Source organism: Danio rerio, chromosome 23, assembly GCF_052040795.2.
Source record: "Danio rerio strain M-AB ecotype USA chromosome 23, GRCz13ab, whole genome shotgun sequence".
Taxonomy (NCBI): Eukaryota; Metazoa; Chordata; class Actinopteri; order Cypriniformes; family Danionidae; genus Danio; species Danio rerio.
The window spans coordinates 454419-526507 of record NC_141043.1 but is presented as its reverse complement, the minus strand read 5'-3'; the positions used below and the strand labels follow the sequence as shown (position 1 = coordinate 526507).

At 38.7% G+C, this 72089-nt stretch overlaps 3 protein-coding genes and 1 pseudogene across 6 annotated transcripts in view; 2 read left to right on the top strand and 2 right to left on the bottom strand.

Moving 5' to 3' along the window:
- si:ch73-181d5.4 overlaps positions 1-8764 on the top strand; it is a 21371-nt gene extending 12607 nt beyond the window's left edge. For 2 of the 4 annotated variants that reach the window (XM_087306291.1, XM_087306293.1), the window contains exons 13-15: positions 1359-1448; positions 1535-1730; positions 3780-8764. In XM_087306291.1, coding sequence (XP_087162417.1) covers positions 1359-1448; positions 1535-1730; positions 3780-6889 — 3396 coding nt within the window. In that variant the 3' untranslated portion in view covers positions 6890-8764. The remainder of the gene's footprint in view (positions 1-1358; positions 1449-1534; positions 1731-3779) is intronic. The other 2 variants (XR_015522996.1, XR_015522995.1) reach the window with 2 other exon arrangements.
- Positions 8765-14073: 5309 nt separating this feature from the next.
- tspan2b (tetraspanin 2b) lies at positions 14074-47396 on the top strand. The gene is made up of 8 exons (XM_087306379.2): positions 14074-14234; positions 28953-29052; positions 35577-35674; positions 41088-41162; positions 41312-41395; positions 42069-42131; positions 43351-43434; positions 44666-47396. The coding sequence occupies exons 1-8, from the start codon at positions 14166-14168 to the stop codon at positions 44729-44731; spliced, it is 639 nt and encodes a 212-aa protein (XP_087162505.1). The 5' UTR covers positions 14074-14165; the 3' UTR covers positions 44732-47396.
- A 2190-nt stretch (positions 47397-49586) lies between these two features.
- On the bottom strand, positions 49587-58904 carry slc25a55b (solute carrier family 25 member 55b). The gene is given in 9 exon segments (NM_001003448.1): positions 49587-50377; positions 52067-52142; positions 52225-52379; positions 54591-54783; positions 54902-55020; positions 55104-55194; positions 56704-56759; positions 57309-57434; positions 58848-58904. Coding segments are annotated over 9 exon segments (996 nt in total). The 5' UTR covers positions 58868-58904; the 3' UTR covers positions 49587-50217.
- A 2459-nt stretch (positions 58905-61363) lies between these two features.
- LOC147838125 (thyrotropin subunit beta pseudogene) lies at positions 61364-63291 on the bottom strand (annotated as a pseudogene).
- Positions 63292-72089: the final 8798 nt, after the last annotated feature.

Below are 72089 nucleotides of genomic sequence, written 5' to 3'. Positions count from 1 at the left end.
TCTAATTATATACACTCACCGGCCACTTTATTAGGTACACCATACTAGTACCGGGTTGGACCCATTTTGCCTTCAGATCTGCCTTCATCCTTCATGGCAGAGATTCAACAAGCTACTGGAAATATTCCTCTGAGATTTTGCTCCATATTGTCATGATAGCATCACACAGTTGCTGCAGATTTGTCGGCTGCACATCCATGATGCCAATCTCCACCACAACCCAAAGCTGATCTATTGGATTGAGCTCTTGTGACTGTGGAGGCCATTTGAGTACAGTGAACTCATCGTCATGTTCACCAGTCTGAGATGATTGAGCTTTATGACATGCTGCGTTATCCTGCTGGAAGTAGCCATCAGAAGATGGAGACACTGTGCTCATAAAGGGATGGACATGGTCAGCAGCAATACTCAGGTAGGCTGTGGCGTTGATGCTCAATCGGTTCTAATGGACCCAAAGAAAATCTCCCCCACACCATTACACCACCACCACCAGCCTGAACCGCTGATACAAGGCAGGATGATCCATGCTTTCATGTTGTCGAGGCCAAATTGTGAGCCGAGCATCTGAATGTGTGAGCAGAAATGGAGACTCATCAGAGCAGCAACGTTTCTCCAATCTTCTATTGTCCAGTTTTGGTGAGTCTGTGTGAATTGTAGCCTCAGTTTCCTGTTCTTAGCTGACAGGAGCGGCACCCGGTGTGCTGCAGAGCTCGGTTGTAACGAGTGCTTATTTGAGTTACTGACGCCTTTCTATCAGCTGGAACCAGTCTGGCCATTCTTCTCTGACGTCTGGCCTCATCAACAAGGCATTTGCGCCCACAGAACTGCCATTCTGTGTAAAGCCTAGAGATGGTTGTGCGTGAAAATCCCAGTAGATCAGCAGTTTCTGAAATACTCAGAGCAGCCCGTCTGGCAGCAACAACCATGCCACGTTCAAAGTCTCTTAAATCCCCTTTCTTCCCCATTCTGATGCTCACTTTGACCTGCAGCAGATCCTCTTGACCATGTCTACATGCAGAAATGCAGTGAGCTGCTGCCCTGTGATTGGCTGAGTAGACATTTGCATTAACGAGTAGATGTACCTAATAAAGTGGCCGGTGAGTGTATTTAGAGAATAGCTATAGAGGATAAAACAAAATATGAATAAACTTAACTATAAAAACAAACATAGAAAAATCAGAAGGGTTTCTAATAATGTGTCTGGTGCACAAGGAGAGGAATAAGTGTATCCTACTGGTGGTTTGTCAAACCCACTCACCTGCACACTCATAACTACACAATATATGACCAGCTATAAATGATAGTGTATTAGATATAAATGTGACAGATGGTTATCACGTTCTGTTTTCTCTGTTTAGGAGTTACCAGACACTATACACATTGGAGGCAGAATATTACCTCAGACTGTATGGGAATATGTTGACCTGATTAAGACCTCAGAGGCAAAGGTAATCCCACCACCTCAGATTTATTATTGAAAATACGAAGCTATTACTTCTGTAAATGCCTAAATGCATTCTCTCTGTGAATGCAGGAGCTGTCCTTAATACGCTTCCATCCGGCGTCAGATGAAGAGGAGGTGGCATATGTGTCGCTGTTTTCATATTTCAATAGTCGTAGGAGATTTGGGGTCGTGTCTAATATTTGTAAACACATCAAGGATCTTTACCTCATTCCACTGTGCAGTAAACAATCCATCCCTGCAGCTCTTCTTCCTATTGAGGGACCAGGTATGCCATGCAGATATATATATATCACACACTAAAGGTTATTGCACACTGAATCTGAAACATTCACCCGGGATTTTCACACGGTAACAGTTGGAATATCCGTGTTCAATAAAAAAGGTCAGGACAGGGTTTTCCTCAATGTGAAAAATATTAGTAATTTATTGGATACAAATAATAAAATTAGATTCACATATTTCTGGTATGCTCAATGCAATGCAATAATTGCATTCAGGAGGTGCGCAAAAACATTTATTCCTGACTCCAACTTTCTTATTAACAGGTGGAGTTTAGTGGAATTCATTACTTGTCAGTCATTCTGCATTGGCCGCACCCATACATACTTCCTCTTTTTCTACAAATTCTCTGCACAACATCTAAAGCATAAGACTTCCCAACTGCAAATATAACGTGTTCAGTTTCAACTCATCTCTGCTAGCAGGAAGTGTAGCTGCAGAGCTCAAGTTCTTTTAGACGATCAGGCATTTGCATTTCTATCAGCTTCATCTGCAAAAATGCTTCATTAGCATGCAAGGCATGACACACTCAAGAGAAGACATTTGGTTAATATTTCACCTTAAGCAATACAAATACAACTGATTCATGAACAGATAAAGTTCAATTAAAGATAATTAAAAACATTTCTTTCTCCAGCATAATAAAGAAATTCGTCCTCACGTTGTGTTAGTTGTATTGATGCGCTGCCTCAGAAGCTTTTGTCCGCCCCGGCACACTGGGCAGACGAACGGGTTTCTCCCCTGCTCAGGTTAACTGTAACAACTTGTCCCTCCTTCTCCCGGATTTCGGCACCACTGTAATGAAGATAACGGCCACCTGGTCGCCGGGAAGGAGGCGTAAAACTGACAAACTTTTAATAAGTTTTTAATGAATAAATAAAACAAACTGAAAGCAAAAGTAAAACGATATGTCCGGGCTTGGTCCTCTCTTCCCTTATAATCCAGAGCTCCTTCTGTGGGATTCGAGTTTCTCATCTGCGGCCGGCCTGGTTTTGTTCCCATGGCTCTCAGCCCCGCCCCCTCATAACATGATTTAAATAAAAAAACTATGTTAAATTTCAGGACCTAAAATTACAAACCTCGGCATTAAAATCAACCCAGGCTCATTGTGGAAACGTAGTCCCGTGGACGTTTCTGGAGACCTCGGAATACGTCCCGGCGGGCACGGACGGCTGCAGTTTTTGTTTTTGTGAATCCGCGGCCATGCTGTTCTCGCGTGAACCCACCAGAGGCCGCTGTCCGTCTGACCGGATGATTGACTGCGCGACCGGCCAATCGGCTTACCCGCCCTCCTCCTTCCCTGAACCCAACCAATTTTACCGATTGACCCGCCCGCCCGCTCACTTCCCTAAACCCGAGCAACAGTTTACAAAAGCCGTCCAAAGAAAGAAAAGCCCTGATTTTTTTATTTTAATTTTTTTTACCGCGTTTTCGGATTTCACCGTGTTCTCACCCTGTTACGAAACTCGTTCACTTAATTTTTGGGATTCTGTTTTTGTCTTACCTGATTGCTGGAACCGCTCTTTCCCGGACTTGAAACCGATCGCCGTGGTCGACCCCTCTCTGCATCTCGAGCCTGCCGACGTACACGCTGAGCTGAGTGGACAAACGGGTTGCAGCGGGGAAGCCCTCCACAAGGAGGTAAGCGGTCTGCCGGCCGGCCGGCAGGCAAGCGCGAAAGGGAACAGCGTCACACTGCCCAGTAGCGTTCGCTTGAAAAAATAAATGCAGCCGTTCGTACCTCCCGGGACGTATTCAACTTTCTCCAGAAACGTCCGTGGGACTATGTTTTCAGAATGAGCTTGGGTTGATTAAAATGCAAGCACTTGTAAGTTCGTCCTATTGGACAAGCTTTTTATTTCAATACTTTTGGAACTGATTTTGTTCCATACGTCACAACTTCATAAGCAGATAACAGACACCATCTCACCCGTCAAATAACCATCTAAGATGCAACCCAAATATTTAGCTTCATGTTTAGGTGTAATAATTTCAAAAAGTGATGAATGTAATCGTTTGCTCTGTCTCCTCTTAGGGCTGGAACAGGATCACCCTAATCTCCTAATAGGGTTAGCAGTCTGTCAGAAACTGAAGCACCCTGACAGACCTCCTCAAGATGCTGCTGAGAAGAAATCAAAATCCTTGATTTACAAGGAATCCAGCACTCCTACCTCAATAAATGATCTTGGACCGTATCCCACGAAGGCTTGTGATGCTGATGTTTTCCTCAACTCAAATTCAAGTGGATCTCCATCTTCATCTTCTGTACCGGTGTCAAAACCAAGCATGTCTGTCAACATGGGGACATCCAAAGACTCCACCACCCCACTTCAGACCATACTGAACACACTATTCGGTCAAAAGAAACCACTTTCGGATGTGACTGAGTGTAAGAAAGTGGATGATGTTCAGCAGGAGGACGCAGGGAAGTGCGTCGATGATATGCCTTATGATCCTGAAGACTATGATCCTGCTGTTTCTAATGAAGCAATGGTTTCTTTGAGTCCACCTAAGCCTGCGGAGCCTAAAGTACCACCTTCAGTTGTTAATAATGAAGATGATGATAGACCGTATGACCCAGAGGAGGAATACTGCGCAATTGATCACGGCGAAACTCTCAGAAGTAATTTACCCAAAGTGTCAGAAGCTAAAAGTGTTGAAAAACCCCCAACAGCGAACACTGATATCGCCTATGATCCAGAAGATGAGTCTGTGTTTGAAGAGATGCAGAATTACCTGACAAATAATGCAATACCTCACAAACCCACAGTCTGCCTATCCAAATACAAGGACGACATCTCAACGGCGACTCTCTCCGAGCAGCAGAAGATTCTCGAGGAGCTGAATAGGCAGATCGAGGAGCAGAAAAGGCAGCTCGAAGAGCAGACAGAAACCCTACGCCTTCAGAAGGAAGCCATCGGACTCTCCATGGCGCATTTCTCAGTTTCTGACGCTCTCATGTCGCCACCGACGCAGTTTGGCAGAGAGGAAACCGAAATTGAGACAACAGCCTACTTTTCTATGAATATTCACAATAAGGATCCACGAATCTGTCGAAAAGCAAGTCAAGATGTGTCTGTCGATAACGCAGAGTGTGAGGGAATCGAAAAAGAAAGTGCGCAGAAGCAAGAGACGAAAAACGTGGCGTCAAATAAATCGGTAATCCCAAAGAAAGAAACCCTAGAAGAATCACCACATCAACAGAACACCAAATCCTCACATTCAGAGAAAAAAGCAGACAGTAGACGGTCCACACCGAGCTCACGAATGAAATCACGACACGAGCACAGGTCACACCATCATGAGAAATCATCTTCAAGAGCGTCACATACAGGCAGACCCTCAAAAGACGTCTCAGACAAACACTACAGAAGGAGAACGACTACAGAGCGGCCCTCTAGAGGAAGTTACGGAGACAGAAAGAGAGCATCATCATCATCAACATCTTCAAGGAAAAGTTATCATCGTCACCATCACAGAGACTCACCCTCAAGATATAGCAGGAGAAGCCATTCCTCATCGAATTCACTCTCAAAACAGAGAGATAAATCTGCACAGGACGACACTGGGCAATCAGGAAAGATCGAACAGCAGGAGTCTGGAGCATTGCTGGAGGACAGCACTCAATCTGAGCAAGTTTCTGACTGTCTTACTGTGCATCCTCCTCCTGCAAGTGTTAAAGTGCAAAGCGAGACTACTAAACCTACAGACGAGCAGTTGGGAGAAGATCAGCAAGATGGGCTTTTAACTGCACAAGACGAGGCTGAGCAAAACCAGGCACTTCAGACATCCCAGAACTCTTCACAGCCGCAGCCAAGCAAGTTATTCGACAAAACTCAAGCTCAGTTGATGCCATGCAAAACTGACGTGTCTTCTACACAAGCACTACTTGGTAACATTGCACATGAGGATTCCTCACTCAGAGGTTCATCAGCATTGAAGCCACACACAATTCAGCCTGATGACTTTCATTATGACTCCACCAGTCCATCCACACACAATCCAACCGTTTTTCCTGAGCCTGCTCCGATTGATCATAAGAGAGGCATTGCATCAGCTCAGAGGCTGAATTATGACTCAACACCCCAATCGTTCTCAGGAGATTACCCTTTTCATCCGCAGTATAGAAATCTGCCTCAGTGTGACTCTGATAAACCCTACAGCAGAGAGATGCCTCAGGATTTTAGCAATGATGCTGAACATGGCCAGTCTTGTGTTGCTCTTATGCAGGATGGGTTACCCAAAAGGATCCGCAGAAGGTTTTCACTGGAACACACAGAACAGAGTCAACAACCCAGACCCAACCACTTCCACGAAAGCAACTTCCAAGCAGCAGAAATCAGTGTCTTGCATCACAAACAAAGCAGTTTGCCTTGCATGCAGGAACAACACATTGAAGAGGATGAATCTGGCCAGTTTCCGCAAGGTAAGTTATTAGGGCGCAGGGATTTCTTCAGACCTCCTAATGCTAAAGAGTACTTCCAGCGTTCATCGTTCGATGAGTGGAAACCACTGAGAGAGCCTTCCTTCAGGACTAAAGACTCCAGTGCACACGCGTCCCCACAATACACCTCTGAAACACAAAGCTGCAACCAGACATTTGAAGAGGATGAAACGGACACAATGCAACCTTGTTTTTCCAGACAAGCTCCCACACATTCTCGAGACCCAAACCGTGGGTCGATGCATAGACCATACACACAAAGAGGCCTGCAAAGGTCTGAACTTCGAGGATTGAGAAGGGGTATTAGAGGGAGGTTTTTTGGAAGGGGTCCTAAAATGAACGCACAACCCCGCTTTGAATCACCACAGCAGTTCCTGGACCAAAGAGGAGAACCGCCTGCTAATGCAGAGGCATCGAGACCTCCAAGTCTTCTCAGTCTTGTCTGTCATAATAAAACACGTGCACCTAGATTTCCCGCTAACGCTGCTACCCGGTTTAAAAAGACACATCCGAATCAATGTGAGGTTCAAAATTTGGGGCAACCACGCAAAATGTTCCTGCATGGTCACAGACTGATGAATACACGACCCTTACGGCGGTCAGGTCCACTGCTGCCCACTCCACCCGGAAGACCGGTCAGCATTTCCAGACCACAGCGATGTAACTCCCCCAATGAAGGACACAGGGAATATCTGCCGTGAGAGCTGGATATGTCATTCTTAGTGGATTAGTGAAGAAAACCCCAGCGGTGCTAACAAACATCACTTTCCGTCAGGGAGTCGATGGTGTTCAGATAAGGAGAACCGATTGTTCAGCAGTTGTGGACCATCATGAACATCCATGAAGTTTCAGCTGTAGAGAAAGAAGAAAGGTCAAACATTTAGAGATGAATGAACAAAAGACAACAATGATAAGACAAAAACTTGGTTATGAGTGGACAGCAAGAACACATGGATGCAGAAGTCTTGCAGTGTTTGATAAAGCTGAGATTTAACCTATGTTGGTGCAGATGTTCAAAGGATAGACCCCTCTATAAAGGGTTTAGATGAGGAAGATCTTGTTATAAGACATTAACAGAAACCCAGCAAGTATTTTTGTGCTTAAAAGTAGTCTAAAAGACGTCTGATGGACATCTAAACAAAAACAAAGGCTAAATTTGGGCTGTCAATTAACATCTAATCGACATCTAAGATCAGTACAAGACTAGACTGATCATCAAATACACAGATTAGATGAATGTAGTCGATCATTTCAGCATATTTGATGACTAGTCTAGATTTGAACTGTTCTTAGACGTCTATTAGATGTTCACTGACTGCCCAAAACTAGACTAGTCATCAAATACACAGATTAGAGGAATGTTAGTCAATCATCTCGGTGTATTTGAAGACTAGTCTAGATTTGAGCTGCCAGTGAACATCTAATAGACATCTAAGACTAGTCCAAATCTAGACAAGTCATCAAGTACACAGATTAGACAAATGTAGTCAATAATTTTAGTGTATTTGATGACTAGTCTAGATTTGAACTGATCTTAGACGACAATTAGATGTTCACTGACAGTCCAAAACAAGACTAGTCATCAAATACATAGATTAGACCAATGTAGTCAATCGTAGTACACTGAGATGACTGACTATATTCTTCTAATCTATGTATTTGATGAGTAGTCTTGTTTTGGACTAGTCTTAGATGTCTATTAGATGTTTACTGACAGCCCAAATCTAGACTAGTCTTCAAATACACCAAGATGACCGACTATATTTGTCTAATCTGTGTATTTGATGACTAGTCTTGTTTTGGACTGTCGGTGAACATCTAATAGACGTCTAAGAACAGTCCAAATCTTGACTAGTCATCAAATAGGCTAAAATGATTGACTACATTCGTCTAATGTAGGTATTTGATGGCTAGTCTGGTTTTGTACCGTTCTTAGATGTCTATGGACCGAGAGGTCCATCTTTTGGATGTTTGATATCTATTAAATGCAGAATGGCTTGTTGTGAACTGTCCGAATAGATTGTTCTGGAAAGTAAGGCAGTGTTTGATTGTTGTGGGAAGGCTGACGGTTCTGCCTTATTAGTGTAATTGTTTACTTTAAAACAATGTTTAGTTTTTGTGTGTGAGAGAAAGATCTGGTCATTTAAACTACTGACAAGGTTTGAATGTTGATTCTGTTGTTTTAATCTCCTGTAAGAGTGTTCTGCTGAGCTGTAAACATGCATTTATGTTAATAGATTTTTAAGTACTTTTCTAAACGTGCGTTTGTAAGTAACTCAGAATCACAAAAGACGGAACGCTGACCTTTTCTTCCACTGATTTCCTTTAGTGAAGACGTTAATCACACACACACACACACACACTGACCAATATAGTCATGAACTGTGTGTGTGTGTTTCTAATAAGGATACGCTACCTGAACATGGACATTCAGTTATTGTTTACTGACGCTCGTGTTTCCAAACCTGCACTTTTATTCTTCTTCAACACACACACACACACGACAAAAGCGGTGCTTCCTGAACAACATGTCATTGACTTCTGTTGTATAGTCAAAATAAAAGCTGTGAGGCGTTTCTCAAGTGTAAGCTGTGTCTGAATTGCGATCGCATCTAAATAATTGTACCGTTATTACAACCATTCACATCTAATGTGTGTCCCACTGGGCTTTCATTTTGCTGAAGAGATGCAGAAAACGTTTCTTAAGGTGCTGTTGACTTGAGATGTTCACTAGATGTTGGTGTCAACCAAAGAAATCCAGATATGCAAAGAAAATAAATCTAGTTAGCTTACAAATGAAATTCTGAGTATTAAACTGAAATGACGCAGGGAAAAAGTATTGAACACATGAAGAAAGGAAGGTAGTTGAGCAGGGAAAGGCCAGACAGCAGCTGAAATCTGTCAGTAGTTCTTCAGCAAGCCTCTGCCCTTCCTCAGTGTAAATGAAGATCAGCTGCTTCAGTCCAACATCTACATCAGCAGGAGGATGAAGATGAAGACATTTCAGCAAGACAATGATTCCAAAACACAGCCGAGGAGACTCTCAGATGCTTGAAAAATCCAATAATTTTGACTTCAGTGGTATATAATAGAAAGAAATATCTAATAATATGCACATAGAGCAGGCCAAAGAGACTAAATAATCAGTAATCTTAATAGTTTCTGCTCATCGATTCTGTTAGATCACTGAAGTTCAGCTGAGATCAGACTCATGTATTCGCTTCCGATGATCGACTCGAGTGGTGGAAAGCAATGAGCTTACCGTGTGTGTTACATGTTAATATCTGCGTTGTTTTAGACAGAAGGCCTGAGACATTGGAGCCTCTGAAGATGAATTACAGCTCCTATGGGATTGGATTAAGAGGCTGCTCGGATCGTTTGCTAATGAAAGTAAATTAAGCGAGACTCGGTGCAGGACCCTGCTGCTCTGATCGAAAATAACATGAACATGTGTCTCGGAAGGGTCTCACACACACACACACACACTAATCTGATAAAGCATATAATCAAATGAACGCTGCAGGATCCTCCATTAATCTGAAACTGGAAACATCCACCTTCTCCATCAGGGGGGAGAGACACAGATGGCTAATTTCAACACAAACCATGCTATTATTGAGTTTTGGGCTATATAAAGTGTTGTACATGTGTATACTACTATACTATGTATTATATACTACATAGACAAAACTATTTGCCATCCTGTAAAATTGTAATTTTAAAAATGTTTCTCAAATTTTGCTTAGCATTAATATTTTAAAACATAATTTAACTATTAATAGCTGATGTGTTTCCTCTTCATCATGATGACAGCACATAATATTAGACTAGATATTCTTCAAGACACTAGTGTTCAGCTTACAGTGACATGTAAAGGCTTCACTAGGGTAATTAGGGTAAAGTTAGGGTAATTAGGCAAGTCATTGTATAACAGTGGTTTGTTCTGGAGACAATCCAACACTAATATTGCTGAAGGGGCGAATAATATTGAGCTTAACATGACTTTAACACTATTAAACACTGCTTTTTTTCTAGCCCAAATAAAACTAATAAGACTTTCTCCAGAAGAACAAACATTAGAGGAAACACTGTGAACAACTCCTCAATCTGTTAAATATAATTTGAGAAATATCTGAAAAAAAAATCAACATTTCATAGTCAGGTGAATAATTATGCTGTATTTGATGATATATTCAGTGATGCTGCTCTTTACACTCTCGAGTTTATATAGGGTGAAAAAGAAGATGGATTTATTTTGTTCTTCTGAGCACAAAGTGATGATTTATCCTACATTTTCAACATGTGTTATAGAAAACTATCACTAAAGTGTCGTTCAGTGTTTAGATGTCAACAATTGTGTGAGCATTATTCAGAGCAAGGATAACTTGATGACATGTTAAAGACCTTTTCGTCTTTATAATTCACCCTTATCATTCAAACTACTGTTTTACCTCACCAAGAATAAAAACTAGCTTTAATAATCAAATTTTGTGTTTGTTTGTATACATACACTGACCGGCCACTTTATTAGGTACACCTGTCTAACTGCGCATTAACACACATTTCTCATCAGCCAATTGCATGGCAGCAGCTCACTGCATTTCAGCATGTAGACATGATCAAGAGGATCTGCTGCAGGTCAAAGTGAGCATCAGAATGGGGAAGAAAGGGGATTTAAGTGACTTTGAACGTGGCATGGTTGTTGCTGCCAGACGGGCTGCTCTGAGTATTTCAGAAACTGCTGATATACTGGGATTTTCACGCACAACCATCTCTAGGGTTTACAGAGAATGCTCCGACAAAGAGGAAATATCCAGTGAGCGGCAGTTCTGTGGACGCAAATGCCTTGTTGATGAGGCCAGAGGAGAATGGCCAGACTGGTTCCAGCTGATAGAAAGGCAACAGTAACTCAAATAAGCACTCGCTACAACCGAGCTCTGCAGAAGAGCATCTCTGAACACACAACACGGCCAACCTTGAGGCGGATGGGCTACAGCAGCAGAAGAGCACACCGGGTGCCACTCCTGTCAGCTAAGAACAGGAAACTGAGGCTACAATTCACACAGACTCACCAAAACTGGACAATAGAAGATTGGAGAAACGTTGCTGCTCTGATGAGTCTCCATTTCTGCTGACACATTCAGATGCTCGGCTCACAATTTGGCCTCAACAGCATGAAAGCATGGATCATCCTGCCTTGTATCAGCGGTTCAGGCTGGTGGTGGTGGTGTAATGGTGTGGGGGAGACTCCTGAAAGGGGGTCCAACCCGGTACTAGTAAGATGAGTGTGTATAAATAGATTTGGTCTTATTTTCGATAGCTATAATAAGTGTTGGGTAATGCATCACAAATAACTCGAGTTATGTAATAATAATACTTTCTAAGTAACAGCTCATCTGTATATACGGCATGTAGAGCTCTGGCTCAGGAAGATCTCTGAAGATCACAGTATCCTGTATTATTATCATTATACTGATGTGTTTTAAAGGTAAATGAAGGTTATTCAGTGTGTTGTTCATTGCAGAGCTCTGAATGAGGTCAAGCCTCAGACAGGTAAGCAAAAGTAACTCAGTAGCAGCACTTTACTGACCAAAGAGTAATGCAGATAGGCACTGCTTTGAGGAGTAACTAAGTATTGTAATGCATTGCTTTCAACAGCAACTTCCCCCAACACTGATATATTCAATATTACTATAACAGTAGTATTAATTCATGCTCAAAATACAGAAGTGTTGTCTGCAGAGATGCTGTCAATAATGGAAGCTGCTGTGGTGTAATCAGTGTATGGCGTCAGACTGTGTGTGCACATTGGGTTCTTACACCATCACTCAATCAATAGGATGTGACTGTAATTTTAGAAACACCCTGCACAATTGCAGAGCGCTCATAACTGCAATTATTTGCTTGTAGATTAATTGTAACATTGATTTTTATTCAATGACGTTGAAACACTGCAACACACTGTTAAACACTTATTGGACAAATTGAGTTTCAGTAATGTTCACAGGCCCATGTCTAAATCTGTGAGCATTACTTGCTTCACTATTGCACCAGTGATTAAAGTAAGCATATAAATAGACAGCTGTAAACAAAAGCAGTGGGTTTGGTGTATTAATTATGCAGTGGTCAGCAGGTTGGTCAAAGAGCAGCGAGGAGTTCACAGAGATGTACTGCAGCTGAAAGCCTCCTGCTGTCACAGAAGAATCAGAGAGGAGTTTCAATGTCGAGAGATTTCCTAATGCAAAACACACACACACACACACACACACACACACACACACACACACGGTAATACTGTAACCAGACACACAGATTTTGCTAATTAACTGTAGATATAATTGATTATATGTGGACCCTTAGCATTATGTAAATCCTTTATATCAGGGGTGTCAAACTCAATTCCTGAAGGGCCGAAGCCCTGCACAGTTTAGCTCCAACCCTGCTCCAACACACTTACCTGTAGGTTTCAAACAAGCCTGAAGGACTCAATTAGTTTGATCAGGTGTGTTTAATTAGGGTTGGAATTAAACTGTGTAGAGCTGCGGCCCTCCTGGAACTGAGTTTGACACCTGTGCTTTATATAGAGTGCCTGTCACATTCATTCAATCACTTTCCTTCAGCTTAGTCCCTTATTTATCAGGGGCCACCACAGTGGAATGAACCGCCTGCTATTCCAGCATATGTTTTACACCGCGGATGGCCTGCCAGCTGCAACCCAGTACTGGGAAACACCCATACACACTCATTCACACACACACAAACACTCTACAGCCAGTTTAGTTGATCAGCTCCCCTATAGCGCATGTGTTTGGACCAGGGCCGCTGCTGGCCAAAAGGGTGCCCTATCCGAATTTTTACTGTGGTGCCCGCACAGAGGAACAAAAACACACACACACACACATATGTATTTAAACATGTATTTATTTATATACATACATAAACATATATTAAAGCACTTAAAATTATACATTCACATATTTACATTACAAAATAATAGTTTGCATTAAAATAAACACTGACTCGTCTTCTGCAGAAACATTCCTAATGTCAAACATTTGCGAAAGGTAAGAACTAAAACCCTCTCTGTACCTGTAGAGATGGACGGTCCTCAGTGCTGCAGCCTCTGTCTGTCTCTGTGCAGCTGCTGGTGTCTCTGACTGGAGCAGTGCTGGTCAGGACACCTCATCTTCTTTTGTGACCAATTTCAGCGTTGATCTCCATGAACAATACAGAAGAAGAAACTAGTCATTTAATTAAAAACTCATGACAACAATGAGCGAGGCAAGCACTAATGTGTGATAATGTGTAAACTACAACCAAAATGTGGATTTAACTTGCATCATAATCTATGGTGACAAAGATTGGCCCCTGCTGTCAGTATATCAAAGACATTTGTGGTGTTTTTAGGAATTAATGAGTGTATTTTTACACAAAAACTTTGTTAACATTCAGAAAAAAATCATCAGTTCAGGTCTAACCAGCAGTCCAATAGCAGCAAGTGCAGGAATAAGGTATAAAGTGCAGTTACAGAAAAACTATGGTGATGTTTACAGATGGATGTACTATGAACATTATGTACAGGTTGTATTAAAGTAAAAAGTCACCTAACTTGAAGATAAAATGGTTGTTTTAGGTTTGCATTTTGTTATTTTTCAACAGGAGTGTTCAATAAAACAGTCTTTAAAAGTAAAAGTCTCTGCTTTGGCCGTCAAAGAAGCGCGTGTGTGTGTGTGTGTGTGTGTGTGTGTGTGTGTGTTTGTGTGTGTGTGTGTGTGTGTGTCGAATTGTCCCTCCCGAACCCCCATTCGAGCCCCGCCCACAGTCTGTTTAGGGGCGTGGGTATGGGCGTGGCTTGTGCAGATGTTGACAGAGCCCGGGCAGTTCCGCAGCATCTCCTCCACTCACACACACACACACACACGCGCGCGCTCTCTCTAACCGGACTCTTCTTATATTTCTTCTTCTTCTTCAGTCATCATGGGTAAAGTCGAGGGAGGAATGAAATGTGTCAAATTCCTGCTCTTTATCTTCAACTTTATATTCTGGGTAAGTCACGCAGACTGCACACACATTCACACATTCACAACACTGGAGTGTTCAATAATACAGTAGTGAATTTAAAAAAGGTTACCACAGATTAATAACAATGTGGTGCTGTTATGAGTTATGAGATGATATTGTTGAATATTGTGTGTAAAATCGCATGTAAGAATGACTTGAAAACAACTCCAGCCTGATGTTATTGACTGTCAGCAGTGTGATGTTCTCTATTATAGTCATTGGCTGATCATATGATTTACCTGTTCAGAGTTTAACTACAATACTTTTCTGAGGTTACATTAAGAAGAGCGAATATATCGTAGCATTATTGTGCGGAGTTAATATATATATAGCATCGTGTAATCATAGGGTCAGTTCTGCGTGCACCTACAGGTCATGTATTTGTTCAGTGTGTGTGTGTGTGTGTGTTTACTGCTGGGCTTTAAAGCCTGTATCTGAGGGAGTCTGAGAGTCAGTGTTTGTACGACTCAAATCAGATTTTCCACAGGGGAAAATCCGCCCCTTTTTCCCCGGAGCGTGTGTTTGTTTGGCGGGCAGCAGCCGCGGACACTGGCGCTGGATGTTTGTATCTGTCTCCTCTCTGAAAGCGCAGGTTATTCACTGCTTTCACGCGTTCGTTCGTTCATTGACTATTACTACGGTGGCTGAGAGAGTTTAACGCGCTGCAGTTCCAGAAGACACGTGGAAACAGAAAAACAGCAGCAGATTAGTTTTTCTCAGTGACTTTGGTGCATTTCTCACAAGACTATTTACATTTGCACAAGGGTTAATGCATTACTTAAAACAATTAGTCAATTAGTCAAAATCTTGCAGAGCATTTATTAATAATCATAGGTCAACATTTAGCAATGCATTATTATGATCCAAAGATGTGATTAACATTAGTTAATGCTGTAACAATTCACAACTTTATTCTCATGAACTAATGTTAACGAGAATAAATGAATAAATACTGTAATAAATATACTGTGCATTGTTTTTTTTCTTGTTAGAAAATACATGAACCACCTAAAGCACCATTGTTTTGAAGTGTTACAAATAATTAAATAAATATTTATAAATATAAAACAAACATTAAAGATAAATATCCAATATAAAATGTTTACAAATAAATATATAAAAAGTGATATAAATAATATAAAAATATGTATAAATATTAAAACATTCATGTATAATATTTACATATCATTTATATACATATTTAAATGACTATTTAATAAATATAATATAAATAATAATCTAAAATAAATATGAATAACATAAAAATATCTAAATAATATAAAATAAATATTTATACAAATAAGATATAAATATAAAAAATATGTTATAATAATAGTAATTATAAAACAAAAAATATTAATAAATATAAAATGTAAAAATATCTATAAATGTAAATATAAAAAATATAAATTATAAATATTAAAATATGTATAAGTATTTAAATATTGATAATATTTATTTATTATTTAAATACATTTTTAAATAATTATTTAATACATAAAATATAAATATAAATTGTACATAAATTATAAATGTTAAAACTTTTACAAATATTTATTTATTTATTTATTTAAATACTTATTTAATAAGCATTTATAGATATAAAATATAAATATAACAAAGTAAATATAAAAATAATATAAATTATGAATATACAAATATTTATACATATTTTTATTTATTTATATAAATATTTTAAATACCTATTTAATAAGAATTTATAAACATAAAAATATAAATATAAACACATATAAGTATAAAAATATTTATGCTTTTTTATTTATTTATAAAAATATTTAAATACATATTTATAAATATTTATAAATATAAAAATATAAAATGTAAAAATATCTTAAAAAATTTAAATGATAAATATAAAAAAAGTATTTAAATATTTATGTATTTGCTTTTTTTTTTTGCTGCTAATTTAAATTCCGTCAATGAAGCCAATACTACTTTATAGGAAAGTCCTTACAACCACAGATTTCACTGTTTCCTCTTCAGAAATGTAAGCAATGGCAGTTTACATATAGCTACTCATGACATTCACTACCAGTGTCTGAGTGGAAAATAAATCCTGCTGCAGACTTTCATTCCAAGCATTCATTTATCCGAGCTCATCCAAACAGCGATCCCAAACATGCACACTTCAGTCAAGGGCAGCTCCTGCTTTAGTTTTTTCCATCTGCAATGTGCTTCAGTGCTTTAAAAGCGCCTTGTGAAGAAATTCCACAACTTTCCAGCACAAATGCCAAAGCTCTGGTGGCAATGCAAGACACATTCCTCCCTATTAGACCATCCAGATGACCACTGCTTAAGCTTTAGTCTCATTTATTTGATATAGTTCAGTGTGGAGCTACAAAAATAGAAACACCAGTGAAAAGAACAAGCTTAATTCTGGTCCTTTCCGTGGCCACAGGTGTGTAAAATCCAGCATCTCTGCATGTAGACGCTTATACAAACATTTGTGAAAGAACGGGTCTGTCTGGTTTGGTGTGAGGAACTAAATGCAGAAACCAAAAGAGTTCAGTTTAAATAAAAAGAAAAGAAAACAGCTCAGACTACTAACCTATAAACAAACTGTTAAACTTAGACTGGACATTACAGCACACAGGGAATGGCTACAAGACAGAGAACACTGAGGTAATAAATAAATAAGGATAGAAATGCATCTTCATTAAAGCCATTATGATCTTAAATATAGTGATATGCAAATTAAGTTAGGTTTATTTGACTAGATATACTACATTTAATTGAATTAATATTATTATTAACAGAAACATATGCTATATATCGTATTTGGCTCTCATATTATTTGATATGGAGGCTGTAAAGCATCATTATTAGCACACAAGTCTCTGTGATTAATTTATAGGCGAAATGAACCATCTGTTGCCATATAGACATCATTCTAAAACATGAATGTGTGTGTAACATACTCTCTCCCAAACATAAAAACTATGTGTCTTTGTAAACAAAACCTTGTAAAAACGCTATAGATTTCTATTATTTTCACAGAGAAACACTACAGCGCTGCGTCTCTGTTCTTACAGCTGCTATCTGATATTAATTTAACAATTTAATTTCATCATTTCACGATTAAAAATAAAGCCAAACTAAAAAATGTAAATAAAACAAAACAAACATCTCAGTCTGTCATCTGTGGCCTTCTGTTGCTTATGCATTTGCGCTTGTATATCTGACACTCCTATTGCTCACAACACCTGCGCTCTCACCTTTATCTTTTACATTTTGGGAGGTGTAAAATTAACATATGTGGTTTTGACAACCATACACATTTAGAACTGTGCAATTTCATCTGGAGAACACCTCCTGAAGTGCTATGAGCACTCATATTTATATACATCTCAAATGCATTTCGAAGGGTATTTCCACCTGCCTATATCCTAATCAGATAGCTTGTCTGATCAGAAACAATTAATGACGTGACCAAGTGTAAACAGACCCATACATTATACTGACCTGACTGCATTGTGCCAAGGGAACGTTTAATGAAGGGGGATTTATAATGTGAGGCTGTTTGTGAAAGTAATGGACTGGCCTGCACAGAGTCCCGACCTCAACCTGAATAAACAGCCTTTGGATAAAACAGAGCAGAGAGTTTGAGTCTTAATGTTGTGTTTTAAAATGGTCCAGAATGGTCAAAATTCCCACAAACACACTCCTGGAGCTTGTTGAAAGAAGAGCTGAAGATATTATGTCTGCTTCTTTAACAGAAGAGAAAGCAAACCCAATTAAAACATGGATGTGTAAGATGGTGTGGAGGAAATGGACTGGCCTGGACTCAGTGCTGACCTCAACCTGAATGAATAGCTGAATAGAGAGTGTGTGCCTTAATGATGTTCCTCAAAATGATCCAGAATGGTCAAAGTTCCCACAAACACACTCCTGGAGCTAATTAGCAGTTTTCTTTATTTTGTGATGCATGGTTTTATTTTTCCTCATTTTTCTGGTTTGAGGACTTTGATCTTTCTCCCAACAACTTTTAACCTTGAAAAGTTGTCAAAAGTGACATATAAAGTGCTGTATAGTGTGTGCTGGTGTTGTATATTTCTCTACAGAAAGCTTGTAATACAGTGCAGCACATGTTCTGCTAATCTACACTCTTATTCCTCTACATATTATTATCTCAAACCACTAAAATGTCAATAAAAGTCACTTTGTTAATGTGTAGAGTTGAATTATGAGCATCAGGAGTGGACAGAGCAGAGATCAACATCCCATAATGCAGTTCACCACCACTAATAAACCTAAAATACAGTATTTTTTACAGTGCAGTTGTTGTTATCCACTGTATGGATTTTATCAAAGCACTGAAGATGTCAACCCTTAATCCCATAATTCAGAAGAAGCAGATATTGAATCTTGGATTAGCAGTTCTCCTCCAGCTGTGGCTGGAATAGCTTGATTAATTTAAGGAAATCTCTGCACGGGAGCTCGGCTTTGTTCGGTTTGACACAAAAACCTAAATAGTGCCTTTTTTCCAGCCTATAACCTCTGGTTGTCAAGCTGGCAGCTCAGATATGGAAAATGGGCACAGTCCGACTAGACAGAGCAGGACGGAGAGCGGAAATTATGGAGGAAACTGATCTCTGAGCTGTTTAGAGCGGCTCTAATCTGGCTGATGCTATCGCTCATGATCGCTAACGGTTTGTTTGTTTGTTGTTAGCTTGTTGACTGTTTGTTAATTATATCCAGTGACAGTCATTAAGGAATATTCTGAGTTCAGTTAAATATTAAAGATGCAGTATGCAATTTTCCTTCGTGCACTATAAAAAATATTCAGAAATTAATATTATTTTGCTTTATTATTATTATTATTATTTATTTTTTTAATAGTAGAAGTATCATTATTATTGTTATTATTATTATTATTTTTTTAATTTTTTTTTTTATTAATAGTAGTAGTATTATTAGTATTATTATTATTGTTGTAATTATTATTATTATTATTGTTGTTATTACTATTATTATTATTATAGTTATTATTATTATTATAATTATTATTATTAATAATAGTATTATTATTAGTATTATTATTATTGTTGTTGTTATTATTATTATTATTATTATTATTATTATTAATAATAATAATAGTATTATTATTAGTATTATTATTATTGTTGTTATTACTATTATTATTATTATAGTTATTATTATTATTATTATTATTATTATTATTAATAATAGTATTATTATTAGTATTATTATTATTGTTGTTGTTATTATTATTATTATTATTAATAATAATAATAGTAGTAGTAGTATTATTATTAGTATTATTATTGTTGTTATTATTATTATTAGTTTATTAGTTTGCATAAACTATCCAATTATGCAAAAATCACTTTTATTAGGGGTTTAAATATAGTCGTATGTCAGCAGTGTGTGAGTATCTCCAGCAGCGGTCTCTAATGCTGATCATGAGTTAATTGTGTTTGTTCTTGATGCAGAAACACTTTGATTGACATTCTCCCTTTCTACGTGTCATCAGAGGGGGAAAGCCCCGCCCACTAGTGCCCATCTCTCCATCTCATTAGCATAAACAGCAGCTCTGAGTGAGAAGCAGCCGTCTGTCCATTAGCCATTAGAGTGTTTGAATCGGCCACTATGCTGACACGCAGGTGTCTGTAGCTCCGCCCTCTTCTGAAAAGAGCTCAATCTCATTTGCATTTAAAGCGACAGTCACCAAAACACCACAATTAAGATCAAAGCCTGCTAGGGTCAGTTTCAGAGAGCTGGAGAACATCATCTGTGTGCTGTTCTCAGCTCAAACACACACACTAGAGACACCAGAGATTGTATAAATCACTTTAAGCTAAATTATATTGAAATAAAAATGTATTGTCTTACTTAAAAGGAAACAGACATTTGGTTTGTTGTTTGCTATTTGTGTATGCAGCACTACCTATAAATCCAGACGGGATATCGTGAATCATATTCCTCCGATGAGTGCTGAATTGATTTAATCAATTATTAACAGCGCTGTCAGATTGTACATCTGTAGACTGTCAGATGAAACCAAGAACCGGAAGGCAGGAGTGAGATAAAAAGTGTCTCCAATAACACATGAACACACACACACACACACACACACAGCACAACAAACTAAAAGCCTGCGCTGTTCTGCGATGGGAATAATCCGGCTGTTGAGCCTCAGACAGAAAAAGGGAAACAGATTTATTATTTTTGGCTCCGCAGCTGCTGCGTGCTATTATTAGTGAACAGTTAGGTTCCTTAAAAAGGGGCAGTTCACACAAAACATTATTTACTCTCCCTCAAGTGGTTATAAACTACTTTCTGTTGAACACAAAAGAAGATATTTTGAAGAATGCTGAAAACTTGTAACCATTGACTTCCATTGTAGAAAAAAACTAATGGAAGTCGATGGTTACAGGTTTTAGCATTCTTCAAAATACCTGACAAAAGTGTTGTTGCCTATCCAAGTTTTAAAAACAGCACATAATAACTGGACTTCTAGTTGCTGATTTGGTGTCAGAAGTGTCTCTATGAAAGGTGAAGGCCTCTAGATTTTGCTGATTTGAGCTCAGTAAATCTGATCATGTCTTGATGTTGACTGATTTGATGAGGACAGTGCGGTCTGACTCTGCTCAGACTAAAGTCTCATCACTGAACAGAAATAATGTCCAGTATAGAATATAAAGTCCTGCTGCAGTGGAGACAGAATGAATATTGTGTCTGACTCCATCATGAGCTTGGAGGACTGCATCCATACATCTCTGACATGACTCACATCACTGATTAATAAAGTCATCTGGAATGAAGAAGAAAGCCTTCAGCAGGATCCCAGAGTTCATCAAGACTCTCTGTGTTCATCTTCAACACCTCCTCCTTCATCATTCTCAATAATGTTGATGTCTGGTGACTGGGCTGGCCAATCCTGGAGCACTCTCTGCTTTCAGGAGCTTTGATGTGGAGGCTGGAGTATGAGGAGCGCTATCCTGCTGGAGAATTGTCCCTCTCCTGTGGTTTGTAATGTAATGGGCAGCACAGATGTCTTGACACCTCAGGTTGTTGATGTTGATCATCCACTCTGCAGATCCCCATACTGAATGAACCCCAAACCATGATGTCTCCTTCACCAAACTTGACTGATTTCTGTGAGAATCTTGGTCCATGCTGGTTCCAGTAGGTCTTCTGCAGTATTGGTGATGATTGGGATGCAGATCAGCAGATAAATCCACCTTCTGCTGCTCTTACAACTGAGATCCAGCACAAGTCTTCTGTCCGGTATCTTCTTGTGTCTTGTTTCTCATCCAAGTATCTAAATATGCTTAAATCAAGAAGCATTTTTGCGGTGTATGTTGTTTTGCATCAAGTGAATAATGAGCGAATGATGACAGAATGAGCATTGTTGAGTGAACTGACCCTTTAAACCATGTTCAGATCTAATAAATAAACATTTAAACATGTCCAGTCATTAGTCCAGGAGTTGAGCGTTATGGGTCAGTGTTATAAATCAAAGTTGACCGGGCTCATAGAGTATCTGTTAATCAGCAGCAGTGTGTGAGTGCATCCGCAGAGAGAAGCACATTAGTGGAGGAAGAGGAGCAGGAGTTATGATGCCGGCAGCACAGGAGTGGCTTTGTGGTGAACACCATTAGGCGTTTAAAAGACTTCAGGTCTTCGGAGATGTGTGGGTGTGTGTGTGTGAAGTGAAGCAGTGGTGGTTGAGTCTCCCAGTAGGGCCATTTCCACACACTCGTCTCCTTCCTTAAACATCATCTAAATATTACAATCTGGTGATCTATGTTTATTATTTTATTAATATAACTTCTGGCGATGCCTCACAGCAAGAAGGTCGCTGGTTTGAGCCTCGGTTGGGTCAGTTGGCATTTCTGTGTTTGCATGTTCTCCCAGCGTTCCCGTGGGTTTCCTCCGGGTGCTCCGGTTACCCCCACAGTCCAAACACATGCACTATAGGGGAATTGAGTAGGCTAAAATTGTCCATAGTGTATGTGTGTGAATGAGAGTGTATGGGTGTTCCCCAGCAATGGGTTGCAGCTGGAAGGGCATCATATGCTGGATAAGTTGGTGGTTCATTCCACTGTGGCGACACCAGATTAATAAAGGGACTAAGCCGAAAATGAATGAATGAATGAATTAATATATTACTTCTAGGAATAATAAACAAGTCAAACAAGTCAAAATAGTTCAGATAATATAATTACAAAGCAGCAGTGTGTGCATTCATACCCAGAACAGACAGTTAATCTCCATAATCACAGTATTATTTATGATTATCATGCATCGTCAGGCAAGTTTCATAATCATGACAGGCCTGTAGATGAACTTTCATAGCAGGCAAATTAAATATACTCATGAGTTTATCTGAGCTGTTATGACCGAGGGAGTTTACCTTTTACAAGTCCACATGGGTCAGGAGTGCCCATAGTGGCTGAAACACCCTTGTGCATATGCGTGCACTTCTGTGTGTGTGTGTGTGTGTGTGTGTGTGTGTGTGTGTGTGTGTGTGTGTGTGTGTGTGTGTGTGTGTGTGTGTGTGTGTGTGTGTGTGTGTGTGCGTGCGCGCCTAAGGTTGGCAGATGAAAAGGACTGGAAAAGAAGTGGAAAACTGGTGATGGAGAGGGTTTTTATGCGCTCACTGCATTTTATACGTCATTTCTCAGTTATTGCACATGGAAAACGCTGCACTATTACATGTAAATAACTGTAAATGGACAGATTTTATAAATGAGATAGCTTATAATGATATAGTATTCATCATTTATTTATAGTAGTATATGATAACTCATTAAAATCATATATTTATGGTGGTTAATGTGAAAGTTTCTATGTAATATGATCATTTTTTCATAATTAACAAATAAATAAATGATCAACTGTGGTAATATACTGTAGTTTAATTATTTATTTTACTATAAAGTCTATTTGTGGGCATCAGAGTGGTGTAGTAAGTTGCATGATCGCCTCACAGCAAGAAGGTCGCTGGTTTGAGTCTCGGCTGGGTCAGTTGGTGTTTCTGTGTGGAGTTTGCATGTTCTCCCCGTGTTGGCGTGGGTTTCCTCCGGGTGCTCCGGTTTCCACCACAGTCCAAACACATGCGCTATAGGGGAACTGATCAACTACATTGGTTGTAGTTTATGAGTGTGAGAGTGTATGGGTGTTTCCCAGTACTGAGTTGCAGCCGGAAGGGCTTCCACTGTGTAAAACATGCTGGAATAGTTGGCGGTTCATTCCGCTGTGGTGATAAATAAGGGATTAAGCCTAATGTTACATTTTTATAACATTCATTCACTAACATTTATTCACATCAATGTTCTAATAATGTTTTTTTGTCACTGTTACAAGAATGAAACATTATTTTAAAGCTTTCATGAAGTGCTTTGAAATGTGCATTTTTTATTGGGTGTTTGACGTTAACTCAACTGAAAACACAAAGAGAGGGCGGGGCATAGAGTAGCTCCTCCCATTTATCAAAAGCTGCTAATGGTGTTTTGTTGAACACAAAAAAAGATATTTTGAAGAATGTTGGAAAATTGCAACCATTAACTTCCATAGTTTTTGTTTTTCCTACAATGAAAGTCAATGGTTACTGGTTTTCAACATTCTTCAAAATGTCTTTTTTTGTGTTCAAGACGTAATGTAGTGTGTATTCATATAGCGCATTTATAATGTATGGTCATACACCCAAATCGCTTCACAATCATGAGGGGGGGGGGGGGGGGGGGTCTCTCCACACCACCACCAGTGTGTAGCTCCACTGGGATGATGCTCCGGCAGCCACAGGACACCAGCGCCAGTGCTATACCACACACCAGCTATAGGTGGAGTGGAGAGACAGTGATATAGCCTATTCAGTGGATGGGGATAGTTGGGAGGCCAGTAAGGGCTGATAGTGGGAATTTGGCCAGGATACCGGGATTACACCCCTACTCTTTACCAGAAGTGCCCTGGGATTATTAATGAGCTCGGTTTAACGTCTCATCTGAAAGACGGCGCTCACTGACAGTATAGAGTCCCCTTCACTGGGGCATTAGGACTCACACAGACCACAGGTTGAGCACCCCCTGCTGGCCTCACTAACACCACTTCCAACAGCAGCCTAGTGTTCCTGTGTGGTCTCCCATCCAGACACTGACCAGCCTCAGCCCTGCTTAGCTTCAGTGAGGGAGCGCTCTTGGGTTGCTGGTTAATATGGCTGTGAATAGAAGATAGACACTCAAACTGATAGGGAAGCAGTAAATGATGACAGAATGTTAATTTTTCGGTGAACTGACCCTTTCAGATCCTTAAGTTGACCCTTAGGTTTTTTCATGCGACCAAACTTTCACTGAGGCTTCTGCAACCCTAACGCTTCTGTAAGCACACATAAGGGCTTTTGTGCAGCCGGAGCCTGTGTGTTTTCCAGCAGCAGATGTAATCAGCTTTTACTGGGTTTGACTTGACCAGTTCTCTCATTATTTTCCCTCTTTCTGTTTGTCTTTATAAAGTCTCAGTTTAACATGTTCCACCCTGTTTTCCAGCAAATCACTGCAGTAAGCTCTTCATTAGAGGCGTATGAGCTGCGGTTTATATTGTGTTCAACACCAACAAAGACGCGTCTGCTGGTTTACTCGGGCCGCTTTCTTCCTCAGTGCAAAGGAAAACTCCAGTTGTTACCAAGATGAATGGAAATTGCATTAAAATCTGCTTTGATTTTTGACTTGAGGACACTGTAAAAGCTTTATTAAACTTGAGACAGCTGATCTGTTTTCCATGCGTGTGAATTAAACTATAAAAGCACACAATAGGCGTGCTGACATCACATTAACTGACATGAAAAAACCTCTGCAGTACTTTTTTGTTTGTCACTCTTGTTTTAGCATGGAATTGTGGGGCGGCACGGTGGCTCAGTGGCTAGTGCTGTCGTCTCACTGCAAGAAGGTTGCTGGCTGGGTCAGTTGGTGTTTCTGAGTTTGCATGTTCTCCCCGTGTTGGCGTGGGTTTCCTCCGGGTGCTCCGGTTTCCCCCACAGTCCAAACACATGCACTATAGGGGAACTGATCAACTACACTGGCCGTAGTGTATGAGTGTGTGTGTGTGAATGAGTGTGTATGGGTGTTTCCCAGTACTGGGTTGCAGCTAGAAGAGCATCTGCTGTGTGAAACATATGCTGGAATAGTTGGCGGTTCATTCCGCTGTGGCGACCTCTGATAAATAAGCTAAAGGAAAATGAGTGGATGAATATGTTGCTCTCGGATATTGGATTATCGGCTCATTCACAGGTTTATTCTTTGAAAACAGTCTGTGTGTGTGTGTGTGTGTGTGTGTGTGTGTTTTTGCCAATGTCAGCTCGCACATGCAGATCGTTTCAAAATGGACAAATATTTTGGGAGTAATATACAAATGGAACAGGCATGCAGATACACACACTCGTCCATTGTCTTGTCTAGCAAGTGTGTATGTGTGTGAGACAGACAGTTGGTCCTTTGTCCCCTAGATAAAGCGTAATGCCCAGAGGAGGTGTGTGTGCGTGTGTGCACGTGAGTGTGTGTGTGTGTGAGCAGGGAGTGGCAGAGCTGATGTCAGGCCGGATGATGTTACACTGCATTGGGGTTACTGAGTGTTTTAAGGGTCTGTGTGTCCCGTGGGGTGTGTGTGTGTGTGTGTGTGTGTGTGTGTGTGTGTGTGTGTGTGTGTGTGTGTGTGACAGCTGGAGGAGAGGCTGAGGAAAGTGCAGCTTGTCTTGCATCAGCCTCATGAATTTGCTTTTAAACAGACATATAATCAGATTTTACCCCTCGGCACTTCCCCAGCAGACATGGGAGGTGTTATTACTGTTAAAGTGACCATTTTGGGTTAATTTAAAGGTTTGAATAGGTTAAAAATTGAATATTTGTAAAGAGTTGAGCCCTCACTGATCTCTCCTTTATATTATATGTGCTACAGGATGCTTTACAGTAATATATCTGTGCAGATACAGAAGATCAACGGTTCAAATCGAGCAACAACACTGAAGATCACAGCACAACTATTATTAGCACACTTAGTGATTAATTAGCACAAAATATTTATGACAGTAATTTTATTCCATACTATAGTGCATGTGTTTGGACTGTGGGTGAAACCGGAGCACCTGGAGGAAACCCACACCAACACGGGGAGAACATGAGATTACTTATATTATTGGGGTGCGAGTTGTTTTGTCATATCACCTAGCTCTACTTTGTTCTGATTGGTCACATGGCCTTACTCTTATCTGATTGGCCAGATGGCTCTACACTTAAACAATTGACTTTACTCTGATTGGTCAGATGACTCTACTCTATTCTTATTGGTCTGATGACTCTACTCCGCTCTAAATGGTCAGATGACTCTACTCTACTTTTATTGGTCTGACTCTACTCCGCTCTGATTGGTCAGATGACTCTACTCTATTCTTATTGGTCTGACTCTACTCCGCTCTGATTGGTCAGATGACTCTACTCTATTCTTATTGGTCTGACTATACTCCGCTCTGATTGGTCAGATGACTCTACTCTGATTGGTCAGATGACTGTAATCTACTCTGATTGGTCTGATTGGTCAGATGATTCTAATCTACTCTGATTGGTCAGATGACTCTACTCTGATTGGTCAGATGACTGTAATCTACTCTGATTGGTCAGATGATTCTAATCTACTCTGATTGGTCAGATGACTCTACTCTGATTGGACAGATGACTAATTTACTCTGATTGGTCAGATGACTGTAATTTACTCTGATTTGTCAGATGACTGTAATCTTCTCTGATTGGTCAGATTGGTCAGATGATTCTAATCTACTCTGATTGGTCAGATGATTCTAATTTACTCTGATTGGTCTGATGACTCTACTCTGATTGGTCAGATGACTCTACACTGATTGGTCAGATGACTGTAATTTACTCTGATTGGTCTGATGACTCTACTCCGCTCTGATTGGTCAGATGACTCTACTCTGATTGGTCAGATGACTCTACACTGATTGGTCAGATGACTGTAATTTACTCTGATTGGTCAGATGACTCTACTTTGGTCAGATCACTTTAATCTACTCTAATTGGTCAGATGACTCTGCTCTGCGTTGATTGGTAAGATAAATCTGCCCTGAATGGTCAAATAATCCTTCTGATTGGTCAGATGTTCTTCTCCTTGATTGGTCGAGTGGCACAGACAGTCATGAGCACTCGTAAGCACAGTGAAATGGACAGTAACAATGGCGTTTCACTGTGTTCATTCGGTTTAACAAGTCCTCGTGTCTGAGAAGTCTTGCAGGGTGAATTTGCTTTTCCATCTGAAGGCCAAAGTAGACATAGTTCACCATCAGCCGATGAATAAACGTAGAAGGACATCATACACATTTGAACAAGCCAATGTAGACGCAGGACTGGATTATTGAGCATGTGTCTCTTATTAGAGCCAGTTATATTTACCAGCACATTAAAACATTTGCGACTATACACACTACATGAGAAATATATCCAGAAACATTATAGATGTGTGTGTTTTACTCTTTTATTAGGCCCAACAGTTGGAAAAATTGCCCCGGTGGTGGCAGGAGTCCAAAAGTGTAACACCGGGAGGGATGTTCACCCAAACATTCAATTTACTCACTATTAACTCTCACTCAAGGGATTATAAAGTTTCCTTATTCTGTTGAAGAAGACATTCACTAGATAGCTGAAAACCATTAGTAGTAAAAACAAATACTATGAAAGTCAATGGTCACAATAGTTCAACATTCTTCAAAATATCTACTCATAAATGTTTGAAACAGCTGACTAGTGAGTAAATAATGACGGAATCTTCCGTTTTGGGTGAGCTGTCCCTTTAAATCTAATGTGGCGGTCTACTCAGACGGATGGTCTTCTGGACGAGCTCTGACAGATGAGTGTCTGCTTTCTTTGTTAGCTGTAATTAGAGTTTATTTAAGAGTGACTGAATCCTACAGCCTGCTTTTCCTTTCATGGTTTGGCCTTCAGCCGTCGTCTCTCAGATTTAAGAGCTGAAGGATCCTGCCAGAGTGGAAAATATCTGTGCCACCTCTCCATAACTGCAGAAACAACACAAGACGGAGAGCACAGGCTGTTTCAGACATGGATAGCTTCAGTTCAGCTGAATTATCCTTGAAGTAATTCAGCATGTATTGTTGTTTGGTAGTTGTGTGTGTGTATCTCCAGCAGCGGTCTCTAATGCTGATCATGAGTTAATTGTGTTTGTTCTTGATGCAGAAACACTTTGATTGACATTCTCCCTTTGTACGTGTCATCAGAGGGGGAAAGCCCCGCCCACTAGTGCCCATCTCTCCATCTCATTAGCATAAACAGCAGGCCTGAGTGAGAAGCAGCCGTCTGTCCATTCGCCATTAGAGTGTTTGAGCTGCTGAAGATCATGTCAGCATAGACTAAGAGGATTATAGATGTGGAGTTCTAGATGAACAGCGACAGGAGCCACATAGACTGACTCACACTGAAGCACACATGCACAGCACTGACAACACACACACTGCTGTTTCACATCTGTCTGTAGCTCCGCCCACTTTTTTTAAAGAGCATCTCATTTGCATTTAAAGCAACAGTCACCAAAATGCTACAATTAGGATCAAAGCCTGAAAGAGTCATCATCTGTGTGCTGTTTATACACACACACATCATCAGAGACTCCAATATTGATGTCTTCTCTCTGTTTTTCCTGCAGTTGATGGGCTCTCTGGTTCTGGCAGTGGGTCTCTGGCTCCGACTGGATCCAAACACAGTGTCTCTTTTAGGAGAAGACGGACCTGATACCTTCTTCATCGGTGAGCAGTTAGCTGATTATATTTCATGACCGAATTTCCATAGTCATACAGATAAGGTTCAGTTTTGCATTATTACAGAAGGCAGAGTCTTGGGTAACTCTTTATTTTGATGCTCTATTTGAGTGTTAGTAGACGGTCTGCTTAATATCTGCTCGTTCCTTTCACTGACTATAAGAACTGACAGCCGTATCAGCCTGCAGCCCAAGACTGGTTACTCACTGAAGCTAAGCCGGACTGACCATGGGATGGGGGACCTTTTCAGGAGGTACACATTTGTACCTAAAAGGTCCATATTATTACCTCAAAAGTAGGTATTTGAACCTATAAAGTACAAAAGTGTTCCTCTTAAAATGTTTAGGTACTAATTTATATGTTTGCGGTAGCAATGTGGACCCTTTACGTATAAATGTGTACCTTTTAATAAGGTACCACCCCAGTGACAGCTCACGTTCCTTTATTTCTGAGAGTGTATTGTATGCTTTCAGTTTAGTTTCAAAATAGCATTTTATTTACTGTTTTGACAGCTTTGGTCTTATTTAATACTGCTCTTATTGCAGTTAAACAATGATTAAAATGAGTTTCAAAGGAGTAATAAGTTATAAGAAGTTATATTTTCTATTTTATCTAATTTATTTGTATTATTTGATTAATTATATACTGTATATGAGCAAAATCACATGAGCAGCAGTGCGTTGTAGCTGTATATCGCCACTGGTGGGAGGTGTGTGTTGGCACGAAGCCACAAGCTGAGTGCCTTAGTGCCCCACTAGTGCTGATATACCACCATATGGCGCTGCTACTCGTGTGATATTGCATTTATACAACGGTTTGACAGCATAATCGTGTATATAAAAATAAAATCAAACATCGAGAGTCTCAAAACCTTTTTTGTATGAGGAACTACTTTATTCCGCCAGTTCATTCACATCTGCAGCTGACGTCAGAACGGCAGAAGCCGTTACTCATTCACCAACATCCCTGTAGAGCTAGTTTTCGAGTGATTCTCTAGCGTAATGTCTAAAGTGAGGACAGAACAGCTGATTTTGCTCACATTTTAAGGCTGAACAGCATGAAATGCCACCAGTTTACAGAGATTTCCCAGTATTTCTCTGCTGCAGTCAGGAGATCACAATAATTAACCCTGAAAAAGCCAAAGCAAAGCAAACACTAGCAGATTACTATGGTATAAATACAGCACTACAACATACAAAAGCGAGAGATGGACTTAGAGTGTCACTTACCTGTTGAATAATGATTTGATCAGCTGTAGTTTGAAATTACACAGTTTTACTTCCAAAAGGGCTTATTATGCGGTCTCTGTCGCCATCTTGTGGCGGGGCGTCTACCGTCTTTGCTCTGCTCAGTATGACAGGCTGATGGCCACCGATGTGCAGTCTTTTAGAAATTATGAATATTTAAAATAGGCACTATCCTTATAAATAAACTGCATAGCTACATTCTAAACTACAACATTCTCACCTAAAAAGTACATTAAGTTGTCCAACAGCTGCAATATTTGTCAAACTGAGCAGTTTACATGGGCAGCGGTTTCTGCTGTTCTGACGTCAGCTGCAGATGTAAATGAACGGTGGAAGAAAGTAGTTCCGCGTACAAAAGGATTTTTGAGACTCTTGATATTTGATTTTCTTTTTTATACACACGATTATGCCGCAGACCGTTGTATAAACACAATATCACACTCACAGCAGTGCTATATGGCTGTATATCAGCACTGTTGGGGCACTAAGACCCTCAGCCTGCTGCCTCGTGCCAGAGCACGCCTTTCACCAGTGCCGATATACAGCCACATCGCACTGAGTGTGATATTGCATATATATCAAACTGATACTCTTATGATTATAAGATTAATATATTTAAACATGATATATATATGGAATCAAAGTCAGCGTTATTAGCCCTCCTGTTAAATTTTAATTATTTTATATTTTTTCCACAATTTCTATTTCCCCAATTCTGTAAAACAAATAAGACTTTCTCTCGAAATATGATAGGAAATACTGTGAAAAACTCAGTTTAATATCAATCAGTAAATATTTGAAAAAATTCACAGGAAGGCGAATAGTTTTGACCTCATCTCTATATGCAAAATGAAAGATATCCAATGAAAGGGTTTTATCTCGCTGTGGACCCAGCTTAGCTCTTAGAGCAGAAATAAATGAAGGAGCGGCAGACACAGAACAGTGTTTATTAGTGCTGGATGGAAACATGAGGCGGCAGAGTTTCCATGCACAGTCACTTGGGTGGGTGTTTCTCAAAACAGGAAGTGACATTTCAGATCATGCCTACATACAGGAAACCACAATCCTGCAGCCGCTCTACCTGCTAACCAGAGGCTGACCCTGTGGATATTTCTGTGCATACAGTTAAACTCTGAGTTATTACACCTATAACAGTGGTTTGTTCTGGAGACAATCCAACACTAATTTTGCTAATAATATTGACCTTAAAATGCCGGTAAAACTAATAAAAACTGCTTTTATTCTAGTCCAAATAAAACAAATAAGACTTTCTCCATCATCAACTAGAAGACCAGTTATCATCTGCTGCTCTTACAACTGCAGTCCACCACAAGACTTCTGGCAAATAGTGTAAAATCCATTAAAGGATCTTAAAAGTCAACATTTTAATCATATTAATAAGACAAACACATATTTGAACACTGTAAAGGATCTATTTTTATGTGTATATAATCATAATAACAACAAAGCAGTATGCATTTGTAAAATGAGACAGGGAGTGCTTTCTTGTGCAAACTCGTCAGAAAAAAACAGCTGAAACTCTGTGAATAATTGTCTCGCAGACTCGAGAAACACACATGCATAAAGCCGGAAAATGTGCACTTTTAAACCGTACACTTACAGAATGAGGAAAATAAATCAGAAACAAATACAATAAAATAAAACTGAGCACCAAAACAAGCAGATTTAAGAACAGCTTTTCCCCATAGTCCACATAAACAAGGCACTTCACACACACATCCGCTCTGCACATCTATATACAGCTGAAGTCAGAATTATCAGCCCCCCTGAATTATTAGACTGATTGTTTATTTTTCCCCCATTTTCTGTTTATCGGAGAGCAGATTTCTCCAGCACATCTCTAATCATAACAGTGTTAATAACTCATCTCTAATAGCTGATGTGTTTCCTCTTCATCATGATGACAGCACATAATATTAGACTAGATATTCTTCAAGACACTAGTGTTCAGCTTACAGTGACATGTAAAGGCTTCACTAGGGTAATTAGGGTAAAGTTAGGGTAATTAGGCAAGTCATTGTATAACAGTGGTTTGTTCTGGAGACAATCCAACACTAATATTGCTGAAGGGGTGAATAATATTGTCCTTAAAATGGTGTTTAAAAAATTAAACACTGCTTTTATTCTACCCAAAATAAAACAAATAAGACTTTCTCCAGAAGAACAAATATTATCAGACACACTGTGAACATTTCCCTGCTCTGTTCAACATCATTTAGAAAATATTTAAAAAAAAGAAGGGAAAAAAATGAAGGGGGCGAATAATTCCGACTTCAGCTGTATATGTATCGCATTTGTCCATCCCCCAACAGCACATTCACACATTCACATTGGGTCTAGTTGTGTCTTCTCTGTAAATATTGTTTACTTTCTTTATTTTAGTCCTCGTCATTTGAGCTCACAGTGTAAAAACAGCAGGATCATTTATAGACATTACAACCTGCTATAGTTAGACACACACACACACACACACACACACACACACACACACACACACACACACACACACACATACACACAACCACATACACACACACACACACACACACACACACACACACACACACACACACACACACACACACACACACACACACACTGCCCACATCTTTTATTTATAGTGCTGACTCACATTTATTCACTTGTTTCCATCCCCATATGCTGTTTTTTGCTGTTATTATTCCATTTGTTGAACTTAAAGGTAAAATAAAATAAAAAAACTACAGGGAAAATTAAAAAATACAAATTAATTTCGTCTCATCAAACCATATGATGGTAATTTAAAAAAACCCCAAAGCAGAAAAGGTCGGTGCAGAATGGAAAACACAAATAAAAATAGAAAGTAGTTTATAATTTAATTATAATTTAATTTAATTAATAAAGCAGCATTTTTTTATGACACTGTATAACAATAATTAATATTTTTACAGTACTGTGACGGTTGGGTTTAGGGTTGGGGTGGGGGTAGACGTTAATAAAATACAACAAATGAGAAATTTAATAAATAATAGAAATAATTCACGTTAACTTCAGGCCGCAAACGTATCCGCTCAAGCAACAACCGTAGTGCTGAGCCCATGTGCTGATCTGGCTTATAGATGAGTGAGGATTCTTGATGCAGCGCCCCCTGAGGGATCGGAGATATATATGTTAATATTTAGTTGGCGGGTCATTCCACTGTGGTGACCCCTGATAAATAAGAGACTAAGCCGAAGATAAATGAATGATTAATATATATTTATTAGATTATATTTTAATATGGACAATAGTCGGGACACGGTGGCTCAGTGGTTAGCACTGTGGCCTCACAGCAAGAAGGTCTCTGGTTTGAGTCTCGGCTGGGTCAGTTGGTGTTTCTGTGTGGAGTTTGCATGTTCTCTCCATGTTGGTGTGGGTTTCCTCCGGGTGCTCCGGTTTCCCCCACAGTCCAAACACATGCGCTATAGGGGAACTGATCAACTACACTGGCCGTGGTGTATGACCCCTGAAAAAGAGACTAAGCTGAAGGAAAATGAATGAGTTATATGCACAATTATTTATTCATAAATGAGCAGTAAGAAATCTTAGTTTTACTTATTTTCAGACAGAAATTGGTCGCTGCCTTCATACTTTAAAAGAGACAAGAAATATTAAAATAAAAACAAAATTATTTTATATTTATTGAGTATTTAAACAATTAAATATTAAATAAAAAAAATAAATATTAAAGTTTTTTTATAATATATTAATTACAGCAAAATTTGACTTAATTTTGACTTTATTAATTAATTATTATCTAACTTATCATTGTACTCATTTTCTGTTATTATGTGTTCATTGTGAATACTGTATGTTCATTATTATCATATATACAGTGTATTGCAATAAAATAAGGAGACTGACTTGAGATTGTGCTTCCCTCTGCTGGTGATCTGATCATATTACATCTGATCAAAATGAACAGTGTACTTCCAGACTCTCTAATAACATTCACAGCAATGATTTTGTTGTAGTTGTTGCTACTAAAAACTAAACAAACTTATTCTAAGTATAACTTTTGTCATGCGCTTGATCATTTGATGCATTTGTAAAAGTCTTATTGTACTGTATATCGGATAGTATAGACAATTCCAAAATAATAATAATGACAATGATAGACATACTACTATAGAAATACATTCATTCATTCATTCATTCATTCATTCATTTTCTTAGTCCTTTTATTAATCCGGGGTCGCCACAGTGGAATGAACCGCCAACTTATCCAGCACATTTTTATGCAGCGGATGCCCTTCCAGCCGCAACCCATCTCTCAGAACTATAGAAATACAGTAATATCATAACATAGCTATGCTGCAACACAATAATAGTATGTTAAATAGTTTATTTATAATTTGTTTATTTTATATAGTATACAGTTTTCTGCTTCATAAATCCAGAATTCTGCAGAACTGTCTATTGGAAAACAAAATGATATGCGTCATTCATTCCTTTAAGATTTTATTAGCATAAATACAGTTAAAATATGTATTTTTCCATCAAGTGAAGTGATGTGATGTGTTTGATCATATGATATTTACTGTTTTAATATGCTGTATAGTATGATTCTACTTTTTGAGCTGCTTGTGTGTTTTTAATGCACAAATAATGTTCTGCACTGTATAAAATATCCCTAAATCAGCAGTTTTCTGCATTTTGTGATGCATGTTTTTGTTTTTCCTCATTTATTTCTGCTTGTGAATGTCATTATGGGATCTTGATCATCTTCCAGCAACGTTTATAACCTTGAACAGTGTGTGTATAGTCTGTGTTCATGTGTAATAGTGTGCAGTGTGTGTATAGTGTGTGTTCTGCTCATGTGTAATAGTGTGCAGTGTGTGTATAGTGTGTGTTGGTGTTGTATATTACTCTACAGTGAGCTTGTAATAAACTGCAGCACATGTTCTGCTATTCTACACTCTTATTCCTCTACATATGATCTCTTATATTATTTCACACCACTAAAATGTCAATAAAAGTCACTTTGTTAAACTGTAGAGTTGAATTATGAGCATCAGAAGTGGACAGAGCAGAGATCAACATCCCATAATGCAGTTCACCACCACTAATAAACACAAGCTGTTCATTAGCAGAGATTTTTCACAGTGTATCTGCCAATAACAGTTATTTAATATGCATGTTTAAGCATTTTTGATTAGTTTTGCATGATATTTTCCTAATATTGTGTGCCCGAATGAGCTTAAATAATATGTGTGTTCTGCACAGGGGTGTACATCCTCATCGCAGCCGGTGGTCTGGTGATGCTGGTGGGTTTTTTCGGCTGCTGTGGAGCCGTGCGGGAGTCGCAGTGTCTTCTGGGATTGGTGAGAGTTACATTTACTAATATCTGAGTAAACACCATAGCATTGCTCACTGATAAATGCTGACTGATAATTGATGAGGACGACAGTAGAGCTGCATCACACTGTAAACAACACCTGCTAATGAACAGCTGGGTTTATTTACTGTATATGGGATGTTGATCTCTGCTCTGTCCACTTCTGATGCTCATAATTCAACTCTACAGTTTAACAAAGTGACTTTTATTGACATTTTAGTGGTGTGAAATAATATAAGAGATCATATGTAGAGGAATAAGAGTGTAGAATAGCAGAACATGTGCTGCAGTTTATTACAAGCTCACTGTAGAGTAATATACAACACCAACACACACTATACACACACTGCACACTATTACACATGAACACACACTATACACACACTGCACACTATTACACATGAGCAGAACACACACTATACACACACTACACACTATTACACATGAGCAGAACACACACTATACACACACTACACACTATTACACATGAACACACACTATACACACACTGCACACTATTACACATGAACACACACTATACACACACTACACACTATTACACATGAACACACACTATACACACACTGCACACTATTACACATGAACACACACTATACACACACTACACACTATTACACATGAACACACACTATACACACACTGCACACTATTACACATGAACACACACTATACACACACTGCACACTATTACACATGAACACACACTATACACACACTGCACACTATTACACATGAGCAGAACACACACTATACACACACTACACACTATTACACATGAGCAGAACACACACTATACACACACTACACACTATTACACATGAACACACACTATACACACACTGCACACTATTACACATGAACACACACTATACACACACTACACACTATTACACATGAACACACACTATACACACACTGCACACTATTACACATGAACACACACTATACACACACTACACACTATTACACATGAACACACACTATACACACACTGCACACTATTACACATGAACACACACTATACACACACTGCACACTATTACACATGAGCAGAACACACACTATACACACACTACACACTATTACACATGAGCAGAACACACACTATACACACACTACACACTATTACACATGAACACACACTATACACACACTGCACACTATTACACATGAACACACACTATACACACACTACACACTATTACACATGAACACACACTATACACACACTACACACTATTACACATGAACACACACTATACACACACTACACACTATTACACATGAACACACACTATACACACACTGCACACTATTACACATGAGCAGAACACACACTATACACACACTACACACTAATACACATGAGCAGAACACACACTATACACACACTGCACACTATTACACATGAGCAGAACACACACTATACACACACTACACACTATTACACATGAACACACACTATACACACACTGCACACTATTACACATGAACACACACTATACACACACTACACACTATTACACATGAACACACACTATACACACACTACACACTATTACACATGAACACACACTATACACACACTACACACTATTACACATGAACACACACTATACACACACTACACACTATTACACATGAACACACACTATACACACACTACACACTATTACACATGAACACACACTATACACACACTACACACTATTACACATGAACACACACTATACACACACTACACACTATTACACATGAACACACACTATACACACACTACACACTATTACACATGAACACACACTATACACACACTGCACACTATTACACATGAACACACACTATACACACACTGCACACTATTACACATGAGCAGAACACACACTATACACACACTACACACTATTACACATGAGCAGAACACACACTATACACACACTACACACTATTACACATGAACACACACTATACACACACTGCACACTATTACACATGAACACACACTATACACACACTACACACTATTACACATGAACACACACTATACAGCACTGCACACTATTACACATGAGCAGAACACACACTATACACACACTACACACTAATACACATGAGCAGAACACACACTATACACACACTGCACACTATTACACATGAGCAGAACACACACTATACACACTACACACTATTACACATGAACACACACTATACACACACTGCACACTATTACACATGAACACACACTATACACACACTACACACTATTACACATGAACACACACTATACACACACTACACACTATTACACATGAACACACACTATACACACACTACACACTATTACACATGAACACACACTATACACACACTACACACTATTACACATGAACACACACTATACACACACTACACACTATTACACATGAACACACACTATACACACACTACACACTATTACACATGAACACACACTATACACACACTACACACTATTACACATGAACACACACTATACACACACTGCACACTATTACACATGAACACACACTATACACACACTACACACTATTACACATGAACACACACTATACACACACTACACACTATTACACATGAACACACACTATACACACACTGCACACTATTACACATGAGCAGAACACACACTATACACACACTACACACTAATACACATGAGCAGAACACACACTATACACACACTGCACACTATTACACATGAGCAGAACACACACTATACACACACTACACACTATTACACATGAACACACACTATACACACACTGCACACTATTACACATGAACACACACTATACACACACTACACACTATTACACATGAACACACACTATACACACACTACACACTATTACACATGAACACACACTATACACACACTACACACTATTACACATGAACACACACTATACACACACTACACACTATTACACATGAACACACACTATACACACACTACACACTATTACACATGAACACACACTATACACACACTGCACACTATTACACATGAACACACACTATACACACACTACACACTATTACACATGAACACACACTATACACACACTGCACACTATTACACATGAGCAGAACACACACTATACACACACTGCACACTATTACACATGAACACACACTATACACACACTGCACACTATTACATATGAACACACACTATACACACACTGCACACTATTACACATGAGCAGAACACACACTATACACACACTGCACACTATTACACATGAACACACACTATACACACACTGCACACTATTACATATGAACACACACTATACACACACTACACACTATTACACATGAACACACACTATACACACACTGCACACTATTACACATGAACACACACTATACACACACTACACACTATTACACATGAACACACACTATACACACACTACACACTATTACACATGAACACACACTATACACACACTACACACTATTACACATGAGCAGAACACACACTTTTTGAGGTTAAAAGATCCCATAATGCAATTTGAAACATGGATATATGGGGGGAAATAAAACATGAATCACACACTGTTAGTTGACAGATATTTTGTACGGTGTAGTCAGTCTTGCCTTCATGTTATTGACATTTCCAAGCATTTTATTTCCTTTTCAGATTAATTGTTTTCCTTGTTCCTTGTTTCCGCATGCCAGAGTTTGCTCAGACTAATGTTTGTATGTTAGACAGTAGGCTGTGTTCTGGAATGCTCTTTTGGATTTGCCTCTATGTTTCTTTGCACAGATTTAACCTCTGCATTTGCATCTCTACTGCTGTCTGCACATTTCCGGCTTGTTATGCAAGAAAACAGGAATTAAGATGAAAAATAAACAAGGATATAAAAACTCAAAAAGACTTGATGCGGTAACACTCGTTATGTCATTCTAAAACAGGATGCATTGTTTTGTTTACTGTACACAACACTATTTTAAACTATTTTTATACACGCACACGTGTTCAGCTTAAAGGATCGTCAGTCTTCAACGCTTTGGTGCACAGACTTAAACTTGGTCTCATTTTAAAGAAGACACTTGTCAGATTGTGACTAAAGAAAAAAAAGTTTTAAAAAACCCTCAAAGTTTAAAAAAAGGAATGCGCCTACATTTATGTAAATATATAACAAATAAAAACAAAAATATAGATTTTATTATATTACATAAAATATATGTTTAAAAAAGTCTAAATATAGTCTAAATTAGTCAGAAAATCAAAGCTAAATATTTGAACAAATTATGTTCCAAATATAAAGTTGATAACAAAAAATTAACTTTCAGTGAGATTTTGTTTGGCTGCAGTACTAAACATGAACACCAGGATATATATACATGCTGTATATATGATCTGATGTCATATATATATATATATATAGTTAAGAGGTTAAACTAAAATCTAATACTTTTTATTATATTTTCAAGGGCTGAAAACAGCAGCTTTTGAAACAGGGTAAAAGCTTAAAATGCTTAAAAAAATCATTTTCATATTTGTCAATTACTCACTTGCTATTCAAAATGCAGCGTTTTAGATGTGAAGAAAAACGCTTAAAATCTTTAGTACATTGCTGTCAAATAAATGCCATTAAACTGACAAATACCACAAAACTTTACCACAATTTATCAAAGACATACTTAACTTACAGGGCTCTTACTGGCTTATACTGTTTATCTTTATACATATATGTGCGATATCACACGAGTAGCAGGCTGTATCGGCAGCAGACTGATTGTCTTAGTGTCCCACCACTGATGATATACAGCCATACCGGACTGCTGCAAGTGTGGTATTGCGTTCTGCAAACACCAGCAGATTACTATGGTAATAATGCAGCACTACAACACACAAAGAGAGAGTGTCACTTACCTTTTTAATAATGATTTGATCTGCTGTAGCTTGAGTTTTTCCTTCTCTAAGGGCTTATTATGCGGTCTTTGACGCCATCTTGTGGCAGAACATCAACAGTTTTTGCTCTGCTCAGTATGACATGCTGATGGCGTTGAATCTCTGAAGTTATGATTATTTAAAATAGGCACTATCCCTATAAATAAACCGAGTAGCTGCAATCTAAACAACGACATTCTCACCTAAAAAAGCCTCAACAGTACATGATGTTGTCCAACAGCTGCAATATTTGTCAAACTGTAGTGAGTTTATTGATCTGATGTCACTCTGTGTGGGCGGAGTAATACACAAAGGTGAAGAGGCTGTACCAGTGCTGATATTGCAAAATATTGCACCGCTATATATATATATATATATATGAAATGTAGAAAGCATTTTAATTTATTTAACATTATTTATGTCTCTTTTACAGTTTTTTGCCTGTCTTCTGGTCATCTTTGGAGCTGAAGTTGCAGCAGGAGTTTTTGGCTTCATCAACAAAGACAAGGTATTGTTATTATTATCATTATTAATATTATTATATTATTATTAATTTTATTATTATAGTGGAAATGACCCGAAACATGTTGATTCAAAGCTCTTTATTTCAATAAATCAGATTTTTACAGCACAAGTTTCTTTAATTTTTCATCTTAGATCATTCAGGAAATAAAGCACTTCTATGATGAGTCTGCTGGAAACAACAACAATAATGCAACCGTGCAGTCCTACCACACCGTAGTGAGTTCACATTATTACCTTGTTTTATTACTCTACTACACCTTATTGTGGATTTAATCAGACTGTGGTGTCATTATAACTATATACATGTGTAGTTGAATTATTCACCCTCCTGTTTCATTTTTAATTCTTTTATATTTTCTTATACTTTTATATGTTCTTATCACATTTCTAATCATAACAGTGTTAATACCTCAATTTTAATAGCTGATGTGTTTCCTCTTCATCATGATGACAGCACATAATATTAGACTAGATATTCTTCAAGACACTAGTGTTCAGCTTACAGTGACATGTAAAGGCTTCACTAGGGTAATTAGGGTAAAGTTAGGGTAATTAGGCAAGTCATTGTATAACAGTGGTTTGTTCTGGAGACAATCCAACACTAATATTGCTGAAGGGGTGAATAATATTGAGCTTAACATGACTTTAACACTATTAAACACTGCTTTTATTCTAGCCCAAATAAAACTAATCAGACTTTCTCCAGAAGAACAAATATTCAATAATGTGTAAATGTCTAAATATCATTTGAGAAATATTTGAAAATGCACAAATATCAAGCAGGAGGGTGAATAATTTTGCCCACAACTATACAGTATGTACTGTATATGTGTTTAATGTCGTCATAAAAGACTGGCTGTAATTGTATTTTAACCCGTCTCATCTGCAGTTGAGTTGCTGTGGTTCATCTACAGTGACGCCATCCTCATGTAAAAACATGGTATTTAACCAGGTAAGCTCCTAAATGAAACACTGATTAAAACTGTCTGCTACTAGCATTAGTTCTGCACAATACTGGGAAAACATGCGATATTAAGAGTATTACGATAGCGATATTTCTTGCGATACATTTCCCACTAAAGGTATTTTGGATATTTAGTCTGATCTAGTAAACTGGCTAACATGTAGACACTGTGAACGAGTGTAAACCTGATATGCAGATATTCTGACTCTGATTGGCTGTTGTCATTTTTCTCTTATCTTGACTCCGCCCACTATTGTTTAAATTCAGCACTGAGTTCAGCTTCCAGCCATTAGTAGAACAGCACCTACTGGGTGGGCGGGGCTTAAGATAGAATCACCCCATCTGATTGGTCAAATTTGGATGAACAGTCAGTGCTGAAAGCCTCATGTGTAGAGCTATTGCTAGAAGGTATACAGCTGGAAGGCGGGAGGTTGAATTATTATTCATTACATTATTCATTAACTGTATTTTATTAATATCTAAACCTACTCAAACCCTAAACCCAACCCTCACTGTCAGGTAAAAACAGCAATTATACTGAATATTATTCCTATTATTTTTTAAATTACACATTAAATGTATTTTATTAACGTTAACCCTGAACCCAATCCTCACAGTAATGTAAAAACAGTAATTATACAGAGTATTATTCATATTATTTATTAAATTACCCATTAATTTGCATTTTATTAACATCTACTCTAAACCCAATCATCACAGTAATGTGAAATGTTAAATATTGTTGTAGGGTGTCATAGAAATGACGCTATCCACAGCTGTATCCCTTCTAGACGTAACCCATGGACCGTATGCCAACATTGTGCTTTGGGCATCACAAATTTGGCCTGGACTTGCGTACAGCATTATCGCAATGCCGATAATTCCCCGATATGTTGTGCAGCCCAAATTAGAAAACACTTTGTTTGTTTAAAAGCACAGTGTGTGAGTTTGGCCACTAGAGGGCGTCTATTCACAACAAACAAAGGCATATATCCATGACTGTGGCTGAGTGTGGAATCATGGGAGTTGTAGTCATTTTAGGCGTCTGTTATATGTAGTGCTACGAAACTCTAAAGTCGCATTTCTAAGTACAAAAGTCAGTGTTTCACAAAAAGATACATGAAAATGGCAGATATAGTGTCTGTAATAGCAGAGTTTGACATGCAGTAAAGTGTGTATACGCATTGATCTGTGTGTGTGTGTGCAGACATGTGACATGGCCATTGAAGAGTTTTTCAACAGTAAGCTGTTCATCGTGGGTTACGTGGGAATAGGAATCGCTGGAGTCATGGTAAATGAACTATTTTGTCAATAATACAGTGTTATCATGTCTGCAGTTTAGCATAATGTACATCCAGGTGGTTGTTCTCACAGAATATATACAGTCGAGCTCGATTATTCACACCACTTATTTGAAAGTAAAACAAAATTACTGTGCTTAACTTGTTTTAAGGAGAAACTCGCTTCATTTTGACTCCTTAATTCTGAAAACAGGACAGGATGTTGTACTTGTCTAGTAATTGCTTCTTGATTTAAGAATTTGTAGATATTTGGACTAGAAACACGACACAAACTCAAGTAGGAAAAGCATTCGTTGCAGTGCATGTCCGAATGACCAATTTACTCTGGGATTTGAATATCCTGTAAAACATTTGGACATGTTTGTCATGTTGAAATGTTAATTTGATGTTGTTTTGACATCAATTATTGATGCAATTTTTTTAATGGTTTTTAATATAATTTCTTTAAACTTACTGTATCCAGTAAGTATTCCAGTTCATGTCCTCTTTGTGTTTAAACATGCACTGTAAAAATGAAAAGTGTTTTCTTTTATCTGCGGTTGTGAGTTGCATTATGGGGGTCACTTTGGCTCAGTGGTTGACGCTGTGGCCTCTCAGCAAGAAGGTCACATGTTTGCGTCCCGGCTGGGTCAGTTGTTGCTTCTGTGTGGAGTTTGCATGTTCTCTACGTGTTTCCCAGTGTGTGGGTGTTTCCCAGTACTGGGTTGCAGCTGTAAAGGCATCCGCTTCATAAAACATATGCTGGAATAGTTGGCGGTTCATTCCGCTGTGGTGACCCCTGATAAATCAGGGACTAAGCTGAAGGAAAATGATTGAATGAGTTGCATTATAGGATGTTGATGTCTTCTGATGTTGAAAATTCAACTCTACAGTTTAACAAAGTGACTTTTATTGAGATATTATAATGTATAAGCAATAATTTATAGGGGAATAATAGTGTAAAATAACAGAAATACAATATAAAATACAATATCAACCCAGACATTATAGCACTTCAAACTATTACAAATGTTCAGAAAAGTCACTTTTCACACTTTTCAAGGTTAAACGTTGTGTTGGAGGAAAGATCAACATCCCATAATGCAACTTAAAAGCTGAAATAAATGAGGAAAAGTTTTAAAATCAATCACAAAGTATGAGTAATTGCAAATTTAGGGATATTTTTTACAGTGTTCACATAACATCTCCTTAATTTACTTGTATTTTTCTAATTTTTTTCAGATTATAGGCATGATCTTCAGTATGGTCCTCTGCTGTGCCATCCGAAACAGCCGGGAGGTGATCTAACAGAGTTCCTCCTCTCCCAAAACACAACCTTTCACCTCTACTGGACACACACACACACACACACACACACACACACACACACACACACACACACACACACACACACACACACACACACACACACACACACACACACACACACACACACACACTCAAGAGTAACATTCCCAAACTCAAGCCAAAAACCCTGCTGTTTAAACTCGCTGGATCTCCTGAATTGAACGCCTGCTGGTTCGGTGCTGGATCCTTTCAGTCATTTCCTCAAATCTCTATTAATATATTCTGACATGCGGCTCCTCCAGTCAGATGTATATTCAGGCTATTCTGGGCTGTTGCTGCGTGTCTTCACATGCCAGATATAAATATTGTGTAATGTGACGCCAAGACTTTCTTTTGCCTTTTACGATTGTACACAAACGGAGTAGACTTCACGTCACGGAGAGAGAGAGAGATCTCAAACATTTACCAATTATTGCACGCATGCGCACACAAAACACACATTTCTTTCAATCATTGATTTGACTTTTAATAATAATAATAAGAATAATACTGTAGTACTGCTTCAGGAAAGACTCACACACTCATATTTCCAGCTCCGCTTATCTGATACTGTATTCCAGTGAGAATTTCTGACCAAAATGTTCCACTTCCAATCCAAGCAGCTTTCAATTGGTCAGATTATTCAATATGAGTGAAAAATCACACAAAAGTATGTGTTGTGTACATATCTGTGTTGTCATCGTAGTTGTAGCAATGATGAAGGTCTGTATTGTGTGTTTAAAGGGGCCGTTCACCCAAAAATTCATATGCACTCACATATGTGAAAGTAGGTATAAACCTTTATGAGTTTCTCTCGTTTGTTGATCACTAAAGAAGATACTTTGAAGAATGCTGAAAACCGGTAACCATTGAGGAAAAACAAATACTGTAGAAGTCAATGGTTACAGGTTTTCAACATTCTTCAAAATATCTTCTTTAGTGTTTAACACAGAAAAGAAACTCAAACTGTGTTGGAACAAGTAAATAGAGACGGAAATGACTTTTTTGTGGGTGGGTGGGGGTGGGGGGTGGTTGAGAGTTGTCACTCTGTGTGGGCAGAGGCTGTTTGAGTGCAGAATATCACATGGCTATCAGCCAATCAGATTCGAGTACCAGACATTTCAGTTAATAGGACAAACCAAGTCTAAACAACTAAACACTGCTACTCAAATGGTTTACACAAACAACAGAAGTTGAGTTTAGGTTTTAGGAATGCTCTAATGAACAGTTCAGATCTTAATAATAGACAGATAATAATAATCCAGTAGTAAATAACATGAATTGTGAACTAAACTAAAGTGTTTCCTAAATGTCCTGCATTTTTTGGGTGAACTGTCCCTTTAAGGTGCCTTTTTAACGTATACAAAAACACAACTTGACGTTTGGTTGTTTCTATTTTTGCATGAAGGGATTGGAAAGGGATGGATTTTCTCTTTTGTGTTGTTATTTATAACGGGGCCGCCGTTGGTTGGTCATCACTGCTGGTGCATCACTGCTGAAGTTCCTCAAGCTAAAATGGCATTAGAGTATTGATTAGCAGGGACTGATTTAGTGATTTAAAGGCCCTGAGAGATTTCAGCCACAGGGCCCGAAAGCCCTAATATACAGTATGCACCCTTGTGTTTATCTATTTATTTATTTGCTTGTTTGTTTTGTTCTTTTTAGCTTTTGTGTCTTGCAGTCTTTTTCATAAATCAGTCAATTATCTCCTTTTCTACATTTTGTTTCTTAAAATAAACAAACAACTAAAATAATCAATTGTTTGGTTAATTAAATCTGATTCGACTGCTTCGTGATTGGAGGTGGGGGGCAAAATTGCACAGATGTAATAATAACAATACAGTTTTATTTGTTAGACCCTCACCGGCCACTTTATTAGGTACACCTGTCCAGCCGCTCATTAAAGCAAATGTCTAATCAGCCAATCACATGGCAGCAGCTCACTGCATTTCAGCATGTAGACATGGTCAAGAGGATCTGCTGCAGGTCAAAGTGAGCATCAGAATGGGGAAGAAAGGGGATTTAAGAGACTTTGAACGTGGCATGGTTGTTGCTGCCAGACGGGCTGCTCTGAGTATTTAAGAAACTGCTGATCTACTGGGATTTTCATGCACTACCATCTCTAGGGTTTACAGAGAATGATTCGACACAGTACCTTGTTGAACCTATGCCATGAAGGATTAAGGCAGTCCAACCAGGGGTCCAACCCAGTGCTAGTATGGTGTACCTAATAAAGTGGCCGGTAAGTGTATGTTTTATACTTATAAGTTATACTTGGGTATTTATTGGAGGCCCACAATTTTTCTTATTAGTTAAAACCGTCCCTGTTGATTAGGACACACACTGCGTACTCATAAAATATAATAGTGTTGTAGATCTGTCCTCATACGCAAACACAACCCTGCTGCGGTTGATCAGACTGTACAGTGACTAGTGTAAAGCATGTAGCGTGGCTTTGAAATGAGGTTTTGTCAGTGTGTATTGTGTGTGTGTATTCTTTTGTACTGTAAATCAAGACTGCAGTTTTTGATGTTAGTGATCAGAATTTAATTTATTTTCTGCAGAATTTAAAGCCGTTTCTCAGGAACATTGCAGCATGACATCAAATAAACGTTGACGTTTCTGACTCTTGCGTGTGCTTTTCCGTTCAAATCAGATTTGTATTGAGCCCTGCATGGCTGGTAAACTAATCCACAGGACCTTAGTGAGGCCACCTCATCACATGACATAATCTTTTAAATGATTGCAATGCAAGGGACTGGAAGTGACATTTTAGCATCTTCAAACCACTCGGATCACATGACAAGGGCTTGAGTCATATCAGGTTATAGTGTGTGTGTGTGTGTGTGTGTTGTGTGTTGTGTGTTGTGTGTTGTGTGTTGTGTGTGTGTGTGTGTGTGTGTGTGTGTGTGTGTGTGTGTGTGTGTGTGTGTGTGTGTGTGTGTGTGTGTGTGTGTGTGATTTTAGCCTCAGCTTGGCAGTGTGCAGTGCTTCTACTGCCCTATTTATCCTAAATATAGATCATGCAGTTCAGCCACAGCAGGTTTGCCAATACCTCAGTGAATCATAATTTCTTCTAAAAGCTACAATTTAAACAGTTTTGGGTCTAATATTGATATATTTATGTGCACATTTGCTTCAAAACAATTATAACAAAGTATTTTTGTATTATTAGAAATGTATGTGCTTCTCAGGAATGAACGCTCAGAAATGTAAATGCAATTTTGACATTTTAGTGACTATTTATATTATATAATATATCAAATAAGCTGCTTCTGTTATCTTAATGAACAAAATAATTAATGAATTAATGAATAGTTCACCCAAAAATACACGATGTACTATTCCCAGAGTGGGTCAAGAGTATTCTGATAAACACAAAAGAAGATATTTTGAAGAATGCTGAAAACCAGTAACCATTGACTTCCATAGTAGGAAAAACAAATACTGTGGAAGTCAATGTTTACCAACATTTTTTAAAGTATCTTAGTAAAGTATTTGTTTTTTTTGTTCAACAGAATAAACTCTTCAAGGTTTGAAATATGTAAAGAGTGAGTAAATGATGACTGAATTTTCTTTTTTTCTGAACTATCCCTTTAAGCAGTGAAATATCAGTGTAAAACACTGTAGGTTTGCAGCGGGCTTCATTTGGTCTCGTCTTTCTAGCGTGAAATGTATGCTGGAAGCACTTGGACAGAATCTCACAGGCTAAAGTTTCAGCCCTGATGCACAGTGTGCACTTTCACCAGCACTGAAGAGAACCGAGCTAACACTCACCGAGCACATGTCTGTCGTTTACTTCACAATATTACACTAGCTGTGCTTCCATCCAAAGACTCACATTGAGTTTATGTGCAAATCTGGAATATTGCATAAAATATTCATGAATAAATCTGTGTGTCTAGTCAATGCTGAACAGAAGAGCATCACATCCTCAGCTCCTGCTGCTCCTGCACAGATATCACTGAGAGAAGTGGAGTCTGCTGCACTCTTCTCCTATAATAAATGAGTCAGAGGACCAAGACCAGGCATGTCCAAACTTGGTCCTGGAGGGCCGGTGTCCTGCAAAGTTTAGTTCCAACCCCAATCAGACACACCTGTGCTAGCTAATCAAGCTCTTACTAGGCTTTCTAGAAACATCCTTGCAGGTGTGTTGAGGTAAGTTAGAGCTAAACTATGCAGGACACTGGCCGTCCAGAACCGAATTTGGACACCCCTGATCAAGACTAGAATGCGATGGCTTTTGGAGATGTGAGCGCAGACAGCCGCTCAAGACCAGGGGTCATCAATCTTGGTCCTGGAGGGCCGGTGTCCCTGCAGGGTTTAGCTCCAACTTGCCTCAACACACCTGCCTGGGTGTTTCATGTATACCCAGTAAGAGCTTGATTAGCTTGTTCAGGTGTGTTTGATTAGGGTTGGAGGTAAAATCTGCAGGACACCGGCCTTCCAGGAGCAAGTTTGGTGTTCCCTGCTCAAGACAGTTCTGGAGGGAATAATAATAGTGGAATACTGGATAATACTTACTTTTGGACCCTTAACAAGTGGGAGGCAAATACGCAAACTGTTATAATTCCTACAGCGTTCACCTGATTTGGATGTAAATACTCTCAAATTCAAGCTGACAGTCTCATCTTGTTCATTTCAAACCCATTTTGTTGGTGTATAGATCCAAACATGTTAGAATTGTGTCCATGTACAAATATGTATAGACCTAACTGTGTTTAGTAAAGCGTCAAGACTACATTTAATACAATTTGCACTGCTTCAAACTGTGTTCACACTCGTTTCAGGATCTAAATATGACAGTCTAACAAGGTTAGATTGAACAGAACGTCTTTTAATTCTGTAAATGTAAAGTCCTAGCTTCTCTTCAGCAGGAACCAAACATCCTGCTTCTGTCCGTCTCTTCAGAGTCGTGTATATTGTATAACAATGTCCTCAGAGATGATCCACGTTATTCAGCAGCGCCTCAACAATATATACAAAACATCACAGGACAGGTACGACTATTAACAGAGGACATATGTATAGAAACAGATATCACATGATGCTCTGGCCCTTGACGTGCATGTATCATGGCCGTGTGTTTTCAAATCAACCCTCACTGAGGATAACTCTCTGACCATGCACTTCCAAAAGAAAAAGCAAGGTAATCTTGTGCAATGATATAGCTTCATGAATAAGCCAGTTGTATATGCTAAAGCTAGCATATGTAAAGTCTGAGCCATTAACAGTGTTTCCAAAAATATGTCTCAGTACACTCTCATAACAACACACACACACATCATCTGTGCAAAATGACCTTCTCTAATTTGAATCAACTTTTTCCATTGAGCTCATCTTGTACAATTTGTCACACAGTCATAAGATCTTGTTGGATCTCACGTATTTAGCTGCATCATTGTCGAGTTGGTCTTTAAAGATTAAGTCAGGTGGTGTGAAGAGGTTTAGACTGAGTAAAGGTTGAATGGGGTTTGTCCGAGGAGGAACTCTCCCACACCGATGAAGTAAACCACTTGAGCAATCCCGAAGAGCGGAGCGATGACCAGCGCCCTGCAGCCGGCTCCCTTCAGGAACGCACTCGGACCTTCTTTACGCATTATCTTTCTGTTGGAGGAAAAACAGGCATCATCACAGAGGAACCAAATGTGCATCATTACAACAGAGGAACTAAAGGTGCATCATTACAACAGAGGAACTAAAGGTGCATCATTACAACAGAGGAACTAAAGGTGCATCATTACAACAGAGGAACTAAAGGTGCATCATTACAACAGAGGAACTAAAGGTGCATCATTACAACAGAGGAACCAAATGTGCATCATTACAACAGAGGAACCAAAGGTGCATCATTACAACAGAGGAACTAAAGGTGCATCATTAACCCAACAGAGGAACTAAAGGTGCATCATTACAACAGAGGAACTAAATGTGCATCATTACAACAGAGGAACTAAAGGTGCATCATTACAACAGAGGAACTAAAGGTGCATCATTACAACAGAGGAACTAAAGGTGCATCATTAACCCAACAGAGGAACTAAAGGTGCATCATTACAACAGAGGAACTAAAGGTGCATCATTACAGGAGAGGAACTAAAGGTGCATCATTACAACAGAGGAACTAAAGGTGCATCATTACAACAGAGGAACCAAAGGTGCATCATTACAGGAGAGGAGGAACCAAAAGTGCATGGTTAGCCCCTTTCACACTGGTAAATTTGCGGAAAATTTCCAGAATGACTCCTTCATTTTCCTTTGGCTTAGTCCCTTATTTATCAGGGTGGAATGAACCAACAACTATTCCAGCATATGTTTTACGCAGTGGATGCCCTTTCAGCAGCAACCGAGGACTAGGAAACACCCATACACACTTATTCTTTCTCTCACACACAACTAACAATTTAGTACTACCCAATTCCCCTAAAGTGCATGTGTTTGGAAACCGGAGCACGCGGAGGAAACCCACGCCAACACAAGGAGAACATGCAAACTCCACACAGAAACACCAACTGATCCAGCCGAGACTCAAACCAGCGACCTTCTTGCTGTAAGCCAACAGCCATACCCACTGCGCCATACTGCAGCCTCAGGGTTATAAATAAACCAATTTCAAGAGGATCACAAGCTGATGATTGACCACAGCTGGTCCAGCATTAGCTAACACATGATGCACCAATTAGATAAATCCTAACTCACGATAAATGACCAGAGTAATCTCAGTTAACTTCGTCTTCAAGAATCCCCCTTCCACCCCTACTCCACCTTCTTTTTCATAGATGAGCGTAACGGCAGCCCAGTGGTTAGCACTGTTGCCTCACAGCAAGAATGTCACTGGTTTATGTCTTTCCCAGGTCAGTTGACGTTTCTGTGTAGAGTGTAAATGTTCTCCCCGTGCTTGCGTGAGTTTCCGCCGGGTTCCTCCCACTATCCAAAGACATTCAAGGCACAAGGATTCTGAACAGCGGGGATGGGTGCATGACGTATTTGAAGAGCAGGGAGGGATGCAGTGCAGAGGGGTATTTGAGCACAGGTGGGAGACGTGCGACTTTTTGGAGAGTATCATTCATTTGCGGGTATCCCGGAGTCTCTATGCATTTGCAGGAGACTCATGGAACTTCAGGGAGACTTGGGATGTCTGTTACCGGTAATATTACTTCTCTTTATGGAAAATTGATGGAACAACTTTACTTCACACATGATCTCTTTGTCTGTGATTTTCCAGAAAGTCTGTTTGTGTGAAAGGAGCTAATGCCTGCTGATTCTCTTCCCCAGGAGAATGTTTTGTTACTGTACCTGATGCAGTCCACCACGCCATTGTAGGTATCCTCGTTTGCGCTTTTATTGAGCGACTGCAGCCGGGTTTTCACAACTGCGAAGAGAGAGGATCAAGCTTAAACTCTGCACATATGCTAACATCTGCTTGTGTTATGGAGCCAGACATAAACACTCACCATCACATGGACTGACGGCCACAGCCGCGGTACATCCAGCCACACAGCCCGAAATAAACGACCAGTAAAAAGGCACGTCGCTGTCCTCAGAGGTCTTGCCCAACTGGTTGATGTGGGCAAACAATGGAAAGTAAACCACAGAGAAGGGGATGTCCCTGTAAAAAGAAGAACCAAGGTCTGTAGCACTAATATCTCACCCTTTCTTGCTTTAACATGTATACCTAGCACATAATTAAAGCCTTAACCCCACCCTACACCTAAGATTTGATAGGAATGAGAGGCTACTAATGCCTTGTGTCTTATGGTTCGGTATAGTACAGTACTGTTGACCATATTGTTCTCATATGAGTGGACTCAGCCATTGGAATCTTTTTAGCTGGAGACTTCCACTATCATTCACTTTCCTTTATTTCTCGATGTTTAAAACAGCTCGTTCTGCTGCTTGATGTTGCAAACTGATAATTTCTTATTACATTATTCTTCACTATATGTATAGTCATGAACACACTTGTTGGTAGAGCGAGTAGTTCGATTGTTTATTATTCCTAGATATTTCTCCCTAAATCAGAAGTTCTGAAACAATCGCAGAATAAGGTCGATACAGAGTTATTTTCCACTATCAGGAGTTGGTACCAAAACAGTGAACAGTGGCCCATTTTTGGGATCCTTTGGTAACGGTACCTAGCACAATCATACGGTTCCTAAAGAGTGGAGCTAGACTCACTGCAGAAAACTGATTGGTTTACAGAGAATTACTTCTTAAATATAACACTTAAACACGACACTGTAAAAACACAATGATGCTACCCTGCAATGACCCATGAACCAATATACCATCCAGAAACTGGATGTCATGGTGAGAAATTAAAAGAACCCAGAACGGGATCTGAGGTTTGTCCTCCATTGTTGTTTACAGCTGTCATCTTTGTGCATGAATGACTTCTAATCATCACTTTTAGGCATACACCATGCACCATATACAAGGGTACAACTGGCAATGGAAATGCAAGCCTGATCAGGATGATGTGTACTTGATCATACTGTACAGCGTACCGTTCTGCGCTGAGGAAACAAACCATGAGAAAGATCTTGAAGGCTCTGGTTCTGTCAAAACTTAAATCTGAAATTGCCAATATTATTTCAGTACCAACAAGGGGATGGATCTTTGAGTAGGTTGAACTTGGGCAAGTCTCAGCTCAGTCCTTCTCCTGTGGGCCAATATCAAAGTTTATCTCCAGCTCTAATTAAGTCCCATGTGAACTAGAAACCTTCAGGCAGCTGTGTTAGAAAACCTTCCAGGGGATTGGACACTCTCTTTTTGTCTCACCAAAAGTTGCCATCAATATATAAACTAGTGTTTATTTAGTCTACTTGTATCAGGGGTCAGTGTAAGTAGTTCTGGAGAAGCGGTGTCCTGCAGTTCAGCTTAATTTTCTCCAACACACCTGCCTGGAAGGTTCAAGTATACCTAGAAAGAGCTTAATTAGCTTGAGACATGTTTGATTAGGATTGGAGCAAAACTCTGCAGGACACCGGACTTTCATGAACGAGTTTGGTGACTTAGTTTACCTTTGCCCCAATGTCAGTTTCTAGGGGCCGGATGCACCAGCAGTGCTTCTTATTAAGGATTACATCAATCAATGTGACTGCGTATTACTTTACGGAGAGCTTACAACCTAATTACAATCTGCCTTCCCAGCAGGCATAGGAGGTCAACATGACGTCAGATTGACATTGTACTCCAATGTCATGGGGATGTTGCAGTTTGTTTGGAAATAAAAATCGAGTTGATGTCAGAACCTAATGTCAGGCCAACATCAATGTCCAACCTAAAACCAACCAAATATAATGATGTTACACCTTGACACTGTGTGGATGTTACCACTATGATGTCTATTAGATGCTGGTTGCCATACCTGACAAATAAATGTCAGTATTTGACGTTAATATGACGCTGGTTTAAGATGTTGGCTCGACGTTGGATTTTAGTTACTTTCCAACACAACCTAAAATTACATTTACATTTAGTCATTTAGCAGACGCTTTTATCCAAAGCGACTTACAAATGAAAGATTAACCAAATATCATGTTGTTATTGGACGTCGAAATAATGTGGTCCTTAGACACTGGCTAGATAATGAAATTTGGTCACCTGACATCACGACCTAAATCTAACCTAATATTAATGTCTCATGACATTGTGTGCCTGCTGGGTTAAGATCCCGTGCTTAGTTACAAACTAGCTAGGAGTTACAAAGCCTCTAGTGAGGACTTAAGTTCCAGTTCAAGCAAGAACTTACACACAGCTGCTGCAACTCTAGAGGATTAGGATTACCTTTCTATTATCTTTACAGATGGAGTCTCACCTCATGAGCGTCGCTCCTAGGCCTTTGTAAAGTCCCTGGATGCCTTTGGTGCGAAATAGTTCTTGGGCAATCTGAACGGCAGATACTTTTCGAATGGAAGACACGGGACCCACACTGTAGGAATAGTTGAGGACTGGACTGGCCGCTCCCAGTTTCACAGTATGGAGGATCGGTACGTTCCTCTGCTGGGCCACTGGATGCAAAACATGACGAATATCTTTCTTCATACAGCACATTTGCAAATCAAGACTACTAAATGCTTTCCCAGAGTTGCTTTTTGTGGAGAGCTTCTGTCAGTGCTTATGCCTCACCAAGTCGACCTGCATCCTGAAGCTGAATCTTGAGCATTTCCATTGGGGTCGTGACAATAACCTGACACATCCCTGCCCCGCAACCAGCCAACATTTCCTGGAACACGCTCAGCTTGAGGCTGAAACACAGACGTGCATCATTTAATCTCTTTATATTGACCTGTTAATGAGTGTTGTACAGTTTCCTGATAAAGGTACGTACTCTCCCCTGCTGAGCCGCTGGCGGAAGAAGTCGTTGGCGGCCAGTTTGATGGCCTTTTCAGGAGTCACTAGTGTCAGGTTGACTGCTGCACCTGTCAAGAGAAAAGCCGATCTATGAAGAGTAATAACCAGTTCTAAGATCTATAAATTGTAAGTTCATACTGAATTCCTGCCTTTATTTTCCACAATGAATCAGTAGCATTTCTAAATATTGTTTGGGCATGTAAAACTTCCAAACAAGTGTCAAATATCTAAAAGTGAGTAACAAGTAAAGCTTTGTGAACACCGCTGTGAATGTAACCCATTCAAGGACAATTCTCTTGATTAAACTACGGTTGAGGCAAAGACAATTTCACCCAATGTATGTACCACAGGGTTAATTACATGTGTATTTATACAGCGCATTTACTGTGTATGGCCATACACCCAAAGCGCTTCATAATCACGAGGGGGTCTCTCCACACCACCACTAGTGTGCAGCTCCACTAAGATGATGGCACAGTATAACAGAGACACTGATAGAGCCAATTCAGTTGATGGGGATGATTGGGAGGCCATGACACCGGGGTTACACCCCTACTCTTCACCAGAAGTGCCCTGGGATTATTAATGAGCACAGAGTCAGGACTTCGGTCTCATCTGAAAGACGGCGCTCACTGACAGTATAGTATCCCCTTCCCTATATTGGAGCAATAGGACTTACTCAGACCACAGGTTGAGCGCCCCCTGCTGGCCTCACTAACACCACTTCCAACAGCAACCTAGCTTTCCCCTTTTTGTCTCTCATCCAGGTACTGACCAGCCTCAGCCCTGCTTAGCTTCAGTGAGTAACCGCTCTTAGGCAGCAGGGTGGTATGGCTGTGGTACTAAGCAGGTACACGGTACTAAGTACCTCAAGATACAGTTCAAGCCATTGAGTCAGACTTGATTCATCAAGTGGAATGCCAAAGACAACAAAACATCATCACCTTTACATCTTTACTAGCACACAGACACCTTTCATTGCATTGGAAATCTACAAATCCACCGAAAGCATTAAACTGGCTTCAAGACCTGATCTTTTATATTCATTTCAATATTTAATTAGAGGTTCTCGCAATCTCTCTGATGTTTGGCAACCCTTATTATCATATTTATCTGCAATAAATGTACTTGCTGTGAAATAATGTGACACTACAGCCAGTTTAGTTTATCAGTTCCCCTATAGCGCATGTGTTTGCACCCGGAGGAAACCCACGCCAACACGGGGAGAGCATGCAAACTCCACACAGAAGCGCCAACTGACCCAGCAGGCACTCGAACCAGCGACCTTCTTGCCGTGAGGCCACAGTGCTAACCACTGAGCCACCGCAAACTCTATAATCTCAGTATAAATAATGACATTTGTACTTGTAGAAAAGTGTTACCAAGCACCACCTCTAACTTAGAAACAACAAGCGAATCCAGTCCTAGTCCTAGTTTAGCACAGCTATCAGGAAGTTTCCTGTGACCCTGATGATCTTGATTAGCAGGTTAATTTTATAGCATAAAGTGCTGACATGTTATGTAACACAAGTTCTGTTTCCTTTCAGGAATAGGAGATGTTCAAGTGAACTACTTACCTCTGTACATTCCAAAGTATCCCTCAGACCGAACGGTCTTTATCAGACAGTCCATCCTAATCAACATAAAGAAGGTGTTATTGAGGTCTACAGAGCTAAATCGTCATTTCTACACCCCCTAATCCTAATACCTAACCCTACCGTCAACCTCAATACCTCACATTATTAATAATGACTTATAACTATTCGTGATACTGTCTGTTTATTAGTACACATACACTACATATTCTGCATAATCATATTCTACACCCCTTAAAACCTTAATAATTAATAATAAGCAGGAAATTAGTCGTTTAATTAGGCAAAACTCATGATTAATGTGTGGTTAACAGTGAAAACTCAACCCTAAAATAAAATGTGACCCAAAACCACAAGTATGAACCCTACACAGCGCCGCACCCCTGTCACTCATGCACACCGTCGCAGAAAGAGAAACGGGCTTTAAGCTGATTATCTCACTTTCCCTCAGGAACTGTCTTTCAAGGAAACTCCTCTCCTCTTTAGGGTTGGGCGACTCTTTAGTGCAGTTTAAAGGGTTTTTTTATTGGGATTCGAAAAGGAACCAAAAACAGCTTGACTGAAGTAAATGACGAACGCAGACGTACATGTTTTTGTACACCCGTTGGCTTCCTCTTTGGTTCTGCAGTCTGGTTTTGGCCAGATCAATGGGAAAGACGCAGGTGACGCCCACCAGTCCCGCAACTCCGCCATTGATGAGCTTGGCAGGGAGGCTTATGGAAAACACATGAGAGAGAGAAAATACATGTGCAAACATGGAACAATATAAGAGAGAGAGGGCACTTGAGAGTTCTCTGGATTCACAATTCATAGTTACGGCTTTGTATAAGCGGTCATCTTTGTGTTATTCCGTAAACCATTTATGATGTTTATTTCACTCATTCATTCATTTTCCTTCGGCTTATTCTCTTATTTATCAGGGGTCACCACAGTGGAATGAACCACTAACTATTCTGGCAGGTTTTACACAGTGGATACCCTTCCAGCTGCAACCCAGTACTGAGAAACACCCATACACACTCATTCACGCACACACATAGTTAATCAATTCGCCAACACGGGGAGAACATGCAAACTCCACACAGAAACGGCAACTGACCCAGCCGGGACTCAAACCAGAGACCTTCTTGCTGTGAGGCAACAGTGCCAAACACTGAGCCACCGTGCCACCCATGATGTCATTTTACCATTTCAAATTTTAAAAAAATGTTAATTAAAAGACATTTTAGTTGGCGGTTCATTCCGCTGTGGAGACCCTTGATAAAAGGAAAAATGACATAATGACTTGTTTATTTTATTTTTAGACAACATAATATCAATGTTTTAATATCAATATTTTAATAAAAAATGATTTTTTACTCACCACAAATTAAAAATAAATGGTAATTCTAACTATTTATTATTTTCCATTTATTAATACAGCTATGACAGTTGGAAGAAATGTTCTTAGACCTTTATTCCTTTTTTATCAGCTTAGTCTGTTTATTAATCTGAGGTCTAAACAAATATTTACATTTTACAAACCTTATAAATCCAGACAAACTGAAAACTGCATGTGTTTTTATATTCCTCATACAACTCATGAATTCATATTTTTTTATTGTATTAAAATGCATCCATTTGATCCTAACACATTCCTACATTTTACAATGAGACTAAATCAAGGCATTAAAGTAAATAAATATTGTCTAAAGCCGTCTGAAGGTAAAAGTCAATGTCAGGCGGACACAAGATCCTCCAGATGCAACAGCTTCATGGTGGTAGACATATTAGTTAGTTGCATTCACACATTCAGACTTTAGTGTTCAGTAAGACAGTGAAGCAGGGTTTAAACACACGGCGAATACAGATTAATAATAATAATAGTGTGTCGCTGTTATGCGTTATGAGATGATATTGTTGAATATAGTGTGTGAAATCGCATGACTACATATCAACATCAGCTCTATGTCATTGACTGTCAGCAGTGTTGTAGTTTGATTGCTGATTGACCAGTTTAGAGTTTAACAACACTTTTCTGAGGTTATATTAAGGTGAAAGTGCGCATTAGTTAAGAGTAATCCGAGTAAACTGCAGCATAATTAGGGTTCATTTGACTGAACTCGGCTGTTGTTAAGGTTTCATACCTGATCGGTTGTTGGGTCATTCTGTAGTTTGGATTGTAGTTGGGTTGTAGATTGGTCAGAGGTGTACAGAGGAGCAGGCGCTGTCAGAGCCGAACAGCGGGCTTTATACAGTCAGTCACCCCGCCCAGCGCGCGCGCACACGCATGAACACGCACGCGCATATACACGCAATACTGTTTGGACGAGTGATCAGTGTTGGGGAAAGTTACTGTCGATAGTAACGCATTGCAATACTGAGATAGGCTACTCCACAACACAGTGAGCAGTTGTGTTACTCCAACACACATTTTAATTCAGCTGTTTATTTTATAAATGATAATTAATTGCACTAACTCGCTGTACATTGCTAAAAAAGTAATTTAAATATTAAGGTAATGCGTTTCTGTACTTATTACGCGTTACTTATTATGCATTAATACCAACACTGTGTGTGTGTGTGTGTGTGTGTGTCTGTGTACTTGTTGAATGCACATATAGGACTCATAGGGGCTTGTGTCACCGTGTATGAGTGTGTGTGAATGAATTTGTATGGGTGTTTCCCAGTATTGGGTTGCGGCTTGAAGGGCATCCGCTGTGTAAAACATGCTGGAATAGTTGGCAGTTCATTCTGCTGTGGCACCCCCTGATGAAGAAATGTGACAATGACATTTAATAATAAGTTAAAATTGAAATAAAATAATTAATTAAATATCATATATATATAATGCCTTTAAACTCATACTACTGTTGTAAAACATTAAAGGAACAGCACACATAAAATATCTGAGCCAAGCAGAAATACATCTTTATAACTGTTATAGAAATAGAAGTATATATGCTTAAAAATATAATTAATCTGTGTTACCGGCCATTAAATACTAGTCAAAAATGTAATAAAATATATATTTACTAATTTACATTTAATAAGTACATTTGTAGTTTGCTGAACATGAAAATATCAATAAATAACTGAATGTGAGTTTTGGTAAGGTCATTTTACCAATTGCAACACAGTTTTAGCTGGGCTTAAAACAAAATTAAATTCAAGCTAAAAAGAAAACAGTAAATAATAAAAAGTGTACAGTCTTAAACCTTTTAACTTTTCTTATTATTGACCGAACACATTTATTTACTTTAATCAAATTGACATTTTACTGAATATCATCATATATTGCATTTTGTTAATTAGCTAAATTATAATTTACAACAACTGAAACAAGTCTGACACGTTTAATAAAACAGTCAATCATATACAAAACTGGATGTAAAACACAGCAGAAATACATTAGCCTAATACACCACTGTCTTAAATGCGCAAAATATTGACACGCTAATCAATACATGGATTGTTTTTCAATAATGAAATATGTTTTAAACAGACAACTATTTTAAATAGAGGGGTATTCATTTAATTATTAAAGGATTTGTGATGCAACAAGAGGATGTTTTATTACCAACAAAACATGAATAAATATTTATTTGAGTATCAAAAACTGCAAACAATTTGATGAAAAATAGAAATAGTGCAGTCAATGTTTTACTGAAAACATATTTATGAGTTTATAAATACTGTATATCATAATAAAATATGTCATATTTTCATCAACAACCCTATTGAACAGTTTTTAAAATTTTTGCCATTGAATATGGATTTTTAAGGACTCAAGAAAACATAATTACCAATCTGTGCAAATAATACAGTTTGTGAGTCAAATTATAAATATATATTCAATGACAGCTGAACGCTCACAAAGACTAGCTGATCGCTTTTCTCCCTCCACACCTGACACACTGTAAACATGCCGGATTCCACACAATCCATTTGTGCTGGGACAACATGAACGAATGAAGTTAACTTGTTAGTTTTACAAATTTAAGTGGATTGAGCAGAAAACAATTCAGTTGTCCTCAATAAAACTCAATAATTGTGTTGTTTCAGCTCAGTTTAAATAAGTACACTGTGTAAAATATCCCTAAATCAGCAGTTTTCTATGTGTTGTGATGCATGTCTTTATGTTCCCCTGTTTATTTCTGCTTGTGAATTTCATTATGGGATCTTGATCATCTTCCAGCAACGTTTATATCCTTGAACAGTGTGTGTATAGTGTGTGTTCTGCTCATGTGTAATAGTGTGCAGTGTGTGTATAGTGTGTGTTCTGCTCATGTGTAATAGTGTGCAGTGTGTGTATAGTGTGTGTTCTGCTCATGTGTAATAGTGTGCAGTGTGTGTATAGTGTGTGTTCTGCTCATGTGTAATAGTGTGCAGTGTGTGTATAGTGTGTGTTGGTGTTGTATATTACTCTACAGTGAGCTTGTAATAAACTGCAGCACATGTTCTGCTATTCTACACTCTTATTCCTCTACATATGATCTCTTATATTATTTCACACCACTAAAATGTCAATAAAAGTCACTTTGTTAAACTGTAGAGTTGAATTATGAGCATCAGAAGTGGACAGAGCAGAGATCAACATCACATAATGCAGTTCACCACCGCTAATAAACAGAAAACACACAGAATATGGGCCGGTGTGTGTTCAGACGGTGCGCAGCTGCTTGGAGCATCTGTTGTGTGTGTGCGTGTGTCTGAACACACACTCGTTCCGGCTGGTGTTGCATTTGGTGCAGTTGCAGCGCCGGGCCACCGGGTAGAAGAAGAGCGAGTCGATGTGGACAGGGCAGCCGGGCATCCTGGCAGAGCGGTACACCAGAGAGCGGTGCATACAGCTCTGCTGCAGCAGGAACCGCTTGCCCACAAACCCTCGCACGTTTGTGTCCTGCACACACACACACACACACACACACACACACACACACACACACACTTAAACAGTCCGTTCATCCAAAAATGTACTCACTATTTACTCTACCTCAACTTGTATGAGTTTCTTTATTAAGTTTACAAAAGAAGATATTTTGAAGAATGCTGGAAACGGGTAACCAATTAACCATTGACTTCTATAGTAGGAAAAACAAATACTGTGGAAGAAGATTTAAATGTGCTCATTATTTACCTTCTCTCAAGTGGTTATAAACTTTTATGAGTTTCTTTCTTCTGTTGAACACTAAAGAAGATATTTTGAAGAATGTTGAAAACCGGTAACCATTGACTTCCATAACAGGAAAAACAAATACTGAAGAAGTCAATGGTGACAGGTTTCTAACATTCCTCAAAATATCTACTTTAGTGTTCAACAGAAGAAAGAAAGGATTGGAACGAGTCAAGGATGAGTTGAGGATGTCAGAATAATCATTTAACCCCTGAACAGTCTCCTCCACTTTTTGAAAGTCTCGTTTAACTTTATTGTCGATCTTCAGCGCTTTGGTGCACAGATTTAAGCTCCGTCTCATCAAGAAGACAGATGTCAGATCGCAAATTTAATTTTTTATAGTTAAAAAACTTTATTGAAACAAATGATATGCGCCTTTATGTTTATGAAAATAATAAAACATGTATATCTAATTGTATTACATAAAATATGTATCTAACAAAACATGTTTTAGCCTGAATTTGACAGAAAATCTAAGCTAAATATCTGAACAAATATTCCAAATTTAAAGTTGATATCTCAAAAAAACGAGCTTTCAGTGAGATTCAATTATGCTGCAGTACCAGACATGACCACCAGGTGACATTCAGTTTACATTGGTGAACATAGAAGAGTGTCCTCTACATGTCTGTAAGTTTAAAGGAATATGAAGCATATTTTAAAGTAGTATGTGGAGTATGGTGGTTTTTTATTTGAATTTAGCCTCTGAAAGCATCTGAAACATGGATTGCTGCAGCAAAGTAATCCGTTACCACTCTGCAGAGTATCATTGTTGCAAATCAATAAAAATGTAATATATAAACCAATATTCAAAGAACTAACTAATGTCTTCAGCACATCTCTAACCATGATAGTGTTAATAACTCATCTCTAATAGCTGATGTGTTTCCTCTACAGCATGATGACAGCACATAATATTAGTCTAGATATTCTTCAAGACACTAGTGTTCAGCTTACAGTGACATGTAAAGGCTTCACTAGGGTAATTAGGGTAAAGTTAGGGTAATTAGGCAAGTCATTGTATAACAGTGGTTTGTTCTGGAGACAATCCAACACTAATATTGCTGAAGGGGTGAATAATATTGAGCTTAACATGACTTTAACACTATTAAACACTGCTTTTATTCTAGCCCAAATAAAACTAATAAGACTTTCTTCAGAAGAACAAACATTAGAGGAAACACTGTGAACAACTCCTCAATCTGAGAAACAGCATCTGGGGAATATTTGAAGAAGAAGAATGTGTGTGAGATTCTGACCCGTGTGAAGCACATGCCGCTGCAGACGGTGGTGTTGATGGCCATGCAGTGTCCGCACTCGTGTTTCTCCACATACAGAGTATAGTTCTTCAGAGAGCAGGCCAGGAGAGCATCCTCTCCCAGCAGGAGCAGAAAACTGCACAGCAACACCCGCATCCTGACAAACAGCTTATATCGACACTGAAAAACAATTCGCAATTTTAAATCTAAGTTGAGTTGAAACAACACAATACCTTTAGCTTTTCCTGGGACAAACCTAAATTAAATTAAATTTTAAAAATTAATTTGTTAAAACGATCAAGTGAACTTAATTTATTTGTGTTGAGAGAACATTTTTCCAGTGTTGTCCTCCAGGGTTCCACACAATTTCTCCATGTTTTCCCAACACAAGGAGAATGACTTAACTTAATTGTTTTGCAAATGTAATTAAACATATTGAGTTGTCCCAAAAACACAAGAATTCTTTAAATACAGTTAAATACGTCATTTGAACATACAGCAAAATGTTTTTTAAAGTCTACACTAACACAAGTGAACTTACTCATTTTTACAAATGTAAGTGGATACATAAAACAATTATGATAATTGATTATTATGGAGCTTAAAACAATTGAGTTGTCCTAAAAAATCTCAAGAATTGTGTTAATTCGGCTCATTTTAAACAAGCAATTTGAACAAGCAGCTAAAAACAATCTTTTTTGGGATCTACACTAACATAAGCTGATTAAGTTATCTTAATTGTTTTGACAAATGTAAGTGGATTGAACATAAAACAATTGAGTTGTCCTCACAATAAGCTCCTCATAATTCCTTCATGTTATTCCAGCACAAATCGACTAGATTAACCTAATCGTTTTTACACATCTGAGTGGATTGAACATAAAACAATTAAGTTGTCCCAAAAAAATCTCAGTTTTGTTTCAGTTTATTTTAAACAAGTAATCTGAGCAAGCAGCAAAATCTTTTGTTGAGTGTACACTGTAAAACATCTTAAGTTCTACACAATTCCTTCAGGCTGTCCCAACACAAATCAATTCAGTTACCTCAATCCTTTTACACATTTGAGTGGAATGAACATAAAATAATTAAGTTGTCCCAAAAAAAAAACACAAGAATAATTTAAATAAGGTTAAATACGTCATTTAAACAAGCAGCAACTTGTTTACGTCTACACTAACACAAGTCGATTAAGTTAACTTATTAGTTTTTACAAATTTAAGTGGGTTGAACATGAAACAATTAAGTTGTCCACTAAAAATCTCAAGAGTTGTGTTGTTCCACCTCATTTTATTTAAGCAACTTGAACAAGCAGCAAAACTGTACAAAATGCAGGGTTCCACACAATTCCTTCATGCTGTCCCAACACAAAGCAATTAAGTTACCTCATTAGTTTTTACAAATTTAAGTAGATTGAACACAAAACAATCAAGTTGTCTCTCTTAACAACTAAAGTGTTATTTCAGCTCATTTTAAGTCATTCGAAAAAGCAGCGTGTATAAATATTGGGAGTATATATGTTTCTATATATATATATATATATATATATATATATAGAGAGAGAGAGAGAGAGAGAGAGAGAGAGAGAGAGAGAGAGAGAGAGAGAAGGCTTACGTGTAATGGTCCCGTGTGCAGTGTTTGTCTGCTGGTTGTCTGTAGTCTGATCTGAGCGGCTCTGCGGCTCTTATGGAGTTTTTGAGGAGGAGTGTCTTCATGCTGATCCTCCAGACTGAACTCAACGTGACAGCAGCACCAATAGCAGCATCTCTTCATGTAACAGCAGAGCTCCTGTCTGGGATTCTGCATCGCTATTTAACACTTACACACACATGCCTGCGAATCAAGATCAGGGGAAGACATTCATTAACGGCGCACTCTTAAAAACTTGATGGAGAACGGAAAATATTAGAGATTCACAAGACAAGCTTTTTATTAATTATTGAACTAATTATTGTAAATATCAAGGTTAAATCAGTTTTGCAGTTCTTAACTATCAATGGCTGTTAAATAAATCAAGTCAATAATTTATAAATATATTTATAAATAAATCAATAAATCAAGTCAAACACACTATATTATCGCACTATATTATTTAAAATGTTCCTATTATATGGATTATAACAAAATTATTATTTTAACTATTAAATAAAACTATTAAATAATTATATATATATATATATATATATATATATATATATATATATATATATATATATATATATATATATATATATATATATTCATTAATTTTCATTTGGCTTAGTACCTTTATTCTTAAGGGGTTGCCACAGCAGAATGAACCGCCAACTATTCCAGCATATGTTTTACACAGCAGATGCCCTTCCGGCTGCAACCCAGTACTGGGAAAAAATAAATAAATAATAAAAAAAAAAAATATATATATATATATAACAATTAAACAACTGGCTTATAACCTGATATGAATTGTTTATTAGCACTTATAAAACCCATACTACCTTACTAAATATAATAATTAGTAGTTTATTAAGCTAAAATTCTTGATTAATTGTTTGACAGGATGACTTGTAAATTAAAATAAAGTGACTATATATAGTTTCATTGATTTGCCTTTATGAATGCTTTGGTTGCACCATAATTCAAAAGCAATTTCTGATTTTCACAAGTTTATTTTCATAACTTTTTGATTGTTAATGACTTTTTGGTTTGTTTCAGTGGAAGGGTTTATATAGATTTATATATGGTGTATGCAGTATATATGGGGTTTATATGTTGCAGTAATTGATTTGTTTACAGGATTGAAACCAATTATTGTCATATATAATACTCATATTGTCATACATATTATGCTAAAATCAATAGTGAAATTGGGCTGCATGGTGGCACAGTGGGTAGCATGTTTGCCTCTCAGCAAGAATGTTGCTGGTTTGAGCCTCAGCTGGGTCAGTTCTGTGTGGAGTTTGCATGTTCTACCCGTGTTCGCATGGGTTTCGTCCGGGTGCTTCGGTTTCCCCCACAAGTGTTTCATAGCGGTGGGTTGCAGCTGGAAGGGCATCCGCTGTGTAAAACAAATGCTGGATAAGTTGGTGGTTCCCACAGATTAATAAAGGGAACCATTTCCAACACACACACACACACACACACACAAAATGACAACTTTCTTTAAGAAATTGCTAATAAATTCCACAAACCACAAAGATAAACAACTAAACTAGCAAGTGAAGGGTTCAATCAAATATTTGCTTGTTAAACATATGTTTTATTTGGTAACATTACAACAACCCAGCATTTTCATTTATATGTTGGTGTGTGGCTCATATCAAGTTGCCTTCAGCACTGCACTGCATAACTGTAATAATTGGGTTATGTTTTTGGTATTACACTTGAATTACATTTGAAACCCAACTGTTGGCTTTGACCAAATTTATTGCACTATAAAATATCCCTCAATATAAGCCATCGCCAAAATATCCAAGTTAAATTCGGTATGAACAACTGTTAGGATCGCATTTTATAGCTATACACATTAGCAGACTGTGCTGTGTGGATGTGAACTGCTCATCTTTGCGCTGACATGATGAATGTCCCAGATAAATAAGTGTGTGTGGGGGAAAAGCAGCGGTGTTTCACGTGTTCTGCGGTTCACCTGGACGCTGTTTTTGCGTGTTTAATCCCCGGTAAAGCTCGTCTGCCCGCCGCAGGGATATCAACATGTGCTGCCGCTGCCGCCATATAATGTAACCACACACACACACACACACACACACACACACACACACGCACACACACACACACACACGCACACACACACACACACACACACACACACACAGCCCGCCAATCATACCACTTACATCAGCATTACAGCAATACACAGTGGACATTTACTATATTTATTAAGCATTTGTTTACATTTTAATTCATTAATATTTTCCCCAAATTTCTGTTTAACGGAGAGATATTTTCACCTCTTTAAATAACCGATTTATCTGATTTTCTCCATGATGACAGCACATAATATTAGACTAGATATTCTTCAAGACACTAGTGTTCAGCTTACAGTGACATGTAAAGGCTTCACTAGGGTAATTAGGGTAAAGTTAGGGTAATTAGGCAAGTCATTGTATAACAGTGGTTTGTTCTGGAGACAATCCAACAATATTGCTGAAGGGGTGAATAATATTGAGCTTAACATGACTTTAACACTATTAAACACTGCTTTTATTGTAGTCTAGTCAAGTCAATGTTTATTTATAAAGCACTTTTAAAAAACAACAAGTGCTAAAACGGATTATAAGCCACAGAGTAAAAATGGGTTTTAAGACTAGATTTAAAAACCTGCCCAATATGGAGAGGCAATTTATTCCAGAGTTTAGGGTCAACCCCTGCAAAGGCACAGTCCCCTCTGGTTTTTAACCTTGTGCGTGAAACAGCCAAAAGTAGAAGATCAGCTCATCTAAATACCCTTCATGGAGTGTACAATCGAATTAATGCTGACAGGTTTGATGCCAATCCATTTAAGCATTTAAACACCACATCTTAAAATGTATCCTAAACTGAGCTGAAATAAAACAAATAAGACTTTCTCCAGAAGACAAAACTATTCAAGCAAATAATGTGAAACATTCCTATAATAAACACATCATTTGAGAAATATTTGAACACAAAAAAAGATTGACAAGATTCAAAATTAAACTTGATTAAAATAAATTAGACTATATATATACTCACAGTATATATATATATATATATATATATATATATATATATATATATATAAACGTCAATACATCATACTACATGCGCTAAACTATCAAATAAATAAAAAAATACTGAAGAGTTTTTTTTTAGAGAAAATACTGTTGTAGTTTTTCCACTTCAAAAAGTTACATTTAATTGATAAAATACTAAATTAATGTGCTTGTTTTATTCAAAACTCAAAATAATATAATATGATTACAATATTATAAATAATAACAACAACAACAACAACAACATTTATTTTTAACATTCAAATTATTTCCTTAAAGCAACAACTGTGTGTTACACTTTTGTTTTTCTATTCGTATATTAAATATTAGTTGTGCTATCAGGCCAGTAGCCAGCCTGGGGAAAGAGGTGGTTCTTTTTGCTGTTATTAGCCTCATTTGCTATTTAATTATGAGGTTTGAATACTGTATTTTGCTGTATAAACTTATCAGATGGTCTTTAACCACATTTTTTGATGTGACAAAAATATTTCCTAAAGATTTAAAAGAAAAATAAGAGAATATTAGTTTTTCCAATTTTTTTTTATTATTACATTATATAAGCTCAGACAAAATAAATCTCAAATTAAAAACTAGCCTATTGTCATTTAGGCAAACACAAACTGGCCAGCACATTCAACTTCCCTCAGTCATGCTGAAGCAACGGCCAAAAGAGACTCCGCTTGCTCTCACAGCCTTCTTCCCTGGTTATTTCACAGTTTATTATGGTATAGCAGTCAAAATAGGACAAATGAGCTTGTGTATGGGACAAACTCTGTCAGCACCTTTGTCAGTGAGACATGGGTCTTTCGAACCCCCCGATGAACACACCCTGGCTACAGTCCTGACTATTATATAAAGTTTAAATGTTTGTGTTTCATACAGTGAAAATGTCTTAAATGTTTTAAAATATAAGTGTATAGTCCACAAAGAAAGTCCTCAAATGAACTACTGAACTCCCAGTCTCCTGTTATTAGATCTGTACATGTTTTCCTTGCATAATTCAGCATGACACCTGAAAGAAAACATGTTCAATGTAGTCGGTCAGTGATCATCTCATACAGCAAACCATCATTTGGGTCAGACAGAGGTGAAATGTGATGATTAACAGTCAGAAATACAAACTGGAAGCATGTAAGCGTACTTTATCTGGCTTGTTTTATGGAAAATCTCTCTTCATTTTGACTCATTTCTGAAAACAAAACTATATTTTGTGCTTGTCTAGAAAAAGCTTTTTGATTTAAGAATTTGTAGATATTTAGACTAGAATCAAGACAAAAGCTCCAGGTAATAAGCGCATTGTTTAAGGTGTGTGAGCATAAAGCCTGCGCTTGACCAGAGCCTTGACTGTAACTGAATCAGTCTATGTTTAGTGCTCTCAAAGCCTCAATAATCACAGTGTGGGGATGAGCCAGAGTTTATATAATTAGGATGATATCTGAGCACTTTATAGCTGAAGATCGCCAGCAGGACAATCTACGGTTGTGCAATCAGTTATATTCACAGTCTCTCACGTTGAGCCAGAAACATGGACCTGAATTCTGCAGGACAACGTGATAAACTGGGTCACAGAGATACCTGAGCCCTCCTTATTTTTTTAGGAAGGCATAATCTGAAGAGCGGAGCACATGTGAGAGGTCAAAGGTGCACTGGAAACATGATCTGTTTCCGTATTTTAAGAGTTTTGGGTTTATTTGCTGTTGGGAGTTGGCGTAAGCTGAACAACTGTGATCTTGAACTCCTTTAGGGGGCGCTGCATCAAGAATCCTCATTCATCTATAAGCCAGATCAGCACATCAGGACTACTGCGGTAAACCGTGGTCAATTACCACAATGCAGAGTTACACCCACACATGCCAGTTAAATCTGTACTGTGCCGAAAGGAAGCCCTATGTTAACAGTGTCCATAAGCGCCGTCAACTTCTCTGGGCTCGGAGGCGTCTGGAATGGAGCATCACACCGTGGAAACACGTACTGTGCTCAGATAAAGCAGGGTTTCAGGTATTTTTGGGAAAAATAAAGAAATCCTGGCCCACACAATCAGCTTTTGCTTGGCCCACATGCTGCAGTGAATTAGGGTACATGATTGAAACAAGTCTGGCTTCCACACAATGGCCAAACATGGACCATATCTGGGCCAAGTCTCAGCCAGGTTAACTGGGCCAGATATGTTGGCGTGACTTTGCTAAACTTATGAAGCATTGAGCTTCATGGCAACACTTTTTCTTGAAGCGACTCGATTGGTAAAAATATTTCGTTACTCAAAAATAGTTTAAATGCATTTTAAAAGTGGCCAGCAACCGACGTCAGGCAGACGACGTCAACGTCCAACCTAAAACCAACCAAATATCAACATCTAACTAGATATTAAAGTTTGAGGACAAACTTTATGGTGGCTTGAAAAGCCGAATCTGAAAGTTTGAAGTGGTTTTAAAGTGTAAATAGAATGTTAGTATGATTTTAGCTTGAGTTAACATATTACTAGCATGAATTAGCATGTTAGTAGCATGATTCTTACATGAATTAGCATGTTGTTAGCATGATTCTAGCATGAATTAGCATGTTACTAGCATGATTGTAGCATGAATTAGCATGTTGTTAGCGTGATTCTAGCATGAATTAGCATGTTACTAGCATGATTCTAGCATGAATTAGCATTTTGTTAGCATAATTCTAGCATAAATTAGCATGTTACTAGCATGATTCTAGCATGAATTAGCATGTTGTTAGCATGATTCTAGCATGAATTAGCATTTTACTAGGCGGTTGCTAGGGTTTTTTAAGTGGTTGCTAGGTGGTTGCTAAGGTGGTGCTAGGCAGTTGCTAAGGTGTTCTGACTAGTTGCTAAGTGGTTACTAAGGTGTTGCAAGGTGGTCGCTAGGGTATTCTGAGTGGTTGCTAGGTGGTTGCTAAGGTGTTGCTAGGCGGTTGCTAGGGTGTTCTGAGTGGTTGCTAAGGTGTTGCTAGGTGGTTGTTAAGGTGTCCTAAGTGGTTGCTAGGGTATTCTGAGTGGTTGCTAAGGCGTTGCTAGGTGGTTTCTAGGGTGTCCTGAGCGGTTGCTAGGTGGTTGCTAAGGTGTTGCTAGGTGGTTGCTAGGGTGTCCTGAGTGGTTGCTAGGTGGTTGCTAAGGTGTTGCTAGGCGGTTGCTAGGGTGTTCTGAGTGGTTGCTAGGTGGTTGCTAAGGTGTTGCTAGGTGGTTGCTAAGGTGTCCTAAGTGGTTGCTAGGTGGTTGCTAAGGTGTTGCTAAGCGGTTGCTAGGGTGTCCTGAGTGGTTGCTAGGTGGTTGCTAAGGTGTTGCTAGGCGGTTGCTAGGGTGTTCTGAGTGGTTACTAGGTGGTTGCTAAGGTGTTGCTAGGTGGTTGCTAAGGTGTCCTAAGCGGTTGCTAGGTGGTTGCTAAGGTGTTGCTAGGTGGTTGCTAAGGTGTTGCTAGGCGGTTGCTAGGGTGTCCTAAGTGGTTGCTAGGTGGTTGCTAAGGTGTTGCTAGGTGGTTGCTAGGGTGTTCTGAGTGGTTGCTAGGTGGTTGCTAAGGTGTTGCTAGGTGGTTGCTAAGGTGTCTTAAGTGGTTGCTAGATGGTTGCTAGGGTATTCTGAGTGGATGCTAAGGCGTTGCTAGGCGGTTGCTAGGGTGTCCTGAGTGGTTGCTAGGTGGTTGCTAAGGCGTTGCTAGGCAGTTGCTAGGGTGTTCTGAGTGGTTGCTAGGTGGTTGCTAAGGTGTTGCTAGGCGGTTGCTAAGGTGTCCCAAGTGGTTGCTAGGTGGTTGCTAAGGTGTTGCTAAGGTATTCTGAGTGGTTGCTAAGGCATTGCTTGGCGGTTGCTAGGGTGTCCTGAGTGGTCGCTAGGCCCTTACTAAGGCATTACTAGGCCGTTGCTAGGTGGTTGCTAGGCGGTTGCTAGGGTAATTTGGGTGGTTGCTAGGCAGTTGCTAGGGTACCCTGGTTGGTTACTAGGCAAGCCTCACATACATGCTTGATAAAACATTTATACTTAGTAAGCATGTCTAGCAAGTTACAGTACTTAGCTAGTCAATATTAGCATGTAGCTAGTCACTGCTAGCATGTGTAGCATATAGGAAGTTCCGTTTGCTAGCATGAGTCAAACGAGCCAATCTCCAAGTCTCTACGATGTTCTGATGCTGAGATATAGCTGTTGATGAATGGTTGCTAGGGTACTCTGTTTTGTTGCTATGGGCAAGGTTACAGAGTGAACTTGAATGTGGTTGGTTGTCTTAG

Bases quoted from the DNA above. Each gene is read 5' to 3' on its own strand.
- tspan2b (XM_087306379.2), top strand. From the start codon at position 14,166: ATGGGTAAAGTCGAGGGAGGAATGAAATGTGTCAAATTCCTGCTCTTT. The intron at 14,235-28,952 runs GTAAGTCACGCA...TTTTTCCTGCAG, and splicing joins TCTTCAACTTTATATTCTGG to TTGATGGGCTCTCTGGTTCT. The intron at 43,435-44,665 runs GTAAATGAACTA...AATTTTTTTCAG, and splicing joins TAGGAATCGCTGGAGTCATG to ATTATAGGCATGATCTTCAG.